The sequence below is a fragment of the Mauremys mutica genome, unplaced genomic scaffold, assembly GCF_020497125.1.
Source record: "Mauremys mutica isolate MM-2020 ecotype Southern unplaced genomic scaffold, ASM2049712v1 Super-Scaffold_100084, whole genome shotgun sequence".
Lineage (NCBI taxonomy): Eukaryota > Metazoa > Chordata > Testudines > Geoemydidae > Mauremys > Mauremys mutica.
This window is the reverse complement of record NW_025423260.1, coordinates 10,460-82,029: the sequence shown is the minus strand read 5'-3', so window position 1 is coordinate 82,029 and position 71,570 is coordinate 10,460. Positions and strand designations below refer to the sequence as shown.

At 51.5% G+C, this 71,570-nt stretch overlaps 2 non-coding genes across 2 annotated transcripts; one reads left to right on the top strand and one right to left on the bottom strand.

Annotated features, from left to right (window-relative positions):
- Window positions 1-25,502: 25,502 nt before the first annotated feature.
- Window positions 25,503-25,584, bottom strand: TRNAR-CCU. The gene has a single exon. It is a non-coding gene; the product is annotated as a tRNA-Arg (tRNA).
- Window positions 25,585-52,227: 26,643 nt separating this feature from the next.
- On the top strand, window positions 52,228-52,300 carry TRNAG-ACC. Its single transcript has one exon. It is a non-coding gene; the product is annotated as a tRNA-Gly (tRNA).
- Window positions 52,301-71,570: the final 19,270 nt, after the last annotated feature.

Sequence of the window (71,570 nt, the reverse complement as noted above, 5' to 3'; positions counted from 1 at the left end):
TGCCCTGTCAGTGCATCACTCACCTGGCAGGTGTTACACAAAACACAGCACTTCCCCCCACTGCCACCACTTCATTATACTGTCCATGGGGCTGTTTGTCCTGCAGGACTTTGATCTCTCCGGGTGGTCCGTGGTGATTCATAACAGAGCCATTGGGGAGCAGGAGTCATCCCAATGGAAATCTCTCCACTTCTTTCTCAGTGTTACCTTCTTAGCCCTGTCTTTGGAGGTGACATTAGCCTTATCCTGTCTTGATTTTAGGTAGGATTTTGATCACCTTCTGGGGCTTGGCAGCTTAGAACTTTTGAGGGCTTTTCTCTGCCTTTTTGGTCCCCGCTGCAGTCAGTACATTCTAGACATGGGCATGGTGACCTCCCTGGGGATCTTGACAGCTTTAGCCAGCTTCTTGGTGGCTATTTTCCTGCTCAGAGCCACTGTCTTCTTCTCATGCTGTCATGAATAGTTAGTAAAGGGTTAAAGCATAGTACCTGGTGGGCATCTGACCTGAGGACCAATCAGGGAAGAGAATTTGAAACTCCTAGGAGGGAACTTTTCCCTCTGTTTGGGGGGGTCTTTGTCTTTGGCCGTTTGGAGTTCAAGAGACCAGACGAGTTAATCAAGTCCCTACAAGTTCCACCTTTCTGAACTAATTTCTTCTAGTCAAGATAGTGAGTATTAGAAAGATACTTTGTGTCCTTATCTAATAATCCTATGTTTGCAATTCTGTGTGTTTGTTATTGATTATTCTTAATTCTGCTTGTACTGGTTGTACTGAGAAAGAGAGAGGATTCTCTCCAGAACTTAGCAAGGTTATACCCTATGAGTGCCCAGCTTGGATTCATAGAGATTCTGTATTTTCTTTTGTTCTCTTAATAAATTCTTTTCTTTTCTTTGGACTTGGTTAATTCCTTCCCTTGGGGAAATTCAGGGGAAGGGGAGGGGGAAGTGGGCTGCTTCCCTGTGTGTGTGAGATTCAAGGCGTTTGAATCCAGGCACCTCTGTCTCCAGAGCAGGCTGGAGAGAGGGAAGAGGGGGGAGGTTCCTCCTCTGTGAATTGATCTGTGTTCCCAAGGGGGGAAACAGGGGTGTCCCGGCCCACGGAATTGACCGGGTGGTGGCAGCCGAAGGGGAGACCTACCCTAGGATTTTGGGGTGGGGGAAGACATGCGGGTCCTCACTTTGAAACCGCCCAGTTTCAAGTGAGGGTAGACTCTGACATGGTGGCAGTGGTGTTTCGGACCCAGAGAGAGAGGCAAGGCTTTTCTACCAGAGGCACTCTGAGGCAGTTTCAGGGTTAGAAGTATTTTCAGTTTTTGCAGGGCTTTCTGTTACAAAGCCCTCCTGTGGAGCGGTACTTGCGTCCATTGTGATACGAGGTACCACTCAGGATTCCTGAGGTGGGGGGAAGAGCTCGCCAAAGTACATTCCCATCCAACAGGAAAAACAGGTTTGGGGGGGGAAGAGACAAACCCTCCAGCCAGTTTTTTTTTTCTCCCTGTGTCTTTTGAAAGGATCAGGAGACAGGAGAACACAGATCCCTGAGAAAATAGACCAGATTTTTCTCAGGGGTATTGTTAGCAGCAGCCTTTCAGCTGGGCTGCTGGGTACAGCAACTCAGAGCAGAGGGAGACAGAGGAATTTTTTTTTACTCTTTCCCTCTTTCTCAGTACAAACCAGTAACATTACACAAACCACAATTTGCTATACAAAGGATTGATTTCTCTTTCTTTACTCAAGTTATCATAGCCAGGGTTAGGGACTGTCAAACACCACAGACAGTTCACTGACTGCATAGGGGTGTGGCCAGCACCAGAAGGCACACAGTCATGAGTACTGGTGAAACAATTAGCAAACTTGACCTGGCCAGGCTGCAGGCTGAAGAAAAACAAAAAGAACATCAAAGACAGATGGAACTAATTATTGCAGAAAGGGCCAGGGAAGAAGCTAACCACAAGAGGGAGCTGGAGAAACAAGAGGCTGAGCACAAGAGACAAATGGAAATCCTGAGGGAGACCCACCAGCAGGCTCTGGAATTAGCAAAGACTAAGCAGCAGGAGCCAACCAATCCAACCCCTTTTCAACCTACTGATCAACCTTCTCGGAGAAAATTTCCCGCCTACAGGGCAGGGGATGATGTTGAGGCCTTTTTAGAAAACTTTGAGAGGGCCTGTATTGGATACCATCTTCCTAAAGATCAATACATGCTGGAGCTGAGGTCACAGCTCAGCGGACAATTATCCCTGGTGGCAGCTGAAATGCCTATGGGCCAAATGAACGACTTTCAACTATTCCTAACCAAGGCCAGACTCAGAATGGGCATCACCCCTGATCACGCCCGTCAGCGTTTCAGAAACCAGAAATGGACACCGGAGGAGTCATTTCCAAAACACGCCTCTTACATTGAAAAGCATTTTTCTTCGTGGTTAGCAGGAGCCAATGTTCAAACCATGGACGAGCTAACCCTCCTGATGATGATGGAGCAGTTCTTGGATGGTGTTCCTGAGAACATTAGACGCTACATCCAAGATGGTAAACCAAAAACTCTCACTGAGGCAGGAGAGATTGGAGCCAGATGGATGGCATCGGTAGACAACACGACAGCTACTGCCAAGGGGAGCGAATCCAACAGGGTACACACCGACACTAAACCCTACCGTCGCGGACCAATCAAACCCACACCTACAACCCACGGACAGTCACACTCTACCTCTTCTTCTACCTCACCAGTCTCCAGTAGACCAACACAAACCGGTGACCCATCAACTGGGCGATGTTTTCAATGCAATGATTTGGGGCATATCAAAGCCAAATGCCCAAAGAACCTAAACCGAGTGCAACTCCTTGCACCTTCACACCAAGGAAAGCCGGACATAGATGTATCTCAAATACCCTTAGAACATAGGGAAACTTTGAGAGTGGACGAAAAGGAGATCATCGCATGGAGAGACACTGCAGCACATGTGTCAGCTATCCACCGAACCTTCGTGGACCCCAAATTCATCAACCAGAAAACCAAAGTGACAATTCGACCCTTCATGTCAAAACCTGTAACATTACCTACAGTGCGTTTACCTGTCCAGTACAAGGGCTGGTCAGGGAAGTGGACTTTTGCTGTCTATGACAACCATGCGATTCCCATGCTACTGGGGAACGACTTGGCCCGACACATTGAACAGCAAAAAACAGAGGGAGTGGTTACACGCAGCCAAGCCAGACGAGCTGCCGGACCCATCCCTGTTCCTGAGCCATCCACCGAGACCCCGTCTGTGTTACCAGAGACCCAGACAGAGGTGGTGGAACCGGATCCCAGGCCAACACCTACAGCAGCCATAGTACATCCAGTCCCAGAACCGGAACTGGAAGAGCAACCAGCGCCAGCACCGGCGCCAGCGCTTGCAACTCCACCGCCAGAGGGCGCCAACGGGCCTGAACTGGCAGAAGCAGCAAACAACCCTACCCAAGAGGCTCAGCCGGAGCCTGAAATGACACTTTGTGCACCAGCGGGGAGCGGTCCACAGTCAACGGAAACAACCTCATCACCTACATCGCTTCCAGAGGAACTGGTGTCTCCCGCCTCAAGGGAACAGTTCCAGAGAGAGCAGGAAGCTGATGACAGCCTCAAGAAAGCATGGGCGGCGGCACGCAGCAACCCACCGCCTCTCAGCTCTACTACCCGATCCCGGTTCGTTGTGGAGAAAGGACTGTTATACAAGGAATTTCTTTCTGGTGGACACCAGGAGGGCTGGCATCCTCAAAAACGGTTGCTCGTTCCGACCAAGTACCGGGAAAAGCTCTTAAGCTTAGCCCATGATCACCCTAGTGGCCATTCTGGGGTGAAACGAAGCAAAGACAGGTTGGGAAGGTCCTTTGACTGGGAGGGGATGGGCAAGGCGGTAGCCACTTACGTCCGGTCTTGTAAGGTATGCCAAACGGTAGGAAAACCCCAAGACCAGATCAAGGCCCCTCTCCAACCACTTCCCATAATGGAGGTCCCATTTCAGCGAGTAGCTGTGGATATTATGGGTCCTTTCCCAAAGAAGACCCCCAGAGGAAAGCAGTACATACTGACTTTTGTGGACTTTGCTACCAGATGGCCGGAAGCAGTAGCTCTAGGCAACACCAGGGCTAACACTGTGTGCCAGGCCTTAACTGACATTTTTACCAGGGTGGGTTGGCCCTCTGAAATTCTTACAGATTCGGGAACAAATTTCCTATCAGGGACCATGAAAGACCTGTGGGAAACTCATGGGGTGCATCACTTGGTTGCCACCCCGTACCATCACCAAACTAATGGCCTAGTGGAAAGGTTCAATGGAACTTTGGGGGCCATGATCCGCAAATTCGTCAATGAACACTCCAATAATTGGGATCTAGTGTTACAACAGTTGCTGTTTGCCTACAGGGCTGTTCCACATCCGAGTTTAGGATTCTCACCATTCGAGCTGGTGTATGGCCATGAGGTTAAGGGGCCATTACAGCTGGTAAAGCAGCAATGGGAGGGGTTTACACCTCCTCCAGGGACTAACATTCTGGACTTTGTAAGCAACCTTCAAAACACCCTCCGAGACTCTTGGGCCCTTGCTCGAGAGAACTTAAGAGATGCTCAAGCAGAGCAAAAGGTCTGGTATGATCGACATGCCAAGGAGCGGTCCTTCAAGGTAGGAGATCAGGTCATGGTCTTGAAGGCGCAACAGGCCCATAAGATGGAGGCGTCCTGGGAAGGACCATACATGGTCCAGGAGCGCCTGGGAGCTGTTAACTACCTCATAACATTCCCTGATTCCTCTTTAAAGCCTAAAGTGTTTCATGTTAACTCTCTAAAGCCCTTTTATCCCAGAGAATTACAGGTCTGTCACTTTACAGTTCAGGAAGGAGATGACACCGAGTGGCCTGCAGGTGTCTACTACGAAGGTAAAAGAAATGGTGGTGTGGAAGAGGTGACCCTCTCCACAACCCTGCAACGTCTGCAGCGGCAACAGCTCAAGGAGCTGTGCACTCACTTCACGCCCTTGTTCTCAGCCATCCCAGGACGGACTGAGCAAACCTACCACTCCATTGACACAGGTAATGCTCACCCGATTAGAACACCACCCTACCGGGTGTCACCTCATGCCAAAGTTGCTATTAAACAGGAGATTGACAACATGTTGGAGATGGGTATCATCCGCCCTTCTACCAGTGCATGGGCATCTCCAGTGGTTCTGGTTCCCAAACCAGATGGGGAAATACGCTTTTGTGTGGACTACCGTAAGCTAAATGCTGTAACTCGTCCAGACAACTATCCGATGCCACGCACTGATGAGCTATTGGAAAAGTTGGGACGTGCCCAGTTCATCTCTACCATTGATTTAACCAAGGGATACTGGCAGGTACCACTAGATGAACCCGCCAGGGAAAAATCTGCCTTCATCACCCATGCAGGGGTGTATGAGTTTACTGTGCTTCCGTTCGGACTGCGGAATGCACCTGCCACCTTCCAAAGGCTGGTGGATGGTCTACTAGCAGGATTGGAAGACTGTGCAGTTGCATACCTCGATGATGTGGCCATTTTTTCTGATTCATGGCCCGAACACCTAGAACATTTGAAAATGGTTTTAGAGCGCATCAGGCAGGCAGGACTAACTGTTAAGGCCAAAAAGTGTCAAATAGGCCAAAACAGAGTGACTTACCTAGGACACCAGGTGGGTCAAGGAACCATCAACCCCCTACAGGCCAAGGTGGAGGCTATCCAACAGTGGCCTGTCCCAAGGTCAAAGAAACAGGTCCAATCCTTCTTAGGTTTGGCCGGATATTACAGGCGATTTGTACCATACTACAGCCAAATCGCTGCCCCACTAACTGATCTGACCAGGAAAACCCAGCCAAATGCAGTTAAGTGGACTGATGAGTGTCAGAAAGCCTTTACCCAGCTTAAGGCGATGCTCATGTCGGACCCTGTATTAAGGGCCCCAGACTTTGACAAACCCTTCCTAGTTACCACCGATGCATCTGAACGTGGGGTAGGAGCGGTACTAATGCAGGAAGGACCGGATCACAACTTCCATCCTGTCGTGTTTCTCAGCAAGAAACTGTCTGAGAGGGAAAGCCACTGGTCCATCAGTGAAAAAGAATGTTACGCCATTGTGTATGCCTTGGAAAAGCTACGCCCATACGTTTGGGGCCGGCAGTTCCAGCTACAAACTGACCATGCTGCGCTAAAGTGGCTTCACACCAACAAGGGAAACAACAAGAAACTTCTCCGCTGGAGCTTAGCTCTCCAAGACTTTGACTTTGACATTCAACACATTTCAGGAGCTTCCAACAAAGTTGCTGATGCACTCTCTCGTGAAAGTTTCCCAGAATCAAGTGGCTAAAAACTGTTCTTAATATGTTTTCATGCTTAGTAGTCGATGTAATAGTGCATGTGTTTTATTACTCTGGTTGTTTTACAGTTCTAGGAGGAAATCGCCGCCTAGGGATCCCACTGTGACGATTTGGGGGGCGTGTCATGAATAGTTAGTAAAGGGTTAAAGCATAGTACCTGGTGGGCATCTGACCTGAGGACCAATCAGGGAAGAGAATTTGAAACTCCTAGGAGGGAACTTTTCCCTCTGTTTGGGGGGGTCTTTGTCTTTGGCCGTTTGGAGTTCAAGAGACCAGACGAGTTAATCAAGTCCCTACAAGTTCCACCTTTCTGAACTAATTTCTTCTAGTCAAGATAGTGAGTATTAGAAAGATACTTTGTGTCCTTATCTAATAATCCTATGTTTGCAATTCTGTGTGTTTGTTATTGATTATTCTTAATTCTGCTTGTACTGGTTGTACTGAGAAAGAGAGAGGATTCTCTCCAGAACTTAGCAAGGTTATACCCTATGAGTGCCCAGCTTGGATTCATAGAGATTCTGTATTTTCTTTTGTTCTCTTAATAAATTCTTTTCTTTTCTTTGGACTTGGTTAATTCCTTCCCTTGGGGAAATTCAGGGGAAGGGGAGGGGGAAGTGGGCTGCTTCCCTGTGTGTGTGAGATTCAAGGCGTTTGAATCCAGGCACCTCTGTCTCCAGAGCAGGCTGGAGAGAGGGAAGAGGGGGGAGGTTCCTCCTCTGTGAATTGATCTGTGTTCCCAAGGGGGGAAACAGGGGTGTCCCGGCCCACGGAATTGACCGGGTGGTGGCAGCCGAAGGGGAGACCTACCCTAGGATTTTGGGGTGGGGGAAGACATGCGGGTCCTCACTTTGAAACCGCCCAGTTTCAAGTGAGGGTAGACTCTGACACATGCCTTGTCCTGGGGGCCCAGCTGCTGGTTGAATGGAAAAGAGCCAAAGTGCTGGTGACTTTAGCCCGCACCAAGTGGCCTTTGCTCATCAGACTCCTGAACCCCAACTGGATGTGGTTCTTGTTCTTCTGCACAGCACAGCCCTGGAGAAGCGGGATCTGCAAATGTACATTCATATGAACCCTTTGTTTAATTGATGAAAACATAAACTAGACACTTAGAGGCTTGGAACTGATTTCAGCTGATGGACAGGTTTGCTAGGTTTTTATGCATTTGGACAGTGAAATGTTGAGTGTTTACATTCATTTCAAGCATCCCCATATAGTGGAGCTCCTGAACATAATGGACAATGGAAATGAAAATGTTTTCCCTTTTTTCAAAAATAAAAATAAAATAATAAGAGCTTATTAGAGGGCACTTGGATTTGAAGCAGGGACCACTTGATCTGCAGTCAAACACTCTACCTCTGAGCTATACCCCCTGAGAGCAGATGCTTTCCCCATTGTAGCTGAAGCACCTCAGTGATTCCAGTAGCAGGGGCAGGCTCTCTCTGGGGCACAGAGATTTTTCAGGGAGTTGGTGGCTCCTTTCTTTCCTCACCCTGGAGTAAACTGAGCTTTTTACTCCATGGTACATGTTTTATGGACTAACAGCAGCAGCTTGAAGAAAGAGGAGAGTGAGTATTTCACTCTCAGGGCCGAAGGGGGTCATGTCCCCTCTGTCTGACCGTTGCCATTGCAAGAGCAAAGGTTTCAATGGAATTGAATGCCCTGGCTCAGACTAGAGACACAGAAAGGTTTTGCTGTTCGTTGAACAGCAAAGGAAATTGTGTCTGTAAGTGAAACTGAGGAGGGACATGAAACGCCCACAGGGTGGCGCAATGCCCTAAGCTAAGGCAGGAGGGGGAAGGAATGGGGCTGAGGAATGACTGAAGTGGACTCACCTGGGATTGAAATGACATTTGTTTGCGTCGGGTAGTGAGAAATGTGACATTAATTCAGATGCAGGGTTGAGGCTTCTTTAGCAACTTGTAGAACATGAACTTGATTTCTCAGAAGGGAGAAAGGGAAAGTCTGGGGCGGCCTTTAGTCCCTGGCTGGAGCAGTGTATAAAAAAGGCTCCAGAGACGCAGCTGGCAATTACAGGCCACTAAGGCTAACGTCAGTACCAGGCAAATTGGGTGGAATTGTAGAGCCCTATTATTAGACTCATAGCTAACCAGGATTTGCTGGGTGTAGCTATTGGGTTTCCGGGAAACGGGGCAGGCGGAAGCCCGCCCAATGCTAATGGATCCCCCCCTCAGCCTAAGGGGAGGATCCACAGGGCCTCAGAAACCCACTAATTGTGGGGGACAACTAATAAAATAACAGGGACAGGAGTGCGGTCAAAGGGTCATAAGAAGGGAGCCTGATGGGGACACCGAGCAGAGAACCCCGGACAGCGCCCACTGCTCCTCGAAGGCGTCAAGGGAGCCAGCGGACGCCGCCCAGAGGAACTCCTCCCGGAGACGTGAACGGACTAAGGACCGGAAACAATCCCCACAGTCGCAGAAGTCTCCATTGGCCAACCGCCTCTCCCTGGTCACGTAGATGGCCATTTTAGCCAGGGCGAGGAGGAGGTTGACCAGGAGGTCCCGCGACTTTGTGGGGCCAGGGATAGGGAGTGCATGGAGAAGGAAGTAGGGGGAAAAGTGAAGCCAGAAATGCAATAGGATATTGGTGAGGAGCCGGTATAGGGGCTGCAGCCTGGCACACTCTAAATAAACGTGTGCCAGGGTCTCCACTTTGTTGGGTGTAGTGGGGTGGTCCCCTGCTCCTGCCCTGCGGGGCTTGAAGCAGCCCAGGAGAGGGCTGGGGCTGGGGCAAGGAGCCTGGGCTGATTGGGGGAAGCAGGCTCAGCTGTGGCCATGCCCCAGTCAGGCCCAGCTGGCCCCTAGAAGAGGCTGTGAGCCAGGAGCCCAGTCAGTCTCCCTCTGTTTGTAGCAAGAGAAGGGCCTGGCTGCAGGGACCTAAGCAAGACACCTAGATTGGGAGCAGGGCTGGGGAAGGGCCAGAGGAGCTGGGAGCTCTGGCCGGGAAAGCCCCAGGCTGCAGGCCTGACTATAGGCTGAATAGGTGCAGGGCTGCAATGGGGCAGCCCAGGGGGAAGCAGAGGCGGCAGGTCCAACCCCTTTGCCTGTGATGAGTGGCTCATACTGCAGTCTGCCCCAGTGAACGGGGGCTGGATGGAGACTGGGCAGTAGCCAAGACTGAGGTGAAGTGGGGATCGTGGGTGGGGGTTCCCCTGGGAGGGGGAGACCCAGAACTGTGGGGGTACTGCCAGGGGGTACTGCCAGGGTAAAAGGGGCACTGGGGTCCTGGGACAGACAGGGGGCCAGCTGCGGTAAGGCAGATCACCGGCCTGCAGAGTGTGCTCTGACGGCTGGAGAGCTAATTCCCAAGACGACCAGCAGGGTGAGTCTGCCCCTGCTTACATTGGGGAAGAATGAACATGGTTTTTGTAAAGGAAAATCATGCCTCACGAATCTACTATAATTCTTTGACGGAGTCAACAAGCATGTGGATAAAGGTGATCCCGTGGATATAGTATACTTAGATTTTCAGAAAACCTTTGAGAAGGTCTCTCCCCAAAGGCTCTGAAGCAAAATGGGATAAGATGGAAGGTCCTCTCTGGGTTAGGTAACTGGTTCAAAGACAAGAACGAAAGGGTCTGATTTTCAGAATGGAGAGAGGTAAATAATGGTGTCCCCCTGGGGTCTGTACTGGGACCAGCACTGTTCAACATACTCCTAAGTGATCTGGAAAAAGGGGTAAACAGTGAGGTGGCAACATTTGCAGATGATACAAACCAACTCAAGTTAGTTACGTCCAAAAGAGAGTGCAAAGTGTGACAAAGGGATCTCACCAAACGGAGTGACTGGGCAGCAAAAAGGCAGATGAAATTCAATGTGGATAAATGCAAAGTAATGCACATGGGAAAACATGATCCCAATTCTACATCTAAACTGATGGGGTCTAAATTAGCTCTTACAACTTAAGAAAGAGATCTTGGAGTCACTGTGGATACTTCTCTGAAAACATCTACTCAATGAGCATCGGCAGTCAAAAAAGCCAACAAAATGTTGGGAAGGCCTTAGGAAAGGGATGGCTAGTGAGACAGAAATATAATATTGCCTGTCTATAAATCTGTGGTATGCCCACATCTTGAATACTGGAGCTGGTCCCCCATCTCAAAAAGATATATCGGAATTGGGAAAGGTACAGTAAAGGGAAACCAAAATGATTAGGGGTCTTGATCAGCTGCCATGTGAGGTGAGATTAATAAGACTGAGGGGAGTTTTCAGCTTGGAAAAGAGATGACTAAGGGGGGGCTAGGATAGAGGTCTATAAAATGATGACGGGTTTGGAGAAAGTAAATAAGGAAGTATCAGAGGGGTAGCCGTGTTAGTCTGGATCTGTAAGGAAGTGCTAGTTACTCCTCATAACACAAGAACTAGGGGTCACTAAATGAAAGGAATAGGCAGCAGGTTTAAAACAAACCAAAGGAAGAATTTCTTCACCCAACACACAGTCAACCTGGGGAAACTTTGCCAGAGGATGCTGTGAGGGCCAAGACTATAACAGGGTCCACCAAAGAACTAGATAAGTTGATGGAGGACGGGTCCATCATTGGCTATTAGCCAGGATGGGCAGGGATACAAAACCATGCTCTTGAAGTGTCCCCAGCCTCTGTTTGCCGGAAGCTGGGAATGAGCGACGGGGGATGGATCGCTTGATGATTCCCTGTTCTGTTGATTCCCTCGCGGGCACCTGGCATTGGCCACTGTGGGAGGACAGGATTCTGGGCTGGCTGGACCATTGGTCTGATCCAGTATGGCCGTTCTTGTGACCAATAGAGGGCAGCCCCCACCAGCAATATTTATATTTGGTGCACTGAAAGGGCCAACTTTCCAAAGCTGATCCAAAGGTTTAGTAAAAGTGTTTTGGAGAAAAACACTAAACAGAACAATGTGAATGAAAACTGGGAGCTATTGTTTAAGGAGCTTGTTAGATGGAGCATAAGCCACATTGCCTAATTAGCTGAGCTTGCAATGGCCTTCCACTCAACTCGCTGACATTTCTCCATCTGCAAATGTGGTACCCATTTTAAAACCTAGATCCAATCAATTACAACATGTCAGGGAAGATTCTAGGCATCAATGATCTGATCATTGGGTTGATGGTGGTAAACAAGAGATTCCCATAAGGCTCCCTCCCTCCCTCTTCCCAAGAGCCACCCTCATCCTCTCTCTCCCCTTTCTGCTCCTGCATCCTCTGCAAACTTTCAAAGACAGATGCCTCGTGATGGCCTTTGCTCATGGGGATCTTGCCTCTTGGTCAGGGGTTTGGCTCTTTTCGGGGAAAGGATGCAGCAGATGGCATGGTGGGGAGCCCAGGGCCTCCGACCCAGGCCACTCTGAGGGCAACACTTCTTACCACCCGCTATTGTCCTAAGTTCACAGTTTATCACAGGAAGCTCTGAAGGGTGTCAACTCACTGCTTGGTACCTCTTCTCAGCTGGGCGTGGCATGGCAGCTCTCTCTTTAGTGTGGCAGCTGCCTCTGTTATGCTGATAGATCCAGGTTGGTGACGCGGTGGTGGGCGGGATCGAACCGGGGACCTCTGGAGCTTAGTGTGTGGGCCTCTACAGCATGAACTAAAAGCCACCCGGCTGTTAGCGAGGGCTGTATAGAAGACATGTTTTATTGCTCCCTCTAAGTGATCTCGGTGCCACTAGCTGGGACACCCCACCACACCCTGGAGGTGTGTGGGTTACGTACTTCCCCTAGCTGAGGAAGCGCATCCTGAGCTTCGGAGAGTTCCCAGCTGTAATCCCGGACGACCCCTGTAACAATGCGACCACTGGCAGGACACTGCTGAGAGTATCAATTCAGGATAAATTGCTTGGAGCAGGGCAGTCACAGCCCGAGGCTGGGTGCCCTTCACTATTAAAGCACGTCACAGCAGCCATGCAGAGAGGACTTTGGTTTTACCCCACTGGCTAATTGGACATCATAGAATCAATTCCCTCAGCTATTCCAGTTCCCTTCTATCACCACCAGACCCGCTCCTTAGGGGGATGAATGGTTATGAAAACCAATACCCCAGTAAAAGAAAACAGGTTCTCTCAAAGGACCCCAAAAGACCAAGCCCCAAATGCAGGTGAATAGATGAGTCAGATCTTACCCACAAATCACGCTCTTGCAAATCCTTCAGCATGTAAAATCTAAAGGTTTATTCATAAAAAGTAAGAAATATAGATGAGAGTTAAAATTGTTAAAGGAATCAGTTACATCCAGTAATGGCAAAGTTCTTGGTTCAGGCTTGTAGCAGTGATGGAATAAACTGCAGGTTCAAATCAAGTCTCTGGAGTCTGTCCACAGCTGGGATGGGTCATTCAGTCCTTTGTCTAGAGCTTCAGTTTGTAGCAAAGTCCTCCAGTGGTAGAAGCAGGACTGGAGACGAGGCATCAGCCTTCTATCGTCTCTTGCCATGTGGTCTTTGCTTTCTTTGTCGCAAGGACACTCTATCCAGCACGTGGCACAGAAAAACCTTCGAGTTCTGTCCATAGGCAGGTCCCTGCAGACCTTGCTGAGTCACAAGGCGTATCTGCCTTCTCTAAATGGGTCGATTGTAGATGGTCCTTAGTGGGCCATCAAGGAGGCGAGGCAGAACTGACACCAACTTGTCTGGGGTGTTTCCCGGAAGCAGAGCACAAGTTTGAAATATGGGCAGCATAGAGCCAATATTCATAACGTCAACTACAAAAAATGATAGACATCTAGAGATGGCATAATTATAATCAGTCAATCAGAACCTCCACATAGACCCCTTACACAACAACCTTTCTATAATATTGGCTGCAAATAGAGAACAGTGGTCACAACGGTGATCTGTACAGTTACAGATTATGTCAGTAACATCACAGGAGGTGACACAGCATCAGTGAGACTGGGGGTTTGGCTACACTTGCAGGTGTACAGCCCTGGGAGTTAAAGCTGTCTTCGTACAGCTGTGTAGGGAAAGCGCTGCAGTGTGGCCACATTTGCAGCATTTGCAGTGGTGTTGGGAGTGGTGCATTATGGGCAGCTATCCCACAGAGCACCTCTTCCCATTCTGGTGCCGTGGGTTGTGGGAAGGTGCGGAGGGTGTGGATCATTCTGGTTCCTCTCCCAATGCCCTGTGATGCATCGCTTCACATCCCAGCAATCCCTGTTTTTCCGTCCATGTTTGGCACCATCTTGCATCTTTCAACGTTTTCTGTGCAGCGCAATTCTTTGTTCCGTTTCGGTCTGCGGAAAGTGGAGCCCGAACTGCTGAGGAGTATGCTGACGAGTCTCGCCAGCACATCACGTTTGGCAGTTGAGCTATTCCTTAAGATCCAAAGTGACAGTGAGGAGTCCAACAATGATAGCGAGTCGCATAACGCGTACGACACGAAATTGCTTGTGACATTCACAGACATGCTCAGCACCGTGGAACGCTGCTTTTGGGCTCGGGAAACAAGCACTGAGTGGTGGGATCACATCGTCATGGAAGTCTGGGATGACGAGCAGTGGCTGCAGAACTTTCGGATGAGAAAAGCCACTTTCATGGGACTGTGTGCTGAGCTTGCCCCCACCCTGCGTCACAAGGACATGAGATTGAGATCTGCCCTGCCAGTGGAGAAGTGGGTGGCTACTGCAATCTGGAAGCTGGCAACTCCAGACAGCTACCAATCGGTCGCAAACCAGTCTGAAGTGGGAAAGTCGACCGTTGGAATCGTGTTGATGCAAGTTTGCAGGGCCATTAATCGCATCCTACTAAGAAGAACTGTGACTCTAGGGAAATGTGCAAGACATTGTGGATGGCTTTGCACAAATGGGTTTCCCTAACTGTGGAGAGGCGATAGATGGGACCCATATTCCTATTCTGGCACCACCCCACCTAGTGTTAGCCAAAAGGGCTCGTTTTCCCCCCGGAGCTTACCTAATTACACCAAGGAGGCACGGAGACAGGAAGACAAGTACCACACCCTTTATTGATCGGTCAGCTGAGCGGGTGTTCCTCTCGGCTAGTGCCAGAGAAAGAGACACACCTTACATGGCCAGATGGGCCTACCTTTATACCCCGAAACATACAACTTAGCCTACGTTTGTCTACGTCATTTGGTTGACCTATAGACCCTGTACATGTATCTATTAGGGGATAATTGGGTACGCAGGATACATATATCATTTTGTGGGGGTTACAAGAGACATACAGCTGTTGAGGATACATTTGTCATTCTGAAGGGGACACAAGATACATCCGTTGACCCTTTGTACTAGATACTTTGGATGCATACATGTGAACGCAGCTGCATACACTTGGGGAGCCAACATATACTTGGGGAGCCAAACAAAACTGATAAGCGAAATAGCTGACTTAGGTAGATACACGGCCTTCAGTCTAATGAGTTCTGTAAGCTTTCCAACACGGTTTGGACAAGCATAACATAACTTTGGTTTACTCAGGCCTAATACAAAAAGGCTTCATTAGCACTATGATTTTCCAACAACTCCCCCCTTTGAGAATACTCACCAAACCTTTTGGCTGAGTTTTCTCACACTTTGAGGCCAAAAAGCAATGAAGCTCTGCAGAAATATTTACAACTGCTCTTTTAAGCTTAGTCACCCCCAACCCAGGAATGAATGCATGGACAAAAGAGTGGAACCTTGTTCATTTAACAACGAAGGGATCGGGGCACTGACTATAACTCAGGTAGGTATACCCAGTGGTTTAATTTCCCAGATGCCTCGGTGAATAATTTAATCCCATATGCATCCTCCCCATGGACCCGGCAGGATTCGGTATGTGGGAGCCCACATCCACCCTAACCGGTCCATATGCTTGGAAGGAGCACTGTAAATGTACACACTTTCATCCAGAAAGTGTCCAAATATGTTTCCATGACCACAGATCAGATGGTACTTCAGATGTGTCTGTAAGGGCAGTGGGCCAAGTCTGGTACTCAAGATTACTCCAAATGGCCATCAGCTGGTCATTCAGGAAATCCTGGATTTCTAAACATACTAGATCCCACTGCAATGCCTTCCCAGTCTTAGTGATATTTAACACCATTTCTGTCAGTAACTTCTGGGTCATAGAACTAAGGGTGGAAATGACATGTAACTTACCAACTCCAGCCTATACTTAAGATAGCTGAGCTTCAAAAATAAGGCTAGTGGCCTTTTCTAGTTGGCCCAATTTCTTAGCATATTCTTGGCTTTGAAAAATAATTCAGATGACTGCAACACTATTGGCCCCAGCCCACAGGGATCTGGTCAATTCCCCTTTCTCCAGAGGAAATAACCCAGGCTCTTTGTTGTGCTAAGCTAATGGCAGCCTCTTGTGAGCAATCTGGGTATGTAAAAGTGATCTGAAAACTGGATAAAGACAATGTCATTTAAAATCCAATTAGGGAGGGCAATACATACTAAAGGATTTATCCAAAACACAGGGCGCAGCCTGTAGAATAAACCCCAAAATTCAATTAATACCACATTTCCAAACAGGATCCCACAAGTTTCTTCCTGCCAGTGTAGAATTTTTGTTTCTTTACCAGGGTCAGTTCTCAATGTCCTTTTTAGTCAGGAATTCCTGGACTTTGGCAATGTCAGTGGAGTGAGTGTTTTTTCCTTCTTTCCCCAAACAGTTGTAGTTCAGCATTCTACAGGGGAGTGATTAGGAATACACCAGCCTGTAATGGTTTTTGATTCTTCTAGAAAAGTTCAAAGGCACAGTAGGTCTGTCAGCGGACAAGGGAGAGGTTAGCTAGCACGTCACCTTGTCCTTTTTCCCTGCTGTCCAGAAGCACAGTTGAACTAGAAGAAAGAATAGGCTAATCATATAGGAGAGTTCTCCTGATGTGGACGGGTCTTTTTGCAGTGAGAATCATGGGTCCAGGCAGTCAGTCTTTGGCATTTCACAGCGGTGTTGGTAATCAGCAGGACTCAATAAGGGCCTTTCCAGCGTGGAGCCAAAGCAGTCTTTTGTTGGTGGACCTGTACATTGATCCGGTCTCCAGGTTCCATGGAGTGGCAGGGCTGCTAGGGTCTTCGGGTAGTGCGTCTTTACCTGTGTAAAAAGGAAACCTAACACATTGCATTAGTGTCTTTGCAGATTGTACAGCCCCCCTTTTCTGGTTGTTAGCCAAGTGTCCTTGAGCGAAGTCAGTGTATTTTTTTTTTTTTTGGACTGAACTTGCTAGTTAAAGTTTTTCTCATTTAACTCGTTCTTTTTCCTTTTCCCCTTTTTGGCTTCCTTTTTTAACCTACAAAGGAAACTTTTACTTTTTACTTATACACCTTTTGTTAACAATGAACACATACACATTGCTGTTATACAGTACATTAGTCTTATTATTTAATGTATGCCACATATACCCTTTTACTAAAATAACCTTATTACAGAGCTTTGGAACAACAAGCCAGGACAAGCACACCCACTTTGATGAGTTTATTTAATACAACCTCTAGTTCAATAGCTTCCCACCATCCCCAGCCCTCTGGCTAGAAATCTGAGGTAGCCAGAAGGATCCCATGTACAATATGGGGAGTGGGTTAACTTTTTATGTCCTTGCTTCCAAAGACTGTTAGTATGCAATTTGGCCAATGCAGTTTTTTTCTTTTACTTAAGAAAATACATAAGACTTTAGTATATCACATTTTTCTGATGTATCCAAACACTTTGTATTTTAAGTTGAACAAAACAAATATCTGCATTTCAATTCAAGCCTTCTGCTTTATTTTAAACCAGACCATCCCATGAAAATATTAATCACAACAATTTTGGCCACTTGAGACAGACACCACAAGACAGAACATAGAACACAAAACATAATTTTTACTCTGCCAGTAAATCATGGTATGTTGTATGCTGTTTAGCTGGCATTAGTTTTCTTTGATTATCTGAAAGACAAAAACAAAGGTCTACCCCTTCTGGGCAGTCAATTATTGCTTAAAATATACAAATACCCTTGTTGATTTTAGGCAAAACAGGGGAATTACCCCATATTTTTTTGTATATGTTTTATAGGCAGCCCAGGTTTCAGTGGCTTTTACCTTATCAGTTAGATAATTTGCATTAATACAGATGCTTTCTGGCTTGCTTTTTACTTTTAACTCCTGCTTTTAAACACTGAAAGAAAACATCACCACTGATAGTGCCTTAGAGCCTAATAAATTTTCATTTACACAGCACTGTATACATTCTTTAGCTAATTCAACAAAATTGTTCATAGCCAAATGATTGCAATCTAATAATTTCTTTGCCTGAATTTATTTACAAACATTTAAAAAAAACACCAAGAACTTTTCTCTTTAGCATTTTTACAAAGTTCAACTACTACTCCCTCCAGCAACTACAGAGTTAACTCTTCACTCTCCTTCAAATCACTTGCTCTTTCCTTATATCACTTGCTTTGTCTTTCAACAGCCACTTACCAATTCAAATCGCCATTCCAAATATCCTCCTGAGTATTTGAAATCCCCATGCTTATACTCACTTACTTCTTCCTTCCACGAGACCCTCAAAAGTTTCCAACCTGTTCTCCAAGCTCTCTGTCTGTTGCCTGGCCGCCTGGGCCCGATCCTTTTTTTTTTTTTTGCGCTGAACCGTTTTTTTCATGGGCTTCTGCCCCCACCCTTCTGGTCTTTTCCCTAAAACATTTTATTCACAAGACTACCCGAGTCCTCCCTTGTGAGGCTCACCACCTGGGCAAAACGCATGGCCCACTGGCGTTTAACTATTTAATTGCCTCTTGTAGCAAACACACTACTGTTACGGTGTATGCTGAGCACAAATGGTTAAATTTTAACAAGTCCCTAAAGGACTGGTACTTGCTTAGCCAGGGCTTCCTTTTCTAACTGGAAGTCCTGTCTCAAGGCCTGCAACTTGGCCTGGCGCAGGTTTGAGTTGCTGCCTGGTTCATGATCTATGCTCTTAATTGCTTAATTCCAGTTATCAAATACACATTTTTTTCCTTTTCTCCAACTACTCTATTGCCCAGTCCTGCTACGACTGGGGGTAGATCCACCTGCCACCCTTCCCGGTCAACCAGGGTGGAGAGAGGAATGCTAAACCCTTCTCCAGTTCTCAGACTTACTGCAGCTGAGAGTGGGCACACCTTTAATTATGCAATCCTCAACATATAACACCAACAGAACCAAATAAAACAAGCATAAAACAACAAGGGTAAAACAAATAGATGGTGTAAATTCTACAGGGTTCCCCCATTCTCTATTGCTCACCAAACTGTGACAAATTCCTGTTACCCATTTATCCCTCATGTCAGGTGATCAAACTGACACTGCAGGACAGTGGGGGGGGGGGGGGGGGTGGATAGAGAAAGCACACCATATAACCAAATTTTAAAGCTTCATTAAAAATAATAAAACAACAATGGAGAGTGTTGGGAATGCTCCCACATCACTCAAGAAAAATATAAATGCCCCATACTTACACATATCCAGACTGGCCACGTCTGTATATAACATTCAGAAAAGGGGAATAGGTGGACGGGAGATTATCCTGTATACAGCTTGTTCAGAATTTCCAACATGCTTCTGCTCTTGGGAAGGCTGTTCTTTTACACCCTGGAATCTCCTGCGGTGTCTCTTTCAGAGATTCCAGTCCAGGTCAGCTACCTGTGGCTTCTCCAGTGTCACCAAGCCACACCAGCACCGGCATCCGTCACAAAGTCAGACTGTTGGATCTCACCAAACAGTTAAGCTTTGCAAATGTAATCTCAGTTCTGTAACTTGTACTGCCTTTAGTTTGCCTGTCTCTATTTTTCCACAGCCAGCTGGGGCTGAAAGCAGTTGTTTTTTTTGTTTTTTTTTGTACTTAACATAGTTTATGCTGATTTTTGACCTTGAGCATAAAACAACTTTCTCTTTTTATCTCTGGGCGAAGCTGAGTTTTAAATTAACCCGTTTCTAGACAAATTGCTCACACTGTGTCAGAGGCTTTTCTTTGGTGATTAAAAGCTCCTCTGAGATATATGATCTTATCTAGATTAAAGGTACCTTTTAATGGGCATTGTTTAGATGGATCTTCACGCGTATAAAGATTCCAATTCTCTAAATACCTGCAGGTTTTAGAACCATAATGTACGTACATATAATATGCTGGGGTACCCTTAGGGGGTGAGGTGGAATGTTTAGACTGTCCCTTACCCACACGGAAAAGAAGGGGGGGGAGAGAAGATGGGTTCACACGCTCCTAGACCCGGTTACAGTTTTGGCTTCCAGCATACCAATAGAACAAGAAACAAAAGTACCCCTACCAAAAAGAAAAGCCAGCCCTGGGGCTGCTCTAAGTCCCAGTAATTGTTCAGCACGGCCCACGGACTCGTGGAGTTAATGGAATTATTCATTAGCCGTGTCTGAACCTAGGTACCTTAACCAGAAAGCTTTTACCCACACACCTTCCTATTTGTGGGTTCCTTTACCGTTAGGGGCCCAAGGTCCCAACCCTCACTCTTCGGGGGCGTTAATCCTCAAACCCAGGAGGTAACGCACTTACCACACCCGGAGTGGCCACGTCTGGCAGGTGGACTCCCCTCTTCTGGTACTGTCTTGCCTCCGTGTCGTTTGGAGTTCTCTGTGGAGGGGGCGTAGCCGTCCCGGCCGATTGCGGCGACCCGGAGCTTGAGCAAACCAATAGCTCAAGGTGGCCACTCTCCTGAGCCGTCCTCGGCCGCCGGTCAGCGCCCCCAACAGGGAGAGAAGTCCCGGCGTGGAGTCGCCATTTGTTAGCCAAAAGGGCTCGTTTTCCCCCCGGAGCTTACCTAATTACACCAAGGAGGCACGGAGACAGGAAGACAAGTACCACACCCTTTATTGATCGGTCAGCTGAGCGGGTGTTCCTCTCGGCTAGTGCCAGAGAAAGAGACACACCTTACATGGCCAGATGGGCCTACCTTTATACCCCGAAACAAACAACTTAGCCTACGTTTGTCTACGTCATTTGGTTGACCTATAGACCCTGTACATGTATCTATTAGGGGATAATTGGGTACGCAGGATACATATATCATTTTGTGGGGGTTACAAGAGACATACAGCTGTTGAGGATACATTTGTCATTCTGAAGGGGACACAAGATACATCCGTTGACCCTTTGTACTAGATACTTTGGATGCATACATGTGAACGCAGCTGCATACACTTGGGGAGCCAACATATACTTGGGGAGCCAAACAAAACTGATAAGCGAAATAGCTGACTTAGGTAGATACACGGCCTTCAGTCTAATGAGTTCTGTAAGCTTTCCAACACGGTTTGGACAAGCATAACATAACTTTGGTTTACTCAGGCCTAATACAAAAAGGCTTCATTAGCACTATGATTTTCCAACACTAGCATCCGGGTACGTTAATCAGAAGGGGTATTTCTCTATGGTTCTCCAGGTGTTTGTGGATCACCGTGGGCATTTCTTTGACATTAACGCAGGCTGGCCCGTAAAGGTGCATGATGCACGCATCTTTCGGAACACTGGCCTGTTCAGTAAGCTGCAGGCCGGGACTTTTTTCCCGGACCGGAGGATCACAGTAGGGGACGTCAAAATGCCCATTGTGATCCTTGGAGACCCCGCTTACCCGTTAATGCTGTGGCTCATGAAACTGTACACAGGGAGCCTTGACAGTAGCAAGGAAGAGTTCAACTACAAGCTGAGCCAGTGCCGAATGACTGTTGAGTGTGCTTTTGGCCATTTAAAGGGGCGCTGGCGATCTCTGTATGGGAATCTGAACTTGGGGGAAAGCAGCATCCCTGCGGTTATATCCGTGTGCTGTACCCTTCATAATATTTGTGAAGGGAAGGGTGAAAGATTCAGTCAGGCATGGACCTCCAAGGTTCAAGTCCTGGAGACTGAATTTGCACAGCCAGAGAGCAGGGCTACTAGAGAGGCCCAGCACAGGGCTGCAAGGATTAGGGATGCCTTGAGGGACGAATTTGAGGCTGAAAACCAACAGTAATGTTTGGTGCCTTGCACGGGAGTGAAGTGCAGTGGTTACAATGTTAGTGGGAATCTGTGTTTGCTAAGCTGATTTGCAGTGCCTGTGTCTTTCCTGGGCTAAGGTATCTTTGACTTTATGCAATAATAAAGACTGTTTTCAAAGCCAAGAATTCATTTATTGAAAAGAAAATTACTTTATTGAAAGACACACAACTTTTTGGGAATCTGAAATGGCAGGGGGGTGAGGGGTGGGTGGGAACTGTGCAGTCACAGATTTGAATATGTCCTGTCTGGAGTGCTGTGCAATGACTGCTGCACTTCAAGATGGCTGTACTGCATGGTGATGGGGGTTGAGTGCAGAGGGTAAGGGTCGTAGTTCTCAGGGCTGGTTGGTGAACGTACATTGGTGGTGATCCACAGGGAGTAGCTCAAACCTGCAAAGTGCCTGGCCAGGGGCAGGACATTAGCCCAGCAAGGGAGGGGTGTGGCAGTGACATCACAAAGGCCTTTTGCAGGACCTCAGCCTATTGGTCAAAGGTGGTGGGGAGGTTGTGACCTCACAGAGAGATGCTGACATCAGCCAGGCAGCACAGGGGCGAGGGGCCAGGGAAACCTCAGAGACCCCTGTGGCTTTACTCCAGCAAGTCTCCTTCCCCAGGTCTCTCTTTGAGGACTGAGAGAGTATTTGGGTTCACGGACGTGAGCGCCACAAGGAACCTCTTTTGAGTTTTCTCCTTCCCTTTTAGTGATTTTACTGGAAAACAGACATCCCTGTTTAGAAGGTAAGAGCCTCCTGGAGGTTTGAAACCTGTTCAGTCTGATCCATCTGGTGACAGTTGAATTCTAGGCATGGAAAACACGAGCTTAAGGAGGAAGAATTTTATTGCACACCTGGGATTTTGTCCCTCAGAATCACTGGAGACATTGGGGTTTGTGCTTTTTGTTTCACTTTTTCCTCCCTCCCTCCCTCCCTCCTTTCTCTTCGTCTCTTGCTTCTTTTGTCTTTTCTCCTGTTCCCCTCCCCAGAACACAAACAGTCTGTACCCCGCCACGCACACTGCAGTTGAAAAGCAGCTGGCAATCTAGTAAGATGCCCGTGGAACGGTGGGATAGAGAAACCTGCATGATGTGATGCTGTACCAGCCCGTGAGGCATTGCAAACCCTTCCCAAAACACCCTGCAGCCAGTTGCACAGTGGGATAGTTGCCCACAGTGCACTGCTCTCTGTGGCCATCCAAGAACTGCTAGCAGGGATGTGCTCTGGGGACACAAGGGGCATAGGGAGGACATTCAATAGCTGTTTAATTAAAACACTTTAACTAAAGCAGCAATGCCAGGGGGTTGGTGGCTCCTTTCTTTCCTCACCCTGGAGTAAACTCAGCTTTTTATTCCATTCTTGATGTTTCATGGAATAACAACAGATGACCGAAGAAAGACGTGGACAGGGTGGGTCTCAGGGGAGGGGCAGAGAGGTTCGAGCGGTGGGCAGAGCAGGTCTCGGAGGTGGGGGCAGTGGGCAGGGCAGGTCTCGGGGAGGGGCAGAGAGGTGGGGGCAGTGGGGAGGGCTGGTCTCAAGGGAGAGGCAGAGAGGTGTGGGTGGTGGGCAGGGTGGGTTGCAGGGACGGGTCAGGGAGGTGGCGGCTGGTGGGCAGACCTTGTGGTAGGGGGTGGAGAGGCACGAGCAGGAGGCAGGAAGGCCTTGGGGGAGGAGAGGAGCGAGCGAAAGGTGGCTCAGCCGTCCTCAGCCAAAAAGGAAGAGCGGGGGTGGGAAGTGGCCAAACAGGAGCAAGAGGGGAGCACAGGGGGGGCCTCAGAGAGAGGAGAAGGGGGGGCAGTGCCATGGTCTGGGCACCAATGGGCCCCCCACTTCTAGGGAGCTTCCAGCGGTCACACACAGCCTCCCCAAATGCAAGAGCCATGGTCCACCTATTCTCTTCATCTTCACTAACCAAGCCCCTCCCCAAGCTATGTTGATGGGAGACGCCCTCCTGTTGACACAGCGCTATCTGCACCGGGGTTAGGCTGATATAACTGCATTGCTTAGGGAGGTAAATTTTTCACACCCCTGAGTAATGTAGTTACACCGATCTAATTTTGTAGTGTCGACCTGTCCAAGAACCTTGGGAGTAAAACTTCACCTGCTCCTGCTTTACTGAATCCAAACACAAGCAAAGCTTGTCAGGCCCAGATGGAGGTTGGCAGAAAGTCAGGTGTGTGCAGACATGATCCCTTCAGCAGCTGTAGGCACCATGGCTTAGCTGGCTAAAATCACTGTTTTGTATACAGGAGATCCTGGGTTCAAGTTCCATTGGTACCTTACTGAGTTGCTTTTGGGGCACCTGGTATTGGCTACTGTCAGAAGACAAGATTCAGAGCTAGATGGACCTTCGGTCTAGCCTAGTGTGGTTTTTCTTATGGTTTAAATTACATTCACAGGCACTGATGATAGTTACTGAAAGTTTGGGAGTTAGTAGCTGATAGGTCAGTGGTCCAGTCCCCTCACAGATGACCCCGTCCCTCTGGGACAGGGGCAGGTCTGAGCTCTCACACCAAATGCTCATTGTGGCTGCCAGAATCTGTGGGCAGCTTGTTTAGTTTATGCCGAGGGTTGAGTCCTGTTTTGTGCACCGTGTCCGAGAATGAAAATCCTAAACCGCCCTTTGAAATAACAAAAGCAGCAGGACGTGTTTCTGTCCCTGCCCCAGAGCAGACAGACCGATGGAGAAATGCCATGAGTCCAGGGTAATACTCCCCTGCGGTTTTACCATTTCCACTTGCTAAACTCCCTCCCAACCTTCTGGGCTCCTGGAGCAGGGGACTGAGCCTGAGCCGAGACACGGACACTGCAACTTTACAGCCCAAGCCGCATGACCCTGATTAATGTGACACGGGCCAGTCGTGGGTGTTTCATTGCACTGGAGACGTAGCCTAATGTTATGTCTGCACTGCAATTAACACACCCAGGGCACCTGTCGCAAAGCCCGGGTCAGCTGACTCAGGGTTATGCGGCTTGGGCTGCAAGACTATAAAATTACAGTGCAGACAGATGGGCTTGAGCCCAACCTCTGAGACCCCACAAGGGGTGAGGGTTTCCGAACCCAGGCTTCAGTGTGAACACAAATATCTGCGCCACAGTTTTTAGCCCCACAGCTTTAGCTTCATGAGCCCACGTCAGATGGTCCAGGCCAGCCATGCTGCCATCTTTATCCCAGGAGAGATGGACTCTAAGGGTACGTCTCCATTGCAATGTCAGCCCAGGTGTGGCTCGCTGTGCTCAAAGCAGCACCCTGGAAGCCCCATATTCACCACTCTCCTATAATGATGATACGGTTTGTACAAAGTCTGCCTGGTGAGGTATCATTTCAAAAGTCTTGGTCTGTTGAACATTACTATTGTGTTGGATTGTGTGTGTAGCATTGGCTGGGAAGTTTTGCTCTGTGTGTGTTACTGAGATGAGGTTGAGAAATGCCCACCACCAGCCTTTCAGGTCTGACAATGGAGGAGCCAGACCCGCTGCTGGCCCATTAAAGGGATCCACACTCCCAAGGACTATCCCAGGAACCGTGTACAATGCAGACTTCTCCGAGATAGCACAGCGACAATGGACACTGCTTGGCTCACATCCTAGCAAAGGTACTTCCTAGACAGTTGGAAGAAACTATGAAAGGGGGGGTAGAGACACTATGAATTGGCCTCTCTCCCCCACAACTCAACAGCTGGAATCACACCTGGATGACAAAACTGATTCAGAAATCAGAAGAGAATAATAATAGTACATTCAAACCAAAGTCCCCAAACAGACTAGTAGTGGTTTCTCAGCAGAAAATTTTCAGATTGGGGAATTTTGTTTTCCCAGTCAGACTTTGCCAAGGGAAGCAGAGAGAAAATGGTTGAGTTGTCTCCTTCAGAACAGCTTGGCCTAGACACTAGCTCTGGTTCACTGTTGTGGCCTTGCTCAGGTTGGGGGTATTTTAATTATTTGGGGAGGTCCCAGGGTGTTTGGGGGAGATTATGAGGCTGTTCCCTTTTGAGATAAAAGCTAAGAAATGCAGGACTAGAGATTTTTTTTTAGAAATCTGGGATTTAGACATTTTATTTGAAGCGGGTGGGAGGGGGGCAGCTGAGATTCTGAGAAGGTTTTCGTTTGCAAGAAGCAACCTTGTTTGATCTGTCATTGTACCAAGGGGGGAGATGGTTGTCTATAAAGGAGAGTGAAGACTAAATGCGTCCAATAAGGATGGGATTTGAACCCATGCATGCAGAGCACAATGGATTAGGAATCCAGCACCTTAACCACTCGGCCACTTCATCTGAGCTGCTAAAATAGGGACAGGAGGAGAAATCTAAGGCCAGCAGAGATCGGGACACTAAGGAGTTCCCCAATCCTAAGCACAAGCAGGGGCTGAATGAGCTCCCCCCTCACATCTAGTGAGGAGCTGGGGGAAGACTTCAGGAACAGGCCGTGTTTGCATAGACACCCCTGCTCTGCCTAGCTATGCAGCATGGTGGGGCCGCTTCCCCAAAATGACCAGTTTGGGATGGTGGTGGTTACAAATCACTTTAGGATTGAGTGGAATGAAATGGTATTCTCCTTCCTGTACAAGTGAAGGGCAGGAGAATGTACCTAGGCCGTCCTGACGGAGGGGTGGGTGGAGGAGGAATCGCTTTCATTGGACTGCAGAGAAGTGATTGAGGACGTCACCCTAACCCAGTTGTCCCCAAACATTTCACACTGCGCCCTCGTATCCATGGCTGTGGCCCCTCGGTAGCCGCGGTCGAGAACCGGGGCTGGGAGTGGGGCCGGTGCTTGCTGGGGAGAGGGGTGCGGACAGGGGTAAGGGGGTCGAGGCCGGGCTGGGAGCCAGGGGCCAGGCTGAGGGTGGGGTTGGGGGAGAGCTGGGACAGAGTGGGGCTGAGTGGGGCTCCCTCCCTGCCCTCCATGGGGGCTGGCTCAGGCTCTGGGGTGCCCCCATCAATCTTCCTCTGTGTCCCCCTAGGAGTCACACCCCACATTTTGGGGACCACTGACCCCTACTCGCTCAGCAGGGGCTAGTGATGCCAAAGCCCAGGGAAAGGGAGAACAAGTGTGGGGGCCCCAGCACCGGAACCATGACCCCCCCCCACTTCTGTCTGTGGCTCCGCCCCCTTCCACCCACGGCCCCACCCACTGTCACCTCTGTTCCACCCCTTCCCCCACTGGCCCCACCCTGTCACTCCTTTACCCCGGCCCCGCTGCGGCCCCGAGACCAGAGACGCTCTGTGCCCCTGCTGCAGCCCCCGGGCCGTAGCAGGGAGTGGGAGCTCCTCCAGCCCTGGGGCCGACATGGGGGAGACTTTCCCAGGGGGGCCCAATTTGGCCAGGGCCCCTAGTCATGGGCCCCACTGCCCCCTTGGCGACGCAAGGTTTGGGGAGGCTGAGCCCCCTCCCCCGAGCCTCCATTACGAGCCACCCAGGCTACCTCTGCTCAGTGGGTGGCCAGTCTCCCTGTGTCTCTGCTGTTCGTGCTGGGGAGCCCAGCCGGCCTTAGGGGTGGGGCCCCCGGCAGCCGCCCAGGGCTCCAGGGGGTCAAAGGGCACCGTGTGGCCGTGCAAAGGTGCTCACTGCTCTCCCCTGCCCCAATGCTCCTCCGTGGCCTCACAGAGGCTGGGGGGAGCGAGGAGCAACACTATGTGCTCCATGCGTCCTGGTCACTTTCCCCACCTGGGCTGGGCTGTGAGGGGAGCATCAGAAGCTACTGCTCTCTGCCCTCCCCTGACGCAGCCCGGCTGAGGAAAGTGACCTGGATGCAGGGAGCTCGGATGATGTCCCTTCTCACCCCCCTGCCCCTGCTAGGGAAGGCTGCTGTGTGGTGTCTCTATGGCTGCACATTCAGTGAGGCAGGTTTCTCGCTCCCATTGTTCCAGGGGCATCCTACTAGATAAAACTGAGCAAGAAATGGTTCCCAGTGGTTTTTAGGACTGGAATTGCTATTTTCAACAGCCATTGCCATTTTTTTCTAGTTTTGTTTGTTTAAAAGGAAGACAGTGATATTGCACTGGCAAATTTCCCATAGAAACAAAGAATAATAAAGGCACCTCAACTTTTCCTCATTTATGGAGGACAGTCTTATAATATGCATCCAGAGATCCTCCAGTCACACTAGCTGAAAATTGTTCCACTTTACTGCAGTTCTGTAACCATGCGGGAACCTGTCCTGTCTGTGTTCTGTGCACATCCAAAATTCCTGTTGAATGACCTGCCCTGGGAGCAAGTTACCAGTGACCCAGGGCAGTGGCAGAAGGAGGGTGCAGGTGGTGGGGGGAGCCCAGGGCTGGGGCAGCAGTGGGTGTGTGGGTGGGGGAGCACTGGTGGGGAAGGGGGAGCCCAGAGCTGGGGCAGCAGGAGGGTGCAGGTGGGGGGGGGCAGAGCCCAGGGCTGGGGCGGCAGGGGGTGCGGGTGGGGGGGACAGAGCCCAGAGCTCGGGCAGCAAGGGTTATGGGGGGGAGCCCAGGGCTGGGGTGGGGGCAGCCAATTTTTTTTTTTCCTGGGGGCGGCAAAAAACCTAGAGCCTACCCTGCCTCCACCCACCGTGAGGTAGGCAGGAGCGGATCATTATTATCCCTACTTGAAAGAGGGAGAAGCTAAGGCTGAGAAAGGAGAATTGACTTGTCTTAGGTCACACAGCCAGTCAGGGGCAGAGTTGGGAATAGGACCCTAGAGCTCGGATTTTCAATATACCTGCCCCTGGAAATTTCCACTACATGCATCCGACGAAGTGGGTATTCATCCACGAAAGCTCATGCTCCAGAACATCTGCTAGTCTATAAAGTGCCACAGGACTCTTTGCTGCTTTTACAAACTAACCATCAGATCTTGAATTTCAGACACTGAATGACCTGAATAAAGTGCTCTGTGATGAGCTCCAGACCAACAACAGTGACAGTAATTATTCAGCAAGTATTTGAGGAGAACTGCAATGTCAGAGAGAATCATGAACTGCTCAGAGACAATTAATGCAGAGAACAGCAAAATTCATCAAACATAGAACTGGTTCTGACTTATTTACTTGGTCTTAAAAGAGACCAACAAGGATCTGAGTCTCCTCCCTGTCAATAACCCCCTGCTCAGCCAATCAGGGTAGAGACCGAGGACGGGAGGCTGAGGGTTCTCACCAGAGAGCCCAAAGGATAGCCCAGGTCATTGGTGGGGATCACTGCCCGAGCACTATTTTAGCCCCACATTTTTGGGTGGACCTCCCACAGTGGGAACTGCAGAGCACTCCCCTGCAACAGATGGATCAGACTGAACAGGTTTCAAACCTCCAGGAGGCTCTTACCTTCTAAACAGGGACGGCTGTTTTCTAGTAAAATCAGGAAAAGGGAAGGAGGAAACTCGAAAAAGGTTCCTCCTGGCGCTCACGTCCATGAACCCGAATACTCTCTCAGTCCTCAAAGAGAGACCTGGAGAAGGAGACTTGCTGAAGCAAAGCCACAGGGGTCTCTGAGGTTTCCCTGGCCCCTCGCCCCGGTCCTGCCTGGCTGATGTCAGCATTTCTCTGTGAGGTCACCACCTCCCCACCACCTTGGACCAATAGTCTGAGGTCCTGCAAAAGGCCTTTGTGATGTCACTGCCACACCCCTCCCTTGCTGTGCCAATGTCCTGCCCCTGGCCAGGCACTTTGGAGGGTTGAGCTACTCCCTGTGGATCACCCCACTCCAGGAGCGTTCGTTCTAGGCAGCAAGCCGGCTAGACAGGAAAACATCAGACGCTGCTCCCAATGCTACACTCGGTTTGCCAGTAATGAGTCAACTTTATGGCCAGAAGAGACCATTAGAGCATCTAATCTGACCCCCTGCATATCACAGGATGACACAAGAGCTACTTGGGTCTGTTCCTAGAATGGAAGCCGCATATTAAACAAGTCCCAACAGGTTTGCTACACCCTGGCCTCCTCCCATTCTCCACCCGTGAATGTTTTGGCTACTCCAACCCCCAAACCAGACTGCCCAAGCCTCTCACCTCCTGTGTATTTGCTGTCCCTTCAGCAGGAACCCACCAGAACCCCCACCCCTCCCAATAATCCCTACCTGAGCTGGCTCCACTGCAGCCATTTCCCTTCCCTGTCCCATGGGAGGATGGGATGAGCTGGAGCGAAACATGGACGACATCCTGCAGCCTGGCAGGGTGAGAAGGGCAGTTGCGGAGGTTTCAGAACAGGCTTTAGTTCATGTCACATCACGATTCCCCCAGGATCTTTCCCTGCAGAGACACAGCCGAGGCTCTGCCATGCTGGGAACATGCTCCAGCTCTTTATTGCAGGGGAGACCTGGCCCCTCCTGCCAGGCTAAGCCCACAGGGAGATTTTTCAGCCTCCCCAGTAATAAAGTCTCTGAACAAAATGCTGGAAAGGAGCAGAACCAAAGGGGCTGGGCAGGCTCCATAGGGACACTGGCTCCTCCCTTCCCCTCCTGTGCGGCCATGTCCTGTCGCTGGCAGAGATCGGCCACCCCATCTCCCCCCCAGAGGCAGCCGTGTCTGCGGGGTCCCCCAGCCAGCACCTACTAACCCCCACCCACGCTGGGGGAGTGACACAGGACAGCAAATTCCCACCTACCCAAGGACAAATTGCTGCAGATAAACGGGCTGGGTTCACATCCCAAAGCTGAGGAGAATTGAAGAAATAGGAAAAATGAGAGAGTCAATAATTTTAGGGTAAATGGGGGACTCTCCTTGGATTTTCTAGCCACATGGGGGGAGGGGAGAGAGAAGGGGAAGAACTAGAGAGAATTGTTCTCAGGTTTTGAAATGGAAAGAAACGGCACAAACAGGAAAAGGATGCGAGTAGCTCACCCCTGTGACCATAGGCATGTGCAGCACATTTCATTAGGGTGCGCACCCAGGGAGCCCCGCCCTAGCCCCACCCCATCCACTGCCTCCCCCTTCCAGCCCCCTGGCTGCCCCCCTCAGAACCCCCAACCCTCCCTGCTCCTTGTCCCCTGACTGCCCCCTCCTGGGATCCCCCCCCTGTAACTGCCTCCCTAGGACCCAACCCCCTACCTGTCCCCCTGACCCTTATCCACCCCCCTGCCCCCAGACAGACCCCGGGGACTCCCACGCCCCATCCAACCGCTCCCCACCCCCTGATAGGACCCCCAGAACTCCCGACCCATCCAACTCCCTCTGCTCCCTGCCTGCTCCAACCCTGCTCCACCCCCCGAACCCTCAACCCATCCAACCCCCCTACTCCTTGTCCCCTGACCGCCCCATCCAGAGACCCCCTCACCCCCCCAACTATCCAATCCCCCTCCCCACCTCCTGGCAGCTCTGTCCAGTGGCTGCTCCCACCCACACACTCAAAGTGGCGGAGGAGGTTCCCTCTCCTTGGGTGGGAAGGTTGCCTAGTGGTTAAGGCACAGGACTCAGGCTCAGGTGTTCTGGGTTTGAGTCTCTGCTCTGCCACAGACTCCCTGCTTGGCCTTGGGAAAGTCACTTCACCTCATTGTGCCCTAGATCCCACCTGCTGAATAGGGCCAACACTGACCCTGCCTCCTGGGCTAAATCCATTCATGGCTGGGTGATGGGGGGGAAATGGAGATACCAACATGGGGAGATTGGGGCTGAATTTCTCCACAGCCGGAGAGTGAGAGCCAGCTCCACAGGGGGGATGGGAGCGAGAGGGGCTCAGGCCAGCTCCACACAGAGGGGGTGGGGGGGATCAGGGTTTAAGCCCTGCAACTTCTGCCACTAAGGTGGCTGGGGCTCCCGAGCCAGGGACTTCAGCCCCACATCTTCTGCCAGGGTCCGGGGTTCTCCTCCCCGCCCCACGGTGGCTCCTCACCCCCTCCCCCCCCCGAGTGCAGCTCCTGCTGGGGTCTGGGCTCCCCAACCCCGCCTCCCAACCCAGCGGGGCTTCTCCTCCCCCCTCCAGCTCGGCTCCTCCCCCCTGCCGGTATCTGGAGCTTCTCACCCCCCAACCTCCCCCTGCCCCAGCCCCAGCCCAGCTGGGCTCCCCGGGGCACCCGCCGCTGCTGTGGCCGGAGCCGAGCCTGGCGGGCAGGGAGCAGCGATTCATGCGGGGGCCCTGGCAGAGCCCCCAGCCCGAGCGGAGCGGGGCAGCCCCAGGGGAGCGGGGGGGGGGCTCTGCTGCTGCTGGCCCCGCCCCCACCGACCCCTGGGCTGTTTGGGGGGGGCTCACTCAGCCCCCCCCAGGAGCGGGGGGGGAGCAGCGGAGCGGAGCCTGCCCAGCAAGCATCTGATCGCAGCTGTGCCCAGGCCGCCCCCGGGGAAAAGCTCAGCGGAGGAGGCGCCACAAGCTGCCGGCAGCGGGTCACTCCCGGGGGGGCCGAGCACCCACCTGCAGCCGCCGCAGCCACCCCCCTCCCCCCGGAGCCCCCACGGGGGGGGAGCAGCCTCCCCAGCCGGGGCTCAGGGCATTGGGGTGCCGGGGCTCCCCCCATGCGCACGCCTGGGCCCGGGACACTCACACACACACTCTGCCCCGGGGCTCCCCTGGTGCCCAGAGACCGATCAACCCCCCGCCTGCCCCCCCGCACTTCCCCGCCTGACGCTCCGGCCTCTCCCCTCCCGCCCCGCCAGCCGCACCCAGGGGAGCCCCGGGCCCCAGGCTCTGTCCCCACCTGGAGCCCAGCGGGGCCGGGGGCAGCTCCTGCGGCAGCTGAGAACAGCGGCTCCGCTACGGCCCGGGCGGCTCCAGCGCTGCTGGCAGCACGTGGCCACCAGGGAGCAACTGCTGAGCCCGGGCTCCTGCGTCACAATGTGCCAGAGCCCCGCCCCCAGAAGCTGCCCCGCCCCCGGGCTGTGCCAGAGCCACGCCCCCAGGAGCTGCCCCGCCCCCGGGCTGTGCCAGAGCCCCGCCCCCAGGAGCTCCCCCACCCCTGGGCTGTGCCAGAGCCCCGCCCCCAGGAGCTGCCCGCCCCTGGGCTGTGCCAGAGCCCCACCCCCAAGAGCTGCCCCGCCCCCGGCCTCTGCCAGAGCCCCGCCCCCAGGAGCTGCCCCACCCCCGGGCTGTGCCAGAGCCCCACCCCCAAGAGCTGCCCCGCCCCCGGCCTCTGCCAGAGCCCCGCCCCCAGGAGCTCCCCCATCCCCGGGCTGTGCCAGAGCCCCACCCCCAAGAGCTGCCCCGCCCCTGGCCTCTGCCAGAGCCCCACCCCCAAGAGCTGCCCCACCCCCGGCCTGTGCCAGAGCCCCGCCCCCAGGAGCTGCCCCGCCCCTGGGCTGTGCCATAGCCCCACCCCCTGGAGCTGCCCCACCCCTTGGAGCTGCCCCACCCCCGGCCTGTGCCAGAGCCCCACCCCCAGGAGCTGCCCCGCCCCTGGGCTGTGCCAGAGCCCCACCCCCAGGAGCTGCCCCGCCCCCGGCCTGTGCCAGAGCCCCGCCCCCAGGAGCTGCCCCGCCCCCGGCCTGTGCTAGAGCCCCGCCCCCAGGAGCTGCCCCACCCCCGGCCTGTGCCAGAGCCCCGCCCCCAGGAGCTGCCCCACGTTAGGTCTCTGCGATTTGTTCTCCTGTCTCCTTCTTCCCAGAACCCCCTGCTCCCAGCTGCTCCCTTCCTGTGTCTGCAAACACCCCCCCGGGCGGGCTGCAGCGCTCGTTGGGGCTGGCTCCAGTGGCTGAAGTTGCCTCCATCTCTGATCACCCGGGGAGAACAAACAGAGGAGATGGGCCCAGGGTGTGAAAGCGGAATTAGGGGGCAGGGAAAGGAGGACTGTTTGGAAAGGTGGGTTTTTGCGGCGGGGCGGGGGGTGATCCAGATGGACTCAGAAGAAGTTGGGCAGCAGAGGCTCAGGAAAATTGAGGGGAACCCCCTGGGTGTCCCAGTGTTGGCCAGGGATTGTACAGCACATAGCACAATATGGGGTCCCAGAGCCGTAACTAGCTATTTTTGCACCCAACGCAAAAAATAAAATTGCGCCCCCCCATAGGGTACAGGTGGGAGGGGGAGCCCAGGGCTGGGGCAGCAGAGGGTGTGTGGGTGGGGGAGCACTGGTGGGGAGGGGGGAGCCCAGAGCTGGGGCAATGTGGGGCATGTGTGCGGGAGAGCCCACGGCAGGAGGGTGCAGGACAGGGGGGCAGAGCCCAGGGCTAGGGTGGCAGGGGTGTGTGTGTGGGGGGGGGAGAGCCCAGGACTGGGGCAGCAGGGGGCTGTGGGTGGGGGGAGGCCCAGAGCGGGGACAGCAGAGGGTTCAAATGGGGGGTGGAGCCCAGGGGTTGGGCAGCAGGAGGGTGTGGGTGGGAGCAGCTAATTTTTTTTTCCTTTGGGTGGCAAAAAACCTAGAGCCAGCCCTGCCTCCACGCACCGTGAGGTAGGTAGGAGCGGATCATTATTATCCCTACTTGAAAGAGGGAGAAGCTAAGGCTGAGAAAGGAGAATTGACTTGTCGTAGGTCACACACCCAGCAAGTGGCAGAGTTGGGAATAGGACCCAAGAGCCCTGATTTTCAAACTAACCATCGGATCTTGAATTTCAGACATTGAATGACCTGAATAAAGTGCTCTGATATGAGCTACAGACCAACAACAGTGACAGTAAATATTCAGCAAGTATTTAAGGAGAACTGCAATGTTAGAGAGAATCGTGAACTGCTTAGAGACAATTAATGCAGAGAAGCAGCAAAATTTATCAAACATAGAACTGGTTCTGACTTATTTCCTTGGTCTTGAAAGAGAACAACAAGGACCTGAGTCTCCTCCCTGTCAATAACCCCCTGCTCAGCCAATCAGGGTAGAGACTGAGGACGGGAGGCGGAGGGTTCTCACCAGAGAGCCCAAAGGATGGCCCAGGTCACGGGTGGGGATCACTGCCCGAGCACTAGTTCAGCCCCACATTTTTGGGTGGACCTCCCACAGTGAGAGCTGCAGAGCACTCCCCTGCCACACACACACACACACACACACACACACACACACACACACACACACACACACCCCTCCCTCCTGGTGTTGGGAGGTGAACAGGAGAAAGGACAAAAGAAGCAAGAGACGAAGAGAAAGGAGGGAGGGATGGATGGAGGAAAAGGTCTAATGGTCTCTTCTGGCCATGAAGTCGACTAATTTCTGAAAAACTGAATGTAGCTTTGGGAGCAGCGTCTGATGTTTTCCTGTCTAGCCGGCTTGCTGCCTAGAACGAATGCTCCTTGAGTGGGGTGATCCACAGGGAGTAGCTCAAACCTTCAAAGTGCCTGGCCAGGGGCAGGACATTAGCCCAGCAAGGGAGGGATGTGGCAGTGACATCACAAAGGCCTTTTGCAGGACCTCAGACTATTGGTCCAAGGTGGTGGGGAGGTGGTGACCTCACAGAGAAATGCTGACATCAGCCAGGCAGGACCGGGGCGAGGGGCCAGGGAAACCTCAGAGACCCCTGTGGCTTTACTCCAGCAAGTCTCCTTCCCCAGGTCTCTCTCTGAGGACTGAGAGAGCATTCGGGTTCACGGACGTGAGCGCCAGGAGGAACCTTTTTCGAGTTTCCTCCTTCCCTTTTAGTGATTTTTACTAGAAAACAGCCGTCCCTGTTTAGAAGGTAAGAGCCTCCTGGAGGTTTGAAACCTGTTCAGTCTGATCCAGCTGGTGAGAGTTGAATTCTAGGCATGGAAAACACGAGCTTAAGGAGGCAGAATTTTATTGCGCACCTGGGATTTTGTCCCTTAGAATCATTGGGGAGATTAGGGTTTGTCCTTTTTGTTTCACCTTTTCCTCCATCCCTCCCTCCCTCCTTTCTCTTTGTCTCTTGCTTCTTTTGTCCTTTTTCCTGTTCTCCTCCCAACACCAGGAGGTAGGGGTGTGTGTTTGTGTGTGCTGCGGGCAGTGCTCTGCAGCTCCCACTGTGGGAGGTCCACCCAAAAATGTGGGGCTGAAATAGAGCTCGGGCAGTGATCCCCATCAGTGACCTGGGCCATCCTTTGGGTTCTCTGGTGAGAACCCTCAGCCTCCCGTCCTCGGTCTCTACCCTGATTGGCTGAGCAGGGGGTTATTGACAGGGAGGAGACTCAGGTCCTTGTTGGTCTCTTTTAAGACCAAGGAAATAAGTCAGAACCAGTTCTATGTTTGATGAATTTTGCTGCTTCTCTACATTAATGGTCTCTGAGCAGTTCATGATTCTCTCAAATGTTGCAGTTCTCCTCAAATACTTGCTGAATAATTCGTGTCCACTGTTGTTGGTCTGGAGCTCATCTGTGAGCACTTTATTCAGGTCATTCTGTGTATGAAATTCAAGATCCGATGGTTAGATTGAAAATCAGGGCTCTTGGGTCCTATTCCCAGCTCTGCCCCTGACTGGCTGTGTGACCTAAGACAAGTCAATTCTCCTTTCTCAGCCTGAGCTTCTCTCTCTTTCAAGTAGGGATAATAATGATCCGCTCCTACCTAGCTCAACTCACTCACTCTTCCCCAGCACACACACTGTCTCTCCCCAGAACACACACAGTCTGTACCCCGCCATGCACACCGCAGTTGAAAAGCAGCTGGTAATCTAGTAAGATGCCCATGGAACAGTGGGATAGAGAAACCTGCATCATGTGATGCTGTACCAGCCCGTGAGGCATTGCAAACCCTTCCCAAAACACCCTGCAGCCAATTGCACAGTGGGATAGTTGCCCACAGTGCACTGCTCTCTGTTGCCATCCAAGAACTGCTAGCAGGGATGTGCTCTGGGGACGCAAGGGGCATAGGGAGGACATTCAATAGCTGTTTAGTTAAAACACTTTAACTAAAGCAGCAATGCCGGGGGGTTGGTGAATTCTTTGTTTCCTCACCCTGGAGTAAACTCAGCTTTTTATTCCATTCTTGATGCTTCATGGAATAACAACAGATGACCGAAGAAAGACGTGGACAGGGTGGGTCTCAGGGGAGGGGCAGAGAGTTTTGAGCGGTGGGCAGAGCAGGTCTCGGAGGTGGGGGCAGTGGGCAGGGCAGGTCTCAGGGGAGAGGCAGAGAGGTGTGGGTGGTGGGCAGGGTGGGTTGCAGGGACGGGTCAGCGAAGTGGCGATGGCGGCTGGTGGGCAGACCGTGTGGTAGGGGGTGGAGAGGCACGAGCAGGAGGCAGGAAGGCCTTGGGGGAGGAGAGGAGCGAGCGAAAGGTGGATCAGCTGTCCTCAGCCAAAGAGGAAGAGCGGGGGGTGGGAAGTGGCCAAACAGGAGCAAGGGGGGAGCACAGGTGGGGCCGCAGAGAGAGGAGAAGGGTGGGGGGGGCAGTGCCATGGTCTGGGCACCAATGGGCCCCCCACTTCTAGGGAGCTTCCAGCGCTCACACCCAGCCTCCCCAAATGCAAGAGCCATGGGCCACCTATTCTGTTCATCTTCACTAACCAAGCCCCTCCCCAAGCTGTGTTGATGGGAGAAGCCCTCCTGTTGGCACAGCGCTATCTGCACCGGGGTTAGGCTGATATAACTGCATTGCTTAGGGAGGTAAATATTTCACACCCCTGAGTAATGTAGTTACACCGATCTAATTTTGTAGTGTAGACCTGTCCAAAGAACCTTGGGAGTAAAACTTCACCTGCTCCTCTGCTTTACTGAATCCAAACACTAGCAAAGCTTGTCAGGCCCAGATGGAGGTTGGCAGAGAGTCAGGTGTGTGCAGACATGATCCCTTCAGCAGCTGTAGGCACCATGGCTTAGCTGGCTAAAACCACTGTTTTGTGTGCAGGAGATCCTGGGTTCAAGTTCCAGTGGTACCTTATTGAGTTGCTTTTGAGGCACCTGGTATTGGTTACTGTCAGAAGACAAGATTCAGAGCTAGATGGACCTTCGGTCTAGCCTAGTGTGGTTTTTCTTATGGTTTAAATTACACTCACAGGCACTGATGATAGAGTTACTGAAAGTTTGGGAGTTAGGAGCTGATAGGTCAGTGGTCCAGTCCCCTCACAGACGACCCCGTCCCTCTGGGACAGGGGCAGGTCTGAGCTCTAACACCAAATGCTCATTGTGGCTGCCAGAATCTGTGGGCAGCTTGTTTAGTTTATGCCGAGGGTTGAGTCCTGTTTTGTGCACCGTGTCTGAGAATGAAAATCCTAACCTGCCCTTTGAAATAACAAAAGCAGCAGGATGTGTTTCTGTCCCTGCCCCAGAGCAGACAGACCGATGGAGAAATGCCATGAGTCCAGGGTAATACTCCCCTGCGGTTTTACCATTTCCACTTGCTAAATCCCCTCCCAACCTTCTGGGCTCCTGGAGCAGGGGACTGAGCCTGAGCCGAGACACGGACACTGCATCTTTACAGCCCAAGCCGCATGACCCTGATTAATGTGACACGGGCCAGTCGTGGGTGTTTCATTGCACTGGAGACGTAGCCTAATGTTATGTCTACACTGTGATTAACACACCCAGGGCACCTGTCACAAAGCCCGGGTCAGCTGAATCAGGGTTATAGGGCTTGGGCTGCAAGACTATAAAATTACAGTGCAGACAGATGGACTTGAGCCCAACCTCTGAGACCCCACGAGGGGTGAGGGTTTCCGAACCCAGGCTTCAGTGCAAACACAAATATCTGCACCACAGTTTTTAGCCTCTCAGCTTTAGCTCCATGAGCCCACGTCGGATGGTCCAGGCCAGCCATGCTGCCATCTTTATCCCAGGAGAGATGGACTCTAAGGGTACGTCTCCACTGCAATGTCAGCCCAGGGGTGGCACGCTGTGCTCAAAGCAGCACCCTGGAAGCCCCATATTCACCACTCTCATACAATGATACGGTTTGTACAAAGTCTGCCTGGTGAGGTATCATTTCAAAAGTCTTGGTCTGTTGAACCTTAATATCTTGTTGGATTGTGTGTGTAGCATTGGCTGGGAAGTTTTGCTCTGTGTGTGTGACTGAGATGAGGTTGGGAAATGCCCACTACCAGCCTTTCAGGTATGACAATGGAGGAGCCAGACTCGCTGCTGGCCCATTAAAGGTATCCACGCTCCCAAGGACTATCCCAGGAGCCGTGTACAATGCAGACTTTTCCGAGATAGCACAGCGACAATGGACACTGCTTGACTCACATCATAGCAAAGGGACTTCCTAGCAAGTTGAAAGAAACTATGAAGGGGGCGGTAGAGACATCATGAGTTGACCTCTCTCCCCCACAACTCAACAGCTGGAAATACACCTGGATGACAAAACTGATTCAGAAATCAGAAGAGAATAATAATAGTACATTCAAACCAAAGTCCCCAAACAGACTAGTAGTGGTTTTTCAGCAGAAAATTTTCAGTTTGGGGAATTTTGTTTTCTCAGTCAGACTTTGCCAAGGGAAGGAGAGAGAAAATGGTTGAGTTGTCTCCTTCAGAACAGCTTGGCCTAGACACTAGCTCTGGTTCAAAGTTGTGGCCTTGCTCAGGTTGGGGGTATTTTAATTATTTGGGGAGGTCCCAGGGTGTTTCGGGGAGATTATGAGGCTGTTCCCCTTTGAGATAAAAACTAAGAAATGCAGGACTAGAAATTTTTTTTTAGAAATCTGGGATTTAGACATTTTATTTGAAGCAAGTGGGGAGGCAGCTGAGATTCTGAGAAGCTTTTTGTTTGCAAGAAGCAACATTGTTTGATCTGTCATTGCACCAAGGGGGGAGATGGTTGTCTGTAAAGGAGAGTGAAGACTAAATGCATGCAATGAGGATGGGATTCAAACCCATGCGTGCAGAGCACAATGGATTAGCAGTCCATCACCTTAATCACTCAGCCACCTCATCTGAGCTGCTAAGACAGGGACAGGAGGAGAAATCTAAGTCTGGCAGAGATACGGACACTAAGGAATTTTTAAATACTAAGCGTAAGCAGGGGCTGAATGAGCTCCCCCCTCACATCTAGTGAGGAGCTGGGGGAAGACTTCAGTAACAGGCCGTGTTTGCATAGACACCCCTGCTCTGCCTAGCTATGCAGCATGATGGGGCCGCTTCCCCAAAATGACCAGTTTGGGATGGTGGCGGGTAACAAATCACTTTAGGATTGAGTGAAATGAAAAGTTATTCTCCTTCCTGTACGAGTGAAGGGCAGCGGAACGTACCTAGGCCGTCCTGATGGAGGGGTGGGTGGGGGAGGAATCGCTTTCATTGGACGGCAGAGAAGTGATTGAGGACGTCACCCTAACCCAGTGGTCCCCAAACATTTCACACTGCGCCCTCGTACCCATGGCTGTGGCCCCTCGGAAGCCGCGGTCGAGAACCGGGGCTGGGAGTGGGGCCGGTGCTTGCTGGGGAGAGGGGTGCGGACAGGGGTAAGGGGGTCGAGGCCGGGCTGGGAGCCAGGGGCCCAGGCTGAGGGTGGGGTTGGGGAAGAGCTGGGACAGAGTGGGGCTGAGTGGGGCTCCCTCCCTGCCCTCCATGGGGGCTGGCTCAGGCCCTGAGGTGCCCCCATCAATCTTCCTCTGTGTCCCCCTAGGAGTCACGCCCCACATTTTGGGGCCCACTGACCCCTACTCGCTAAGCAGGGGCTAGTGATGCCAAAGGCCAGGGAAAGGGAAAACAAGTGCGGGGGCCCAAGCACCGGAAGCCTGCCCCCCCACTTCTGTGTGTGTGTCATAGGTCTCACCCCCACTTGGAGCTGTTGGGTTCCAATGTGGGGACCTCCTTTTTTCCCTCTAAACTAAAATCCTAGTTTAGATCTACTATGCTGCCACCAGTCAGATTTAAAGTGTCTGACACACTGCCTGTTCCCCCAACTTTCCCTGGGGAACACAGATTCAATGTCCCTGAATCTCTACTCACAGGGAAGCAGCCCACTTCCCCCCTCCCTCTCTCCTAGCCACTTTGGAGAGATATACACCGAGTCAAATCCTTGACTCAACACAAAGAGGGACTTACCACCCCCTCCCCTTCCCTAGTCCTGGAAAGAGATACCTGATTCAAACTGCTTGAATCAAACCCAGGAGGAATTCTCTCTTCCCTCCTCCCCTTCCCCTGAATTTCCACAAGAGAAGGAATTAACCAAGTCCAAAGAAAAGAAAATAATTTATTAAAGAATAAAAAGAAAAGTCATTATCTCTGTAACCAAATGAAACAATACAGGGTCTAAACTTATCAATCTCTGGAGAGAATCCCCCCTCCCCCTTTCTTTCTCAGTAAAAGCAAAGTAACAGCAAACAGGAATAAAGAATTTCCTTTAGCAAACACACCATTGCAAATATAGAAATCAAATTATAAGACTAATTCGCCTTTCTAATTAATACTCACTATTAAATAGTAGAAACTACTCCAGGAGAACTTGGAGACATGACTGGTCTCTCTTAGATCCAAAGAGAGCTCAGAGAAAACAAAGAAAACAAAGACAAAGGCTTCCCTCCACAGAGATTTGAAAAAATCTTATCTCTGATTGGTCCTCTGGTCAGGTGGTCATCAGGTACTGCATGTTAACCCTTTACAGGTAAGAGAGATCTTAACCCTTAACTATCTGTTTATGACAGTGTGGCTCCGCCCCCTTCCACACCTTCCACCCATGGCCCCATCCACTGTCACTCCTTTACCCCGGCCCCGCTGCGGCCCCGAGACCAGATAAGCTCTGTGCCCTGCTGCAGCCCCCGGGCCATAGCAGGGAGTGGGAGCTCCTCCAGCCCTGGGGCTGACATGGGGGAGACTTTCCCGGGGGGCCCAATTTGGCCAGGGCCCCTAGTCATGGGCCCCACTGTCCCCTTGGCGACGCAAGGTTAGGGGAGGCTGAGCCCCCCCGAGCCTCCATTACGAGCCACCCAGGCTACCTCTGCTCAGTGGGTGGCCAGTCTCCCTGTGTCTCTGCTGTTCGTGCTGGGGAGCCTGGCCGGCCTTAGGGGTGGGGCCCCCGGCAGCCGCCCAGGGCTCCAGGGGGTCAAAGGGCACCGTGTGGCCGTGCAAAGGTGCTCACTGCTCTCCCCTGCCCCAATGCTCCTCCGTGGCCCCACAGAGGGTGGGGGGAGCGAGGAGCAGCACTATGTGCTCCCTGCGTCCTGGTCACTGTCCCCACCTGGGCTGGGCTGCGAGGGGAGCATCAGAAGCTCCTGCTCTCTGCCCTCCCCTGACGCAGCCCGGCTGAGGAAAGTGACCTGGATGCAGGGAGCTCGGATGATGTCCCTTCTCGCCCCCCTGCCCCTGCTAGGCAAGGCTGCTGTGTGGTGTCTCCATGGCTGCACTTTCAGTGATGCAGGTTTCTCTATCCCATTGTTCCAGCGGCATCCTACTAGATTGCCAGCTGCTTTTCAACTGCAGTGTGAAGACTGTGTGTGTGTGTGGGGACAGACAGTGTGTGTGCTGGGGAAGAGTGAGTGTGTTGAGGTAGGTAGGAGCGGATCATTATTATCCCTACTTGAAAGAGGGAGAAGCTAAGGCTGAGAAAGGAGAATTGACTTGTCTGAGGTCACACAGCCAGTCAGTGGCAGAGTTGGGAATAGGACCCAAGAGCCCTGATTTTCAAACTAATCATCGGATCTTGAATTTCAGACATTGAATGACCTGAATAAAGTGCTCTAACATGAGCTACAGACCAACAACAGTGCACAGGAATTATTCAGCAAGTATTTGAGAACTGCAATGTTAGAGAGAATCATGAACTGCTCAGAGACCATTAATGTAGAGAAGCAGCAAAATCCATCAAACATAGAACTGGTTCTGACTTATTTCCTTGGTCTTAAAGAGAACAAGGACCTGAGTCTCCTCCCTGTCAATAACCCCCTGCTCAGCCAATCAGGGTAGAGACTGAGGGCGGGAGGCTGAGGGTTCTCACCAGAGAGCCCAAAGGATGGCCCAGGTCACTGATGGGGATCACTGCCCGAGCACTATTTCAGCCCCACATTTTTGTGTGGATCTCCCACAGTGGGAGCTGCAGCGCACTCCCCTGCAACACACACACACACACACACACACACACACACACACACACACACACACACACACACACACACACACACACACACACCACCCTCTCCTGGGTATTGGGAGGGGAACAGGAGAAAGGACAAAAGAAGCAAGAGATAAAGAGAAAGGAGGGAGGGATGGAGGAAAAGGTAAAACAAAAAGGACAAACTCCAATGTCCCCAGTGATTCTAAGGGACAAAATCCCAGGTGCAGAATAAAATTCTGCCTCCTTAAGCTCGTGTTTTCCATGCCTAGAATTCAACTCTCACCAGATGGATCAGAGTGAACAGGTTTCAGACCTTGAGGAGGCTCTTACCTTCTAAACAGGGATTGCTGTTTTCTAGTAAAATCACTGAAAGGCAAGGAGAAAACTCGAAAGAGGTTCCTCCTGGCGCTCACGTCCGTGAACCTGAATACTCTTTCAGTCCTCAAAGAGAGACCTGGAGAAGGAGACTTGCTGGAGCAAAGCCACAGGGGTCTCTGAGGTTTCCCTGGCCCCTCGCCCCGGTCCTGCCTGGCTGATGTCAGCATCTCTCTGTGAGGTCACCACCTCCCCACCACCTTGGACCAATAGGCTGAGGTCCTGCAAAGGCCTTTGTGATGTCACTGCCACACCCCTCCCTTGCTGGGCTAATGTCCTGCCCCTGGCCAGGCACTTTGGGGGTTTGAGCTACTCCCTGTGGATCACCCCACTCAAGGAGCGTTCGTTTTAGGCAGCAAGCCGGCTAGACAGGGAAACATCAGACGCTGCTCCCAATGCTACACTCAGTTTTTCAGAAATTATGGCCAGAAGAGACCATTAGAGCATCTAATCATATAATCATAGAATATCAGGGTTGGAAAGGACTTCAGGAGGTCATCTACTCCAATCTACTGCTCAAAGCAGGACCAATTCCCAACTAAATCATACCAGCCAGGGCTTTGTCAAGCCTGAGCTTAAAAACCTCTAAGGAAGGAGATTCCACCACCTCCCTAGGTAACCCATTCCAGTTCTTCACCACTCTCTGAATGAAAAAGTTTTTCCTAATATCCAACCTAAACCTCCCCCACTGCAACTTGAGACCATTACTCCTTGTTCTGTCATCTTCTACCACTGAGAACAGTCTAGATCCATCCTCTTTGGAACCCCCTGTCAGGTAGTTGAAAGCAGCTATCAAATCCCCCCTCAGTCTTCTCTTCTGCAGACTAAACAAGCCCAGTTCCCTCAGCCTCTCCTCATAAGTCATGTGCTTCAACCCCCTAATCATTTTTTGTTGCCCTCTGCTGGACTCTTTCCACTTTTTCCACATCCTTCTTGTAGTGTGGGGCCCAAAACTGGACACAGTACTCCAGATGAGGCTTCACCAATGTCTAATAGAGGGGAATTAACACATCCCTCGATCTGCCGGCAATGCCCCTAATTATACAGCCCAAGATGCCGTTAGCCTTCTTGGCAACAAGGGCACACTGTTGACTCATAGCCAGCTTCTCGTCCACTGTAACCTCTTGGTCCTTTTCTGCAGAACTGCTTCCTAGCTATTCGGTCCCTAGTCTGTAGCAGTGAATGGGATTCTTCCGTCCTAAGTGCAGGACTCTGCATTTGTCCTTGTTTAACCTCATCAGGTTTCTTTTGGCCTAGTCCTCTAATTTGTCTAGTTCCCTCTGTATCCTATCCCTACCCTTCAGCGTATCTATCACTCCTCCCAGTTTAGTGTCATCTGCAAACTTGCTGAGGGTGCAGTCCACGCCATCCTCCTAATCATTAATGAAGATATTGAACAAAACCGGCCCCAGGACCGACCCTTGGGGCACTCCACTTGAAATTGGCTGCCAACTAGACATGGAGCCGTTGATCACTACCCATTGAGCCCTACGATCTAGCCATGTTTCTATCCACCTTATAGTCCATTCATCCAGCCCATACTTCTTTAACTTGCTGGCAAGAATACTGTGGGAGACTGTATCAAAAGCTTTACTAAAGTCAAGGGATAACACATCCACTGCTTTCCCCTCATCCACAGACCCAGTTATCTCCTCATAGAAGGCAATTAGGTTAGTCAGGCATGACTTGCCCTTGGTGAATCCATGCTGACTGTTCCTGATCACTTTCCCCTCCTTTAAGTGGTTCAGAATTGATTCCTTGAGGACCTGTTCCATGATTTTTCCAGGGACTGAGGTGAGGCTGACTGACCTGTAGTTCCCCGGATCCTCCTTCTTCCCTTTTTTTAAGATGGGCACTACAGTAGCCTTTTTCCAGTCATCCAGGACCTCCCCCGATCGCCATGAGTTTTCAAAGATAATGGCCAATGGCTCTGCAATCACATCCGCCAACTCCTTTAGCACCCTCGGATGCAGCGCATCCGGCCCCATGAACTTGTGCTCATCCAGTTTTTCTAAACAGTCCTGAACCACTTCTTTCTCCACAGAGGGCTGGTCACCTTCTCCCCATACTGTGATGCCCAGTGCAGCAGTCTGGGAGCTGACCTTGTTTATGAAGACAGAGGCAAAAAAAAGCATTGAGTACATTAGCTTTTTCCACATCCTCTGTCCACTAAGTTACCTCCCTCATTCAGCAAGGGGCCCACACTTTCCTTGACTTTCTTCATGTTGCTAACATACCTGAAGAAACCCTTTTTGTTACTCTTAACATCTCTTGCTAGATGGAACTCCAAGTGTGATTTGGCCTTCCTGATTTCACTCCTGCATGCCTGAGCAATATTTTTATACTCCTCCCTGGTCATTTGTCCAATCTTCCACTTCTTGTAAGCTTCTTTTTTGTGTTTAAGATCAGCAAGGGTTTCACTGTTAAGTCAAGCTTGTCACCTGCCATATTTACTATCCTTTCTACACATCTGGTTGTTTTTTTCCTGCAACCTCAATAAGGATTCTTTAATCCTTTAGAGGATTGGAACTGATTTCAGTGAAGGGACATGTTTGCTAGGTTTTTATGCATTTGCACAGGAAAACATTGAGTGTTTCCATTCATTTTAGGGATCCCTAGTCAGTGGAACTCCTGAACATAACAGAAATGCCATTATTTTTGTTGAAGGAAGAGGTTTGTAAGGGGGGATTTGAATTTGAACCAAGGACCACTTGAACTGCAGTCAAACACTCTACCGCTGAGCTATACCCCCATGACTGCTGTGTAGGTAAGTCAGAGATCTTAAAGATTTTGAAGGACAGGCCCTGCCTCAGCGATCTCCTGTTCTGTTCCCAGACCACAGTGCTTTTAAAAATGGGGTTTGATTAAACTTATAGATCCATGTAGACACCACAGCTTGCACACCCACCCACATAGCTTCCCCCAGTGACATAGCTACCACCTCTCGGGGAGATGGATTAACTACACGGACGGGACAGCTCTCTCCCCTCCGCTTAGAGCATCTTCATTATTTATGAATAGGTGGGAAATAACCTCCTGAATGGACAGTAACCAATTTATCAAATATTGCTGGGTCTGCATTCAAAATGGGTACCTGGCCGTATTGGCTGGGTCAGTAGGAGCATTGCCGGCAGATCGAGGGACGTGATGATTCCCTTCTATTCGGCACTGGGGAGGCCACATCTGGAGCATTGCGTCCAGCTTTCGCCCCCACCCCCCACTACAGAAACAAATTGGAGAGAGTCTAGGGGAGGGCAACAAAAATGATGAGGGGGCAGGGGACTGACGAGGGGAGGCTGAGGGCAGGGCTGCCCGGGGGGGGGCAGGTGGGGCAATTTGCCCCAGGCCCTGCAGGGCCCCCATGAGAATACAGGATTCTAGAGTATTGCAACTTTTTTTTATGGAAGGGGCCCCTGAAATTGTTTTGCCCCAGGCCCCCTGAATCCTCTGGGCGGCCCTGCCCCCTCCACCCCCTTCCCTCGTTCTCCTCCCTCCGAGGCCCCACCTGTGCTCCGCCCTCACTCCCATTGGCCACGTCCCACCCCCGCTCTTCCACTGTGGCTGAGGCCTGCTGGTCCACCTTCCGCTCGCTCCTCTCCTCCCTGAAGGCCTCCTTGTGCCTCTCCACCCCCTACCCCACGGCCTGTCTGCTGCCCCCACCTCTCTGCCCCTCCCCTGAGACCAGCCCTGCCCACCACCCCCACCTCTCTGCCCCTCCCCTGAGACCAGCCCTGCCCACCGCCCCCACCTCTCTGCCCCTCCCCTGAGACCCGCCCCGCCCACCGCCCCCACCTCTCTGCCCCTCCCCTGAGACCCGCCCTGCCCACCGCCCCCACCTCTCTGCCCCTCCCCTGAGACCCACCCCGCCCACCGCCCCCACCTCTCTGCCCCTCCCCTGAGACCCGCCCCACCCACCGCCCCCACCTCTCTGCCCCTCCCCTGAGACCCACCCCGCCCACCGCCCCCACCTCTCTGCCCCTCCCTGAGACCCACCCCGCCCACCGCCCCCACCTCTCTGCCCCTCCCCTGAGACCCGCGCCCCACACCCCCACCTCTCTGCCCCTCACTTGAGACCAGCCCTGCCCACGTCCCCGACCTCTCTGCCCCTCCCCTGAGACCCGCCCTGCCCACCGCCCCCACCTCTCTGCCCCTCCCCTGAGACCCACCCCGCCCACCGCCCCCACCTCTCTGCCCCTCCCCTGAGACCCGCCCTGCCCACCGCCCCCACCTCTCTGCCACTACCCTGAGACCGCCCCTGCCCACCGCCCCCACCTCTCTGCCCCTCCCCTGAGACCCGCCCCGCCCATTGCCCCCACCTCTCTGCCCCTCCCCTGAGACCCACCCCGCCCACCGCCCCCACCTCTCTGACCCACCCTGCCCACCGCCCCCACCTCTCTGCCCCTCCCCTGAGACCCGCCCTGCCCACCGCCCCCACCTCTCTGCCCCTCCCCTGAGACCCGCCCTGCCCACCGCCCCCACCTCTCTGCCCCTCCCCTGAGACCCGCCCTGCCACCACCCCCACCTCTCTGCCCCCTCCCCTGAGACCCACCCCGCCCACCGCCCCCACCTCTCTGCCCCCTCCCCTGAGACCCGCCCTGCCCACCGCCCCCACCTCTCTGCCCCTCCCCTGAGACCCCCCCCGCCCACCGCCCCCACCTATCTGCCCCTCCCCTGAGACCCGCCCGCCCACCGCCCCCCTCTCTGCCCCTCCCCTGAGACCCGCCCTGCCCACCGCCCCCACCTCTCTGCCCCTCCTCTGAGACCCGCCCTGCCCACCACCCCCACCTCTCTGCCCCTCCCCTGAGACCCGCCCTGCCCACCGCCCCACCTCTCTGCCCCTCCCCTGAGACCCGCCCTGCCCACCGCCCCACCTCTCTGCCCCTCCCCTGAGACCCGCCCTGCCCACCGCCCCCACCTCTCTGCCCCTCCCCTGAGACCCGCCCTGCCCACCGCCCCCACCTCTCTGCCCCTCCCCTGAGACCCGCCCTGCCCACCGCCCCCACCTCTCTGCCCCTCCCCTGAGACCCGCCCTGCCCACCGCCCCCACCTCTCTGCCCCTCCCCTGAGACCCGCCCTGCCCACCGCCCCCACCTCTCTGCCCCTCCCCTGAGACCCTCCCACCCCACCGCCCCCACCTCTCTGCCCCTCCCCTCCGACCCGCCCTGCCCACCGCCCCCACCTCTCTGCCCCTCCCCTGAGACCCGCCCCGCCCACCGACCCCACCTCTCTGCCCCTCCCCTGAGACCCGCCCCGCCCACCGCCCCCACCTCTCTGCCCCTCCCCTGAGACCCGCCCTGCCCATTGCCCCCACCTCTCTGCCCCTCCCCTGAGACCCGCCCTGCCCATTGCCCTCACCTCTCTGCCCCTCCCCTGAGACCCGCCCTGCCCATTGCCCTCACCTCTCTGCCCCTCCCCTGAGACCCACCCTGCCCATTGCCCTCACCTCTCTGCCCCTCCCCTGAGACCCACCCTGCCCACCACTTGCACCTCTCTGCCTCTCCCGAGACCCACCCTGCCCAGCGCTCACACCTGTCTACCTCCTCCCCTGACCTGCCCTGTCCACCACCCCCACCTCTTTGCCCCTCCCCTGAGACCCACTTGTCCACCCCTTTCCTCGGTCGTCTGTTGTTATTCCTTGAAACATCAAGGATGGAATTAAAAGCTGAGTTTACTCCAGGGTGAGGAAAGAAAGGAGCCACCAACCCCCTGACAAATCTCAGTGCCCCAGAGAAAACCTGCCCCCTGCTATTGCAATCACTGCTGTGCTGGGGATATGGCAGGAAAGGGACTGTCTGAATGATCAAGGCAGGAAATGGACAACAATCTACAGCAACGTCATTGACCACAAACATACTCTCCTCATGCTCCAGCCAGAAGGGAAATGAGCAGGAATTCTTGCAGTTCAGCCATGGACACACTTACACAATGGCACAGCAGTGTGTGTGCTGGGGGAGCTGGTCTGAGGAAACAACTGGAATTGATCACTCAGTGAGAACAGAACTAGAGTGCAGTGAGAGACACATCTTAACTGAGTAATTGTGGCTGAGTGGTTAAGGGGGTGGACTAGAAATCCATTGGGGTCTCCCTGCGCAGGTTTGAATCCTGCCAACTATGGAGAAAATTGTGGTTCTTTAGTTTCAAGGGAGCTGGGTCTTGTCTCACTCTCAAGCTGTGTCTACACTATTGGGTAATGCGGCTTTAAAATGTTTTAATTAAACAGCTGTTGCATGTCCAGAGCACATCCACGCTAGAATCTTGGATGGCCACAGAGAGCAGTGCACTGTGGGTAGCTGTGCAACTGGCTGCAGGGTGTTTTGGGAAGGGTTTGCAGTGCCTCATGGGCCGGTACAGCATCACATGATGCAGGTTTCTCTATCCCACCGTTCCATGGGCATCCTACTAGATTGCCAGCTGCTTTTCAACTGCGGTGTGCGTGGCGGGGTAGAGACTGAGTGTGTGTGTGGGGAGAGGGAGTGTGTCGGCACACTGTCTCTATGTTCAGACAGCTGCTGCAAGCAACCAGTCCTGAGGCAGGGGGAGGGGGCAGCCCCCACATCAGCCCCCGCTTCCCTCACTGGCTCAGCTCAGCACAGCAGCCTCTGTCACACGCACACACACACACACTGCTGCTGCTGAGCTCTGTGTCAGGGGTGCTGGAACAGGGGGTTTAGAGGGCCGTGGCCTCACCACTCTTAACTGGCTGTTAGGACAAATGATGGAGTGGGAGGAAGAGTGGAGTCTTGGGGGGGGAGAGGCATTCTGTGGGTGTGGCCTCGGGGGGAGAGGTGGTGTGAGTGTGGGTCCTTGGGGAAGGGTTTTCATGGGAGTGCCACAGTTCAGACAATAGTGACCCCCCCACTGTAAGGAAGCTCCCCGCCCCTGCTCTGTGTTCGTAGCGCGGGAGAGAGCAGCGTTCCAGGGCAGTGATTTGCTCCCCGGGGCTCCGCCAGGGGGGCTTGGGAGGCTGCAGGGAGCCCTGGGCCCTTTAAATCACCACCCTGGGGAAGCCGGGCCGGGCTGGCACAGCGTACCCGCTCTTGCCAGTACCTCATACCGGAATGTACCAGCTTACGTTCACTTCTGGAAGGTCCTCACGTGGATCAATAACTGGTTAAAAGCCAGGAAACAAAGGGTAGGAATAAATGGACAGTTTTCAGGATGCAAATAGGTAACTAGTGGTGCCTGTACTGGGACTAGTCAACATCTTCATAAACGATCTGCTAAACAGCGAGGTGACAAAATGTGCGGATGATCCAAAACTACAGAAGATAGTTAAGTCCAAAGCAGCCTGGGAGGATCTAAAAAGAGATTTCACAAAACTGGGTGAAAGGGCAACAAAACGGCGGATGAAATTCAATGCTGATCAATGCAAAGTGATGCACATTGGCAAACATAATCCCAGCTCTACATATAAAACGATGGGATGTAAAATAGCTGTTCCAACTCAAGTGAGAGATCTTGGAGTCACTGTGGATAGTTCTCTGCAAACATCCACTCAATGGGCAGTGGCAGGCAAAAAGCGAACAGAATGTTGGGAATCATGAAGAAAGGGATAGAGAATAAGAGAGAAAATCTTATTGCCACTGTATAAATCCATGGTACGCCCATATCTTGAATACTGCATGCAGATATGGTCGCTCCATCTTAAAAAAGATGTATTGGAATTGGAAAAGGTTCAGAAACGGGTATGGAGTGTCTGCCATATGAGGAGAGAATAATAAGACTGGGACTTTTCAGCTTGGAGAAAAGCTGACTAAGGGGAAATATGCTAGAGGTCTATAAAATCATGACTGGTGTGGGGAAAGTAAATAAGGAGTGTTACTTATTCCTTCTCATAACACAAGAACTAGGGGTCACCAAATGAAATGAATAGGCAGCCCGTTTAAAACAAACACAAGGAAGTATTTTTTCACACAACGCACAGTCAACCTGCGGAACTCCTTGCCAGAGGAGGTTGTGAAGGCCAAGACTATAACAGGGTTCCAAAAAAGAGCTAAATCGATTCATGGAGGACATGCTCTGAGCCAGGATGGGCAGGGATGGTGTCCCTAGTCTCTGTTTGCCAGGAGCTGGGAATAGGTGACAGGGGATGGGTCACTTGGTGATTCCCTGTTCTGTTCATTCCCTCTGGGGCACCTGGCTTTGGCCGCTATGGGAAGACAGGATACTGGGCTAGATGGACCCAGTCTGACCCAGTCTGGCTGTTCGTACGTCCTTATGTCCTTATGCTCCTTTCATACAGATGCCTGGGATTCTGCCTCACAATGTGTCCCTGAGGTCTCAGCCAAAATGCCCAGACAGGCAAACACTCTGGGCTCCTGAACCCTCTGCCCCCCACCTAGTGCCCTATGGCTCATCCCTGACCCTTGATGCTGCTCCTTGCTATAGACTGTGAAAGGAGCAGAGGCAGCGCAGGAGCCTTCTGGGGACGCAGATCTGAGGCTTTGGGGAGACACATTGTCTGAGACATCAGAGCGCTGCAAACCCTGCAGCCACCCCAAATCTGGGGCCTGTTCCATCCCTGAGTCTGGGCTACTGCGATCCCTCCCCAGAGCAGGGTGCCCACAGATTACAGCATGGAAATAGGCGTGTGACACTAACTCCTGTTCTCCCTGACAAGGCGTCCCCTGCACCAAGTGCCTCTCCCAGGCAAGACGTGTCTTCGGTGCCCCCCCCCATATGTTAAAAATTTGAATATCTTATTTTTCATTGCATTTGTAGCTCAGCTCATGATTTTGATGCACAATTTCGATGCATGATTTTCTCTGTCATATAAGATGATAAATTTGCAGGCTAGGTTCTGTAAACCTGTATTTATTCATGCCATATATAAGCAAATAAAACAAATGCATTTTCTTTAAGCATATAGAAACTTTTAAATTTTGACAGTAACTGAAATGTACTAACATCTAGCAATGGAACTGTCACTAGCACAGGGTGGGCCAGTATTAAATAGAGTTACAGCGCAGACAGCGTTAGGATGTTAACCCCAGGCCTTTAGTTGAAAGGTCGCTTCTCTCGCCTTTCCCCCATGAACTGAAGCGCAGCATTAAAGAGATCCAAAGATTAGCCAATGGTATTTTAAAGTGCTAAAATAGCAAGCGATGTCAGTCTCTCATTGGCCATCAGCGACTGAAGATGTGGTTTAATGAGCTGGAGCTTCAAGGCGAGGGTGGCTCTGTCCACTGCCTTCCATTGCGCTGCTGGGCACCAAGTCCCTGGTGGCCAATATGTGACGCTGGGAGAAGAGAGTGGGGTGGCAAGTGGCGGCAGGACTTTTGCCACCAGGGTCTAGCTGCCCAACTTGCTCCTGGTACTGCTGGCCCCCCGTCGCCTGCAGGTAACATAGGAACTAAGGCAGGAATAGGGTGAGGAAGCGAGTAAAGCCGAGCAAGGAAAGCAAAAGTGAATCTTGTCTTCATGGGCCGCTCGCAATGACGTCCTTTTTCTGTGCCACTGCTGACAACAACATCCCAGACAGAAAAGCAGGAGGCCAAAAAGAAACCGAGCAGCTGCTGAAGTAGTTCAGTTGGGAGCGTGCTAGACTGCAGCAGAAAAAGACAGCATGGGATTCTGAAACGAGTTGGCCCACCTGACCTTTCATTCTTCTCTTGCTCTTTGTCAGCAAGGGGAAGAAAAAGAAGCTCTCCCTCAAGCTGGAGTCACAAGGGCGACGTAAGGACGACTTCCTGAGCCCTGGCTCCAGTCCTCTGCTCTGCCAGCTGACCCATCGAAGGGCTGCCACCACTTTCTCCAGGTTTGTCCATCGGTCTGTGCCAGGGTGAGCAAGAGCCAAGCAGCTGGAGGTTCTGTAGTATAGTGGTTATCACATTTGCCTACCACGCAAAAGGTCCCTGGTTCAAAACCAGGCAGAAATATGCTGGCTTCCTTTTGCCAGATTCCCCTTGCTGTTCAGGAAGGCCTCCTCCTTCTCCTATTGGCCTGTCCCTGGGATAACTCCAACCCCTGCATGACAGAGGGTGCTGACAGCAGTGGAGAAAGCACCTTGGCGTCAGGCTGGAGAACCTAGAGGAGTGCGGCGTGTTACCTTTTGGAGGCTTGTGGCTTGGCCTCCTCTGCTGTTGGAGGTTGGCCGGTGGAGGCCGGCTCTTCCTGCTGGCCTCCTCTGCGTGACTTGCCAAAGGAGGAAGTGAGGCAGGAATGGGCAAAAGAGGAAAGTCGAGCTGAGGAAGGCAGGGCAGAAGCTAAGCGCCTCAGTGCGGCTAAGTGGGGTTAGCAGAGCGTCACCATTCGTTCTGCAAAGCCGGGGGAGGTGCAGTTGGCTGCTGGGAGGCAGAATCCTGTGCCTGCATCTTGGCTTCCCAGGGATGGCTCCTTGCAGCCCAGGAGAAGCGGGGTTCTGGGGGGACAGAAAAGCAGCAATGGCGAGGCTGAGTGGGCTCCTTTCTGGCCGAGATGGTGGGTCTGGGAGTTGCCTGTAAGCCATAAGTGGACTTGGTGGAGTGAAAACCACTGCTCCATTCTGGCTGACCTGGGGGAGCCATTGATGACTTGGGAGTGGGGGCAGGGCGCTGGCTGTGAGCAAATGGGATCCAGGAAGCCCCAGCCTGCCCCTCCAGGGGCCGAGTTTTCTTCTTCTCTCCTGCCATGGGGAGCCCGGCCTTAAGCCTGCCCAGCATGCATTGCAGCTCGAGCATTAAGCCTTCCTGTGGTATAACCGAACTACAGCCTAGTGTAATAAGGTGTAAAGTTTAGATTGTGAATTTATCTTTAATTTCCATGGTAACTTACTTTGATCTTTTATGCCTACCACTTATAATCCTTAAAACTCCATCTTTCTGTAGTTAATAAATCTGTTTTATGAAACTGGTGTATTTTGCTTGAAGTTCTTGGGAAATCTCAGCTCCATTACAAGGCTGGTTCATGTACTATTCACAGTGAGGGAGGGGTGGACCCTGCGTAATAAACTCACTATTGTGTCATACAGGAGGCCTGTGATACGAAGGGGGTCAGATTAGATGCTCTAATGGTCTCTTCTGGCCATCAAGTCGACTAATTTCTGAAAAACTGAGTGTAGCATTGGGAGCAGTGTCTGATGTTTCCCTGTCTAGCCGGCTTGCTGCCTAGAACGAACGCTCCTTGAGTGGTGTGATCCACAGGGAGTAGCTCAAACCTGCAAAGTGCCTGGCCAGGGGCAGGACATTAGCCCAGCAAGGGAGGGGTGTGGCAGTGACATCACAAAGGCCTTTGGCAGGACCTCAGACTATTGGTCCAAGGTGGTGGGGAGGGGGTGACCTCACAGAGAGATGCTGACATCAGCCAGGCAGGACAGGGGCGAGGGGCCAGGGAAACCTCAGAGACCCCTGTGGCTTTGCTTCAGCAAGTCTCCTTCTCCAGGTCTCTCTCTGAGGACTGAGAGAGTATTTGGGTTCACGGACGTGAGCACCAGGAAGAACCTCTTTTGAGTCTTCTCCTTCCCTTTTAGTGATTTTACTAGAAAACAGCCGTCCCTGTTTAGAAGGTAAGAGCCTCCTGGAGGTGTGAAACCTGTTCAGTCTGATCCATGGGGGTGACAGTTGAATTCTAGGCATGGAAGACATGAGCTTAAGGAGGCAGAACTTTATTCTGCACCTGGGATTTTGTCCCTTAGAATCACTGGGGACATTAGGGTTTGTTCTTTTTGCTTCCCCTCTTCCTCCCTCCTCTTTTTCTCTTGCTTCCTTTGTCCTTTTATCTGTTCTCCTCCCAACACCAGAAAGGTGTGTGTGTGTGTGTGTGCGCGTTGCGGGGGTGTGCTCTGCAGCTCCCACTGGGGGAGGTCCACCCAAAAATATGGGGCTGAAATAGTGCTTGGGCAGTGATCCCCACCAGTGACCTGGGCCATCCTTTGGGCTCTCTGGTGAGAACCCTCAGCCTCCCATCCTCAGTCTCTATCCCTGATTGGCTGAGCAGGGGGTTATTGACAGGGAGGAGACTCAGGTCCTTGTTGGTCTCTTTTAAGACCAAGTAAATAAGTCAGAACCAGTTCTGTGTTTGATGGATTTTGCTGCTTCTCTGCATTAATGGTCTCTGAGCAGTTCACGATTCTCTCTAACCTTGCAGTTCTCCTCAAATACTTGCTGAATAATTACTGTCACTGTTGTTGGTCTGGAGCTCATCAGAGCACTTTATTCTGGTCATTCAATGTCTGAAATTCAAGATCTGATGGTTAGTTTGAAAATCAGGGCTCTTGGGTCCTATTCCCAACTCTGCCACTGGCTGGGTGTGTGACCCAAGACAAGTCAATTCTCCTTTCTCAGCCTTAGCTTCTCCCTCTTTCAAGTAGGGATAATAATGATCCGCTCCTACCTACCTCACAGTGCGTGGAGGCAGGGTCGGCTCTAGGTTTTTTGCCGCCCCAAGCAAAAAAAAATTTTGGCTGCCCCCACCTCAGCCCTGGGGTCCCCCGCCATATGCTCCTGCTGCCTGAGCCCTGGGCTTCCCCCTACCCGCAGCCCCTTGCCACCCCAGCCCTGGGCTCTCCCCCACCCACCCACCCACCCCATGCCAACAACATAGGTTTGTTCTCCCCAGTCCACCCAGGCTGAGCTGCTCCCGTTTATACTCCATCTCCAGTCGGAGCATGCCCAGAGAGGGTGAGGGGGTGTGGCCTCTTCAGCCCACATGGCGCAGTTAACCCTAGCAGTGCCAGTGCAGGGTGGATGCACCTCATCACAGACAGCATTTCCCAAGTGTTGGGATTAGCTAGGAGATTTCTTCAGGAGTAACCTCCTGTAGGGACGGGGTCACAAATACCTTGGGAACCAAATACCTGGGCGTTTTCCTAGTTCGGAATGACTTGCTGTGGAATTCTATCCCTGGATCATCTGAGACAATATTGACTTAAACAACTGAACTACCCTGTGACCATGTGCACTTACTTCCGTCAGTTGCACCCATTTGGGGTCTGCTGCTGTTCACCTTTTCAGAGTGGAGATTTAAACATACGACTGTTTCTTTGATAATATGTTCAACAGCTTAGAGTATTCTCTCCTGTTGACTGAACTTTTTGAATTTTCTCCATGTCATCATGCAGAGATAGGGGGAAAAACAAACCTGAAGTTAAAAAATGGTAATTTGTCTGAAATTTCCCAAAACATCTGAGCTACATTCTGTCAAACAAAACTAACATGCAGTTATATGACCAAGGAGCCTGCATGAAAGATAGAAAACCCATATCACAGAGAGGTAGAAGACACTTTCATTTTAATTTAAAGTGAAATTCCAGACTAGGCTACATCTGATGTCTCAGAATCAGGATAAGAAATTCTCCCATGATCCACTGAAACCTGCTTCTCCCAGCGCTTTCTCATGCATCTGACGAAGTGGGTATTCACCCACGAAAGCTCATGCTCCAAAAGTCTGATAGTCTATCAGGTGCCACAGGATTTTTTGCTGCTTTTACAGATCCAGACTAACATGGCTACCCCTCTGATACCTCTCTCATTAGTGTTATTTACAGGAGTTTTAGCACCTTCATAGCGGGAGAAAAAACAGCCGACCTTCCCAGAAGCAGCTTTGCCATTGAGGGAAAAGGGGATTTGAACGGTGCTTGGGATCCATTTGAAATCCCCTTCCAAGTCTGACACTTTCATCGCCTGCCAGACTGACTCTGATTTAGGATCAAAGACGTGTACAAGCACCATTCCCAAGCATGGACAGCCAAGAACATGACCCCACCAGACACGTTGGGAAGCGAAGGAATACGAAGGGGTGAACTGTGCATGGCTCAGGCACAAGGTAACAGTTCTGGGGTGATGGGGAAGGATGGAATGTCTGAGTCGCCCCATCTCCTTCCAGTGTCACAGAGCCTAAAATGACCCTTATTTCCCTGACACTGCTCCAGCTCTTCATCATATTTAAATATATTTTAAATGAGAAAAAAGTCAACAAAATAACTGCTGTTCTGCACAATCCAGGGTAATGTGAGAACAACTGGGAATGAGACAATCTGTCCTCAAAGAGGAACTTGACGTCTCTAACAATAACTTTGCACTGGGAGGAGAAGTATAAATGTGAATCTCCAGGTTTGTTTAGACAAGGAAATGTGACGGTGATTAGGTCATATCAGGAGGAAATGGGCTATGGATAGTCAGTGGGGTTATCTAGCACATGTCTTTACTGCAAGAATAGCTGTCTTATTACATCAGGAAAGTGAACTCAAGCTAGCTAACTCCATGACAACCACAGTGATGAGACCCAGGTAGATTTTATCTCAATGTAGCTGGTTGAAGACACCCCCCATCACCCCCACCTGGGGTGATGACATTCCTGGTAGAAAGGACACCCACTCCCATGACTCGCAGGACAATGGAGTTGATACAAAGGACCACAGGATCCACCCCAAAGACGGGCGAGCTTCAAAAGTGGGCAACTCATGTGTGGGAGCTGAGGGACTACAGTGTGCAAAAGATGCAAACAGCCTTAACACTCACTGCCTGGGAACTGTCAAAAGAATTAAAGAAAAGATCTCCTGACAGCTCTAGAGAAGGTTTTTATGAAGTTTGTCTCCTTTATGGATTCTCTGATGTTTAGAAAGGCCTGAACTATGAGTGAAGCTTTTCCCACACTCGCAGCATTCATAGGGTTTCTCTCCGGTGTGGACTCTGTAATGTGTAACAAGGGTTGAGCTCCGAGAGAAGCTTTTCCCGCACTCACTGCATTCATAGGGTTTCTCTCCCGTGTGGACTCTCTGGTGAGAGATAAGAGAGAAGAGGTGAGTGAAACTTTTCCCGCACTCACTGCATTCATAGGGTCTCTCTCCTGTGTGGATCCTCTGGTGCATAGTAAGGTTTGAGCTCCGAGAGAAGCTTTTTCCACACTCGCAACATTCGTAGGGTCTCTCTCCTGTGTGGACTCTCTGGTGAGAGATAAGGGAGGAGAAGTGACTGAAACTTTTCCCGCACTCACGGCATTCATAAGGTCTCTCTCCTGTGTGGATCCTCTGATGCCTAGTAAGGTTTGAGCTTCGGGTGAAGTTTTTCCCGCACTCACAGCATTCGTAAGGTCGCTCTCCCGTGTGCGTTGTCTGATGAGAGATAAGGGCTGATCTCTGAGTGAAGCTTTTCCTGCACTTGCAGCATTCGTAGGGTCGCTCTTCTGTGTGGATTCTCTGATGAGAGTTAAGGGTATATCGCTGAGTGAAGCTTTTCCCGCACTCACAGCATTCATAGGGTTTGTCTCCTCTGTGTTTTCGCTGATGCCTACTAAGGGCTGAGGTACGATTGAAGCTTTTCCCACACTCACAGCATTTGTAGGGTGTCTCTTTCGTGTGGATTATCTCATGTCGAATAAGGGCTGAGCGGTAATGGAAGTTTTTCCCACACTCACTACACGTAGTCTCTCGCTTTTCCGTGAGGATTTTCTCCTGGGACGTAGTTTCCTTGAGGTCCCTGTGAGTTCCCTGACAATCAATGGGTTCATCCACTCTCTCCTCTGAGTGGTTTCCCTGCTCTCTCTCTGGTCTGTGGTAACTTTCACCAGCTTTTCCCTGCTCATGGGGGCTGGACACACTCCCTTTGGCTCTTCGCAGTAATTCCCCATGCGCTTTGGCGAGCTCAGCATCTTCCTGGTGAGGATTCTGCTCCTCGCTCTCCCTCACCACCCAATCACCTGCTAGAAGAGAGGAGAAATCTCAGAATTGGGGATGGAAAGGCAGAGAACAAACCCAAGTAAGTGCTGGAGAGACAGAAAATAAAAATCAGGGACTGAATTCCCCCAAACTCTTCCCCACAGGGGACAGTGGAGGGGATCAATTCTGCTCCCCACCCAGGACCGGCCTTTGGGGGGGGGGCCGTACGGGTGCCCCACCCAAGGGGGTGCCGGGCGCAGGGTTTGGATTCCCACCTGACCTGCTGCCGAGAGGCTCGCTGGGCTGATGAAAGCGGCACAGGGAGGCAGATAAGAAGCTGCGTGGGGGAGTAGGAGAGACCCGAGCTGCAGGGGGCAGCTGGACGACCAGCCGTCAGAGTCAGGTGATTGCTCCGGAGCAGAAGGGCCCCTCTTCCGCCCTGCTCCACGTGTGCAGCTGCTGCTGTTCCTGTCCTCCCAACCCCCCACCCTCCGTTCACCCCCGGAGTTGCCCCGTCCACCCCCGACTGGGAGCATCCTCCTGACTGCTCTGCAGGGGGGAGGTGCTGATTGATGGCGGGGTGATCCCCTCCCCCACACCCGGATACCCGATTTCCACTGAGCTGGGGTGATGGGACGGGGGAATCTGCGTGTGCTGCTGCCTCTCTGGGGCCGGAGCTGCCGGCAGCTGCTTGTGTCTGAACAAGCCTAGTTCAGGCTCCTGACCCTGAGAACTTTGTTAAAGAGACAGCGCGCTCACTCACTCAGGCACATACTACCGTCACACACACACACACACACACACACACACCCCAGGGCTCCCTGCATCCAGGTCACTTCCCCACCTGGGCGGTGCTGAGACATCAGGAGCAGCTGCTCTCCTGCCCTCCCCTTACACAGCCTGCAGGGAAAGTGACCTGGGTGCAGGAAGCCCTGACATCACTCCTTGCTCCCCTCTCCCAGCCCCCCAGGGCTGCGTGGGGCGGGGGAGCAGCAGTCCAGTGGGGGAGCGAGCAGCAATGCCAGCTGCTTTGTGCATCCAGGTCAGGTTCCCCACGTGGGTGCAGGAGGGGGATGCCGGGGTTAGAGGCAAAGGGGGCACAGTGCAGGGGTTGAGGGCACAGGAGAGTGGTGCAGGGTGTAGCAGTGAAGGGCTGCATAGAACCATAAAATATCAGGGTTGGAAGGGACCTCAGGATGTATCTAGTCCACCCTCCTGCTCAAAGTAGGACCAATTCCCAACTAAATCAACCCAGCCAGGGCTTTGTAAAGCCGGGCCTTAAAAACCTCTAAGGAAGGAGACTCCACCTCCCTAGGGAACCCATTCCAGTGCTTCACCATCCTCCTAGTGAAATAGTTTTTCCTAGTATCCAACCTAGTCCTCCCCCACTGCAACTTGAGGTCATTACTCCTTGTTCTGTCATCTGCTACCACTGAGAACAGTCTAGATCCATCCTCTTTGGAACCCTCCTTCAGCAGTTGAAAGCAGCGATCAAATCCCACCCTCAATCTTCTCTTCTGCAGACTAAACAATCCCAGTTCCCTCAGCCTCTCCTCATAAGTCATGTGCTCCAGCCCACTAATCATTTTTCGTTGCCCTCTGCTGGACTCTTTCCAATTTTTCCACATCCTTCTTGTGCGGGGCCCAAAACTGGACACAGTACTCCAGATGAGGCCTCACCAATGTCGAATAGAGGGGAACGATCATGTCCCTCGATCTGCTGGCAATGCCCCTATTTATACAGCCCAAAATGCCATTAGCCTTCTTGGCAACAAGGGCACACTGTTGACTCATAGCCAGCTTCTCATCCACTGTAACCCTGTCATGGGTCTACCCTCACTTGAAGCTGGGGGGTTTCAAAGTGAGGACCAGCATGTCTTCCCCCACCCCAAAATCCTTAGGGTAGGTCTCCTTCAGGCTGCCACCACTCGGTCGATTACGTGGGCCGAGACACCCCTATATTCCCCCTCCCACTTCCCTTTCCAGAGACGTTCCCTGGGGAAATACAGATCCACTCATCAGAGGGAAACCTCCCCCCCTCTCTCTCTCCTAGCCACTGGAAAGAGATACCTGATTCAACTGTTTGAATCAAACCCAGGAGGAACTATCTCCCCCCTCCCTTCTCTGCCCGGAGATAAGCCTGTCTCACCACCGAGAGAGTGTCTTCGCCCCTCCCCCTATCCACAGTAGAAGGGATTTAATCAAGTCTTTATAGAAAGAATTTATTAAAAGGAAAACAAGAAAATACAGAATCTCTATGAGCCCAAGCTGGACACTCATAGGGTATAACCTTGCTAAGTTTTGGAGAGAATCCTCTCTCTTTCTCAGTACAACAAAACAGCAGAATAAGAATAATCAATAACAAACACACAGAATTGCAAGCATAGGATTATTAGGTGAGGACACAACGTATCTTTCTAATACTCACTATCTTGACTAGAAGAAATTAGTTCAGAAAGGTGGAAACTTGTAGACTTGATTAAAACATCTGGACTGGTGTAGGTCCAGACGGCTAAGAACTCAGAACAAAGAACACAGAGACCCAAGTTCCCGCTCTCTGGGATTTTCAAATTCTCTTCCCTGATTGGTCCTTTGGTCAGGTGTTTCACCAGGTCTGTGTTAACCCTTTACAGGTAGACCTTAACCCTTAACTAACTACTTATGACACGCCCCCCAAATCGTCACAGTGGGATCCACTGGCGGCGATTTCCTCCTAAACTGCAAAACCAACAGAGTAATAAACACATGCACTATTACATATACTACTAAGCATATAACATGTAAAGAACACTTTTTAGCCACTAGATTCTGGGAAACTGTCACGAGAGAGTGCATCAGCAACTTTGTTGGAAGCTCCTGAAATGTGTTGAATTTCAAAATCAAAGTCTTGGAGAGCTAAACTCCATCTGATAAGTTTTTTGTTGTTTCCCTTGTTAGTATGAAGCCACTTTAGTGCAGCATGATCGGTTTGTAGCTGGAACTGCCGTCCCCAAAGGTATGGGCGTAGCTTTTCCAAAGCATACACAATGGCGTAACACTCTTTTTCACTGACGGACCAGTGGCTTTCCCTCTCAGACAGCTTCTTGCTGAGAAACACGACAGGATGGAAGTTGTGATCCGGTCCTTCCTGCATTAGTACCGCTCCTACCCCACGTTCAGATGCATCGGTGGTAACTAGGAAGGGTTTGTCAAAGTCCGGGGCCCTTAATACAGGGTCAGACATGAGCATCGCCTTAAGCTGGATAAAGGCTTCCTGACACTCATCAGTCCACTTAACTGCATTTGGCTGGGTTTTTCTGGTCAGATCAGTTAGTGGAGCAGCGATTTGGCTGTAGTGTGGTACAAATCGCCTGTAATATCCGGCCAAACCTAAGAAGGATTGGACCTGTTTCTTTGACCTTGGGACAGGCCACTGTTGGATAGCCTCCACCTTGGCCTGTAGGGGGTTGATGGTTCCTTGACCCACCTGGTGTCCTAGGTAAGTCACTCTGTTTTGGCCTATTTGACACTTTTTGGCCTTAACAGTTAGTCCTGCCTGCCTGATGCGCTCAAAAACCAGTTTCAAATGTTCTAGGTGTTCAGGCCATGAATCAGAGAAAATGGCCACATCATCGAGGTATGCAACTGCACAGTCTTCCAATCCTGCTAGTAGACCATCCACCAGCCTTTGGAAGGTGGCAGGTGCATTCCGCAGTCCGAATGGAAGCACAGTAAACTCATACACCCCTGCATGGGTGATGAAGGCAGATTTTTCCCTGGCGGGTTCATCTAGTGGTACCTGCCAGTATCCCTTGGTTAAATCAATGGTAGAGATGAACTGGGCACGTCCCAACTTTTCCAATAGCTCATCAGTGCGTGGCATTGGATAGTTGTCTGGACGAGTTACAGCATTGAGCTTACGGTAGTCCACACAAAAGCGTATTTCCCCATCTGGTTTGGGAACCAGAACCACTGGAGATGCCCATGCACTGGTAGAAGGGCGGATGATACCCATCTCCAACATGTTGTCAATCTCCCGTTTAATAGCAACTTTGGCATGACCAGAGATGTCATTTCCAGAGCACGCTGCTTACCTGGAAAAACACTATTTCTCCTGGATATCAGGATCCAAGGTTGAGGAGCTAGACGACCTACACCTCCTGATATTGATGGAGCAGTTCCTAGATGGTGTTCCTGAGAACATTAGACGCTACATCCAAGATGGTAAACCTAAAACTCTGACTGAGGCAGGAGAGATTGGAGCCAGATGGATGGCATCGGTAGACAACACGAAAGCTACTGCCAAAGGGAGCGATTCACACAAGGTACCCACCGAGACTAAACCTTACCATCGAGGGCCAATCAAGCCCACACCTACAACCCAAGCACAGTCACACCCTACCTCTTCTTCTACCTCACCAGTTTCCAGTAAACCAACACAACCCCGTGACCCATCAAGTGGGCGATGTTTTGGATGCAATGAACTGGGGCATATCAGAGCCAAATGCCCAAAGAACCTGAACCGGGTCCAACTCCTTGCACCTGCACACCAAGGAAACCCGGAATTAGATATCTCTCAAATACCCATATGCTTTAGGGAAACTTTGAGAGTGGACGGAAAGGAAGTTATTGCATGGAGAGACACTGCAGCACATGTGTCAGCTATCCACCGAACCTTCGTGGACCCCAAATTCATCAACCCGAAAACCAAAGTGACAGTTCGCCCCTTCATGTCAAAACCTGTAACATTACCTACAGTGCGTTTACCTGTCCAGTACAAGGGCTGGTCAGGGACGTGGACTTTGCTGTCTATGACAATTATTCTGTCCCCATGATACTGGGCAACCACTTGGCCCATCACGTTGCGCCGCCAGAAACAGAGGGAGTGGTTACACGCAGCCAAGCCAGACGAGCTGCTGCACCCATACCTGTTCCTGAGCCATCCACCAAGACCCCGTCTGTGTTACCAGAGACCCAGACAGACGTGGTGGAACCGGATCCCATGCCAACACCTACAGCAGCCATACTACATCCAGTCCCAGAACCGGAACTGGAAGAGCAACCAGCGGGAGTACCAGCGCCAGCACCGACGCCAGCGCTTACAACTCCACCGCCAGAGGGCGACAACGGGCCTGAACTGGAAAAACCAGCACACATGCCTACCCTAGAGGCTCAGCCGGAGCCTGAAATAACACCTCGTGGACCAGCGGAGAGCGGTTCACAGTCAACAGAAACAATCTCATCACCTACATCACTTCCAGAGGAACTGGTGTCTCCCGCCTCAAGGGAACAGTTCCAGACAGAGCAGGAAGCCGATGACAGCCTCAAGAAGGCATGGGTGGCGGCACGCAGCAACCCACCGCCTCTCAGCTCCACTAACCGATCCCGGTTCGTTGTGGACCAAGGACTTTTATACAAGGAAAGTCTTTATGGTGGACACCAGGAGGGCTGGCATCCTCAAAAACGGTTGCTAGTTCCGACAAAGTACCGGGAAAAGCTGTTAAGCTTAGCCCATGATCATCCCAGTGGCCATGCTGGGGTGAACCGAAGCAAAGACAGGTTGGGAAGGTCCTTCGACTGGGAGGGGATGGGCAAGGACGTTGCCAAGTATGTCCGGTCTTGTGAGGTATGCCAAAAGGTAGGGAAACCTCAAGACCAGGTCAAAGCCCCTCTCCAGCCACTTCCCATAATTGAGGTCCCATTTCAGCGAGTAGCTGTGGATATTATGGGTCCTTTCCCAAAAAAGACCCCCAGAGGAAAGCAGTACATACTGACTTTTGTGGACTTTGCTACCAGATGGCCGGAAGCGGTAGCTCTAGGCAACACCAGGGCTAACACTGTGTGCCAGGCCTTAACTGACATTTTTACCAGGGTGGGTTGGCCCTCTGAAATTCTTACAGATTCGGGAACAAATTTCCTATCAGGGACCATGAAAGACCTGTGGGAAACTCATGGGGTGCATCACTTGGTTGCCACCCCGTACCATCACCAAACTAATGGCCTAGTGGAAAGGTTCAATGGAACGTTGGGGGCCATGATCCGCAAATTCGTCAATGAACACTCCAATAATTGGGATCTAGTCTTACAACAGTTGCTGTTTGCCTACAGGGCTGTTCCACATCCCAGTTTAGGATTCTCACCATTCGAGCTGGTGTATGGCCATGAGGTTAAGGGGCCATTACAGCTGGTAAAGCAGCAATGGGAGGGGTTTACACCTCCCCCAGGGACTAACATTCTGGACTTTGTAAACAACCTTCGAAACACCCTCCGAGACTCTTGGGCCCTTGCTCGAGAGAGCTTAAAGGATGCTCAAGCGGAGCAAAAGGTCTGGTATGATAGACACACCAGAGAGCGTTCCTTCAAGGTAGGAGACCAGGTCATGGTCTTGAAGGCGCAACAGGCCCATAAGATGGAAGCATCCTGGGAAGGACCATACGTGGTCCAGGAGCGCCTGGGAGCTGTTAACTACCTCATAACATTCCCTGATTCCTCTTTAAAGCCTAAAGTGTTTCATGTTAACTCTCTAAAGCCCTTTTATCCCAGAGAATTACAGGTCTGTCACTTTACAGTTCAGGAAGGAGATGACACGGAGTGGCCTGAAGGTGTCTACTACGAAGGTAAAAGAAATGGTGGTGTGGAAGAGGTGACCCTCTCCACAACCCTGCAACGTCTGCAGCGGCAACAGCTCAAGGAGCTGTGCACTCTCTTCGCGCCCTTGTTCTCAGCCAACCCAGGACGGACTGAGCAAACCTGCCACTCCATTGACACAGGTAATGCTCACCCGATTAGGACCCCACCCTACCGGGTGTCACCTCATGCCAAAGTTGCTATTAAACAGGAGATTGACAACATGTTGGAGATGGGTATCATCCGCCCTTCTACCAGTGCATGGGCATCTCCAGTGGTTCTGGTTCCCAAACCAGATGGGGAAATACGCTTTTGCGTGGACTACCGTAAGCTAAATGCTGTAACTCGTCCAGACAACTATCCAATGCCACGCACTGATGAGCTATTGGAAAAGTTGGGACGTGCCCAGTTCATCTCTACCATTGACTTAACCAAGGGGTACTGGCAAGTACCACTGGATGAACCTGCCAAGGAAAAATCTGCCTTCATCACCCATGCAGGGGTGTATGAATTTAATGTGCTTCCATTCGGACTACGGAATGCACCTGCCACCTTCCAAAGGCTGGTGGATGGTCTACTAGCGGGATTGGGAGACTGTGCAGTTGCATACCTCGATGATGTGGCCATTTTTTCTGATTCATGGCCCGAACACCTAGAACATTTGAAACTGGTTTTTGAGCGCATCAGACAGGCAGGACTAACTGTCAAGGCCAAAAAGTGTCAAATAGGCCAAAACAGAGTGACTTACCTAGGACACCAGGTGGGTCAAGGAACCATCAACCCCCTACAGGCCAAGGTGGAGGCTATCCAACAGTGGCCTGTCCCAAGGTCAAAGAAGCAGGTCCAATCCTTCTTAGGTTTGGCCGGATATTACAGGCGATTTGTACCACACTACAGCCAAATCGCTGCCCCACTAACTGATCTGACCAGGAAAACCCAGCCAAATGCAGTTAAGTGGACTGATGACTGTCAGAAAGCCTTTACCCAGCTTAAGGCGATGCTCATGTCGGACCCTGTATTAAGGGCCCCGGACTTTGACAAACCCTTCCTAGTTACCACCGATGCATCTGAACGTGGGGTAGGAGTGGTACTAATGCAGGAAGGACCGGATCACAACTTCCATCCTGTCGTGTTTCTCAGCAAGAAACTGTCTGAGAGGGAAAGCCACTGGTCCATCAGTGAAAAAGAATGTTACGCCATTGTGTATGCCTTGGAAAAGCTACGCCCATACGTTTGGGGCCGGCAGTTCCAGCTACAAACTGACCATGCTGCGCTAAAGTGGCTGCACACCAACAAGGGAAACAACAAGAAACTTCTCCGCTGGAGCTTAGCTCTCCAAGACTTTGATTTTGAAATTCAACACATTTCAGGAGCTTCCAACAAAGTTGCTGATGCACTCTCTCGTGACAGTTTCCCAGAATCTAGTGGCTAAAAAGTGTTCTTTACATGTTATATGCTTAGTAGTATATGTAATAGTGCATGTGTTTATTACTCTGTTGGTTTTGCAGTTTAGGAGGAAATCGCCGCCAGTGGATCCCACTGTGACGATTTGGGGGGCGTGTCATAAGTAGTTAGTTAAGGGTTAAGGTCTACCTGTAAAGGGTTAACACAGACCTGGTGAAACACCTGACCAAAGGACCAATCAGGGAAGAGAATTTGAAAATCCCAGAGAGCGGGAACTTGGGTCTCTGTGTTCTTTGTTCTGAGTTCTGAGCCGTCTGGACCTACACCAGTCCAGATGTTTTAATCAAGTCTACAAGTTTCCACCTTTCTGAACTAATTTCTTCTAGTCAAGATAGTGAGTATTAGAAAGATACGTTGTGTCCTCACCTAATAATCCTATGCTTGCAATTCTGTGTGTTTGTTATTGATTATTCTTATTCTGCTGTTTTGTTGTACTGAGAAAGAGAGAGGATTCTCTCCAAAACTTAGCAAGGTTATACCCTATGAGTGTCCAGCTTGGGCTCATAGAGATTCTGTATTTTCTTGTTTTCCTTTTAATAAATTCTTTCTATAAAGACTTGATTAAATCCCTTCTACTGTGGATAGGGGGAGGGGCGAAGACACTCTCTCGGTGGTGAGACAGGCTTATCTCCGGGCAGAGAAGGGAGGGGGGAGATAGTTCCTCCTGGGTTTGATTCAAACAGTTGAATCAGGTATCTCTTTCCAGTGGCTAGGAGAGAGAGAGGGGGGGAGGTTTCCCTCCGATGAGTGGATCTGTATTTCCCCAGGGAACGTCTCTGGAAAGGGAAGTGGGAGGGGGAATATAGGGGTGTCTCGGCCCACGTAATCGACCGAGTGGTGGCAGCCTGAAGGAGACCTACCCTAAGGATTTTGGGGTGGGGGAAGACATGCTGGTCCTCACTTTGAAACCCCCCAGCTTCAAGTGAGGGTAGACCCATGACACATGTCAGAGTTTACCCTCACTTGAAACTGGGCGGTTTCAAAGTGAGGACCCGCATGTATTCTGCCACCATGTCAAAGGTCTCACCCCCAATTGGAACTGTTGGGCTCCAATGTGGGGACCTGACTTGGTTTCCCTTTAAACTACCATGTCCTGGTCTGCACCCTCACTTGAAACTGGGGGGTTTCAAAGTGAGGACCAGCATGTATTCCCCCACCCTAAAATCCTAGGGTGGGTCTCCCCTTCGGCTGCCACCACCCGGTCAATTCCATGGGCCGGGACACCCCTGTTTCCCCCCTTGGGAACACAGATCAATTCACAGAGGAGGAACCTCCCCCCCCTCTTCCCTCTCTCCAGCCTGTTCTGGAGACAGAGGTGCCTGGATTCAAACGCCTTGAATCTCACACACACAGGGAAGCAGCCCACTTCCCCCTCCCCTTCCCCTGAATTTCCCCAAGGGAAGGAATTAACCAAGTCCAAAGAAAAGAAAAGAATTTATTAAGAGAACAAAAAGAAAATACAGAATCTCTATGAGCCCAAGCTGGACACTCATAGGGTATAACCTTGCTAAGTTTTGGAGAGAATCCTCTCTCTTTCTCAGTACAACAAAACAGCAGAATAAGAATAATCAATAACAAACACACAGAATTGCAAGCATAGGATTATTAGGTGAGGACACAACGTATATTTCTAATACTCACTATCTTGACTAGAAGAAATTAGTTCAGAAAGGTGGAAACTTGTAGACTTGATTAAAACATCTGGACTGGTGTAGGTCCAGACGGCTAAGAACTCAGAACAAAGAACACAGAGACCCAAGTTCCCGCTCTCTGGGATTTTCAAATTCTCTTCCCTGATTGGTCCTTTGGTCAGGTGTTTCACCAGGTCTGTGTTAACCCTTTACAGGTAGACCTTAACCCTTAACTAACTACTTATGACAAACCCCTAGGTCCTTTTCTGCAGAACTGCTTCCTAGCCACTTGGTCCCTAGTCTGTAACAGTGAATGGGATTCTTCTGCCCTAAGTGCTGGACTCTGCACTTGTCCTTGTTGAACCTCATCAGGTTTCTTTTGGCACAATCCTCTAATTTGTCTAGGTCCCTCTGTATCCTATCCCTACCCTCCAGTGTATCAACCACTCCTCCCAGTTTAGTGTCATCTGCAAACTTGCTGAGAGTGCAGTCCACACCATCCTCCAGATCATTAATGATTGCGGCATTATACTGTCCATGGGGCTGTTTGTCCTGCAGGACTTTGATCTCTCCGGGTGGTCCATGGTGATTCATAACAGAGCCATTGGGGAGCAGGAGTCATCCCAATGGAAATCTCTCCACTTCTTTCTCAGTGTTACCTTCTTAGCCCTGGCTTTGGAGATGACATTAGCCTTATCCTGTCTTGATTTTAGGTAGGATTTTGATCACCTTCTGGGGCTTGGCAGCTTAGAACTTTTGAGGGCTTTTCTCTGCCTTTTTGGTCCCTGCTGCAGTCAGTACATTCTAGACATGGGCATGGTGACCTCCCTGGGGATCTTGACAGCTTTAGCCAGTTTCCTGGTGGCTATTTTCCTGCTCACAGCCACTGTCTTCTTCTCATGCCTTGTCCTGGGGGCCCAGCTGCTGGTTGAATGGGAAGGAGCCAAAGTGCTGGTGACTTTAGCCCGCACCAAGTGGCCTTTGCTCGTCAGACTCCTGAACCCCAACTGGATGTGGTTCTTGTTCTTCTGCACAGCACAGCCCTGGAGAGGAGGGATCTGCAAATGTACATTCATATGATCCCTTTGTTTAATTGATGAAAACATAAACTAGACACTTAGAGGCTTGGAACTGCTTTCAGCTGATGGACAGGTTTGCTAGGTTTTTATGCATTTGGACAGTGAAATGTTGAGTGTTTACATTCATTTCAAGCATCCCTGTATTGTGTAGCTCCTGAACATAATGGAGAATGGAAATGAAAATGTTTTCCCTTTTTTTAAAAAAATGAAAGAATAAGGAGAGGCTTATTAGAGGGCACTTAGATTTGAAGCAAGGACCACTTGATCTGCAGTCAAACACTCTACCACTGAGCTATACCCCCATGAGAGCAGATGCTTTCCCCATTGTAGCTGAAGCACATCAGTGATTCCAATAGCAGGGACAGGTTCTCTCTGGGGCACAGAGATTTTTCAGGGAGTTGGTGGCTCCTTTCTTTCCTCACCCTGGAGTAAACTCAGCTTTTTATTCCATGGTACATGTTTTATGGACTAACAGCAGCAGCTTGAAGAAAGAGGAGAGTGAATATCTCACTCTCAGGGCTGAAGGTGGCCACATCCCCTCTGCCTGACAGTTGCCATTGCAGGAGAGAAGGTTTCAATGGAGTTGAATGCCCTGACTCAGACTAGAGACACAGAAAGGTTTTGCTGTTCGTTGAACAGCAAAGGAAATTGTGTCTGTATGTGAAACTGAGGAGGGACATGAAACGCCCACAGGGGGGCGCAATGCCCTAAGCTAAGGCAGGAGGGTGAAGGAATGGGGCTGAGGAATGACTGAAGTGGACTCACCTGGGATTGAAATGACATTTGTTTGTGTCGGGCAGTGAGAAATGTGACATTAATTCAGATGCAGGGTTGAAGCTTCTTTAGCTCCTTGTAGAACTTGAACTTGATTTCCCAGAAGGGAGAAAGGGAAAGTCTGGGGCGGCCTTTAGTCCCTGGTTGGAGCAGTGTATGAAAAAGGCTCCAGAGACGCAGCTGGCAATTACAGGCCACTAAGGCTAACGTCAGTACCAGGCACATTGGGTGGAATTGTAGAGCCCAATGATTAGACCCATCGGTGAACGGAATTTGCTGGGTGTAGCGGGTGGTTACCTGCTCCTGCCCTGCGGGGCTTGAAGCAGCCCAGGAGAGGGCTGGGGCTGGGGCAAGAAGCCTGGGCTGATTGGGGGAAGCAGGCTCCACTGTGGCCATGCCCCAGTCAGGCCCAGATGGCCCCTATAAGAGGCTGTGAGCCAGGAGCCCAGTCAGTCTCCCTCTGCTTGTAGTGAGAGAAGGGCCTGGCTGCAGGGACCCAAGCAAGACACCTAGAGTGGGAGCAGGGCTGGGGAAGGGCCAGAGGAGCTGGGAGCTCTGGCCTGGAAAGCCCCAGGCTGCAGGCCTGACTATAGGCTGAATAGGTGCAGGGCTGCAATGGGGCAGCCCAGGGGGAAGCCGAGGCGGCAGGTCCAAACCCCTTTGCCTGTGATTAGTGGCTCATACTGCAGTCTGCCCCAGTGAACGGGGGCTGGATGGAGACTGGGCAGTAGCCAAGACTGAGGTGAAGTGGGGATAGTGGGTGGGGGTTCCCCTGGGAAGGGGAGACCCAGAACTGGGGGGATACTGCCGGGGGTACTGCCAGGGTAAAAGGGGCACCAGGGTCCTGGGAGGGACAGGGGGCCAGCTGCGGTAAGGCAGATCACCGGCCTGCAGAGGGTGCTCTGATGGCTGGAGAGCTAATTCCCAAGACAACCAGCAGGAGGTGCCACCGGGTGAGTCTGCCCCCGCTTACATTGGGGAAGAATGAACATGGTTTTTGTAAAGGAAAATCATGCCTCACGAATCTACTATAATTCTTTGAGGGAGTCAACAAGCATGTGGATAAAGGTGATCCCGTGGATATAGTATACTTAGATTTTCAGAAAACCTTTGACAAGGTCTCTCCCCGAAGGCTTTGAAGCAAAATGGGATAAGATGGAAGGTCCTCTCTGGGATAGGTAACTGGTTCAAAGGCAAGAAAGAAAGGGTCTGATTTTCAGAATGGAGAGAGGTAAATAGTGGTGTCCCCTGGGGTCTGTACTGGGACCAGCACTGTTCAACATACTCCTGAGTGATCTGGAAAAAGGGGTAAACAGTGAGGTGGAAACATTTGCAGATGATACAAACCAACTCAATTTAGTTACGTCCAAAACAGAGTGCAAAGTGTGACAAAAGGATCTCAGCAAACTGAGTGACCGGGCAGCGAAAAGGCAGATGAAATTCAATGTGGATAAATGCAAAGTAATGCACATGGGAAAACATGATCACAATTGAACATCTAAACTGATGGGGTCTAAATTAGCTCTTACAACTTAAGAAAGAGATCTTGGAGTCACTGTGGATAGTTCTCTGAAACCATCTACTCAATGTTCATTGGCAGTCAAAAAAGCCAACAAAATGTTGGGAAGTCATTAGGTAAGGAATGACTAGCAAGACAGAAATATAATATTGCCTGTCTATAAATCTGTGGTCTGCCCACATCTTGAATACTGGAGCTGGTCCCCCATCTCAAAAAGATATATCGGAATTGGGAAAGGTACAGAAAAGGGCAACCAAAATGATTGGGGTGTGGAACAGCTGCCATGTGACGTGAGATTAATAAGACTGAGGGGAGTTTTCAGCTTGGAAAAGAGATGACTAAGGGGGGGCTAGGATAGAGGTCTATAAAATGATGACGGGTTTGGAGAAAGTAAATAAGGAAGTATCAGAGGGGTAGCCGTGTTAGTCTGGATCTGTAAGGAAGTGCTATTTACTCCTCATAACACAAGAACTAGGGGTCACCCGATGAAAGGAATAGGCAGCA